Below are 65,711 nucleotides of genomic sequence, written 5' to 3'. Positions count from 1 at the left end.
TTCTTTGAAACTCATTTTCTCTTCTTATTCTCTCTTCTTCTTTCTTCTTTTTCGTTCTTCTTCTCAGCTCTTCTTCAGTTGAAAATCGAGAGGTGAAATTGAGGTATGGCTTGAGGAAATTTAAATCGTGAGGATGTATAAAAGAAGAAGGAGTTGGTGTTTCTGCTAATTATGAAGAATAAGATATAGTCATGTTATGAATCGAGAACTAGGGTTTTCTCAGTGAATCGTTAATTGAGTTAGAAATGGAGAAATTAAAGATGGGTTTTGTGAACACAATATGATGAGGAAGAATTAGTGATTGATGTGTGAGTTTTAATGAAGATTAGAGAAGCTAGGGTTTCTGTCCTTTCCCAAAATAGATATTAGGGTTCTTGGATGTAATTGAATCAAGTGACTGAAATTGAAATTGAGGTTTTAAGGGAACGATTAGAGATGGGAATGTTTGATTTGAAAAATTAGAGGTCGTGGTGGTGGTAGAGGCAGAGGAGGCAGCAAAGGAGGAGGTCGTGGTGGTGGTGGAATGAAAGGTGGTAGTAAAGTGATTGAGTACAAAGTCTGGAATCCTTTTAGATCAAAGCTTGCTGCTGCTGTACTTGGTGGTGTTGACAATATTTGGATTGTAAGTATTATTTGTGTATAATGTTTGGGATTTTTCACTTTGTGTTTTTACTTTTTTTTTTCTTTGTCATTGTTTTAACATAATGGTGTTTGATTTGCAATTTCAGGTACCGCCTGAGTTAGACCTAGAGGTGGTGCTAGTGGAGGAGGAGGTGGATGGGTGGTGGTGGTGGTGGTGGTGGTAGTAGTAGTAGTGGTGGTGGTGGGAGAAGGAATTATGAGCCAAACCCATTTGATGTTGCTAACAAATTTGCTGAATTAAGTGTTACTGAAATTGAAGGAGGAGAGGAGGGTATCTAGAGAGTTGTCTTGCCAGGTGAAAATTGCTAAGTTCTTTGTTTGAGTTTCTGTTTAATGATTTTTATTAGTGATGTAGATACACTTTTCTAATTTATAATTACTCATTTTTGGTTTTGTGGTCCTGTAGATACATGATGAAGCGAAAAAGTTCTCTTATCAGACTGGTGTTAAAGTCGCTGTTGCATATGGTGGAGCACCGATGCATCAGCAGGTTTGTTGCTCGCCCGCATACTTCTTTTGTTTGTATTCACTGGCTATGTTAGTTGGTATAATTCTTTGAGTAGATTTTGGCAGTGCAGTTGATTTTTTTCAGCATTTTAAAATGTCGTATATCACATCATTTGTAGCTGTACTATGTTCTTCGTTCACACACATACATGAGTTCCATGTTTTATTTTTTTGTAGGTGCATTTGATCTTAAGTAGTGAATGTGGCTTTTTTATTGATTGTCCATGGATTGAGTCTAACAATCCATAATTATAGCCTATGGTATTGACATCTGCTAACTATTGAGAGAGGCACTGCCTGTTTTTTAATTGAAGCGCAGTTGATCTTTTCTACCCTGCCATTTGTTAAATACTATGAACATCTGTGTGTCATCTATAAAGAAAATAAATTTATTTGTTTCAGAAGAAGATTTAAGTCTGAATATTTTAGAGTAGCTAAAGATTACAAACATTAACCTTGCAGTACTTGCACAGAACTGTTAGATTTTCAGCTCTAGTGAGCTTATTAGCTTAAGCTCGAGTTTGTTTCAACTTCAGCTCTCGCTTATGGCTTGTGTGAGACAATGACATTACAAAGTTTTGGTGGAATATTTTTTCTTTCCTTCACTTTTTTATTATTGCATGCCTTAACCCTGTTGCAGTTTCTTTGTTAATGGTTGGTCAAGTGCAAATATGGGTTTTAAAACTGTGATATGTTTGTTTGAGCGTGACCTTTTCTGGTTATGCAGGGATGCCATTCATGCTAGAGATTTAGAACACCATCAGGCATGGTCTCGAGTTCAAAGTCCATAATCTTAACTATATGAACATGGCTTGGAGATCTGGTGTACAATCTCCTATGCGTTTAAGAGATGCAGCTCCAATACAGACACCGCCTATCGTTGAGCTTTGGTGCCGAGATATTCTTAGTTTGTCTACGGAATGTCAACTGATAATGTATGACTTTTCACAAAATCTCAAGTATGTGGTGCAACAGCAACAAGTAACAACTTCTGTAACGGAAATATTATTGGTGCACAACATTTTGCAGCAGCTGCTGTTGCTTAAATGGTTTTTTCCGTAAACTAAGCATCTCCTCTTGATGGTGATGGGCACGAAAGGTTTGTGTTTGCCTGGGATTCTCATCACTGGTACCATCAAGTCAATGGTGAGCAGTTACACGATTCCAAATTCGAATCAGCACAGTTGCATACGAGGGTGAATGTTCTCATAGATATCTTAATCTTCATAATCTTTTTAGAGTGTGTTTTGGAAACTCCACTTTTGTAACAAACATCTATATCACTGCCATTTTTTGAATGTGTGTTTAAGACTAGCAGGTTAATTTAAAGAATGTAAATGTGTTACACTGGTACGTTAATGCGAACGTGAATTATTTTCGGCAATTCGGTTTCGGCCCTAATTTTTTTTTCAAAATAGTATTATGCACACAACTCCAAACAAAAGTTGTATTTTCATATTCATCTACTGAAAACAGAAGTTGTTACTTTAAATATTACAATCCTTAAGGGTGTTGACAAAGGTTGTGAAACAAAGTATAACAATATAAAGAAGAGTTGCGCGAGATTTTACAACCACTCTAACAAGTGTAGTAATAGTGCTATTCACGATTATTAGAGAAGTTGTGTTATAGAATTTTACTACACAGATTAAATGTTGTGAAATCAAGTCTTACAATATAAATGAGAGTTGTGTTATAGAGTTTTACTACACAAATTAGATGTTGTGAAATCAAGTCTTACAATATAAATAAGAGTTGCGGTAGGCTTCCAAAATAAAATCGGAAGAGAATCACAACTGAACCACAAGGTAGTCCAAACTTGAACCACAACCACGTTTACGACTCTTAGCTCGAAGTCGTAGTAAATCGGGGACCTTCTACAACCCCCCTTCCGAAACCTATCAAAAAGTGTCGTCGTATGTCTACTGCGACACTTGTATGGTGTTGTCAAAATATGTTTTTCCCGTAGTGTCTAAACCAGGTTAACGACTTAAAGCCTTCATTGGGATTGTGAAGCCAGACCGATACTACTTTTCTTGTAGTTGTGTGATCCGATCTTGCTGTTTCTATCGTTTTGTGTACAATTGTAATAATTTGCTTGAAATTTATATCTCCGATAGGCAAGATAGAAAAGTAATCACAAACACTTCGTCTCATCGTTTGTGATTCCATAATATCTTTTTTCGCTGCGTCGATTAGGATTATTGTGAGGTGATTGGTAATACTAGACTGTTCTTCGGGAATATAAGTCCGGTTTATCAATTGGTTCATGTTCACCTTGATTTATCAAAAGACGGAACAAAACTCGTAGGTATATTCGTGGGAGACGGATTTATCTATTACCGTCGACTTTTCTGTGTGATACAAATTTGTTTATTATAGTCTTCGACTTTGGGTCGTAGTAACTCTTAGTTGTGGGTGAGATCAGCTAATGGAATCAAGTACGTAGCATCCTGCTGGGATCAGAGACGTAGGAGAAAAACTATACCTTGGATCAGTGTGAGATTGATTGGGGTTCAACTACAGTCCAGACCGAAGTTAATTTGGAGTAGGCTAGTGTCTGTAGCGGCTTAATACAGTGTGTGTTCAATCTAGACCAGGTCCCGGGGTTTTTCTGCATTTGCGGTTTCCTCGTTAACAAAATTCTGGTGTCTGTGTTATTTCTTTTCCACATTATATTTTGTTATATAATTGAAATATCACAGGTTGTGCGTTGTTCAATCAATTAGAATATCCGATCTTTTGGTTGTTGATTTAAATTGATTGACACTTGGAGATTGGTCTTTGGTACCATCCAAGTTATCTCTCTAGTATTTGATAAAGACTCGCAGATTTCTATTTGCTTGAGTATATATATCAAATCGAGAGATTGAGATATAAACTCTTTGATATATTTTTTGTCTAGATTGAGTCTGACTGTCTAGTTGATTCTCTAGAAAGTATATTGGAGTTTGTCCATACATATTGCTAAGCGAAATATTGGGTGTGGTTGTTGTACCCCCACTTTTTCAATTGGTATCAGAGCAGGAAAACACGTTCAAGACCTCACAAGTCTGTGTTTGTAGCGATCTGACTCTATGGACAGAGGTGTTATCTCAATTAACGTACCACCAGTTTTCGATGGCTCTAATTACTTATGGTGAAAAATTGCTATGCGAGTTTTTCTTCAAGCACGTGATTTTCAATCATGGGTATATGTTGTTAATGGCTATAATGCTCCCATCACGGCAGACCCAACGAGGCTACACGTGAGGGACGTGTTGAGATTATTAGTCCCACATTGTTGGGTTATCTAAGATCCTGCGGTTTATAATCTTTTATGGCCTCTCCACTCATTGCCAATTGATTTTGAGTTGGATGCGCGTATCCTAACAAGACCCCCAAAAAACCAATCAAAGAGAGCAGTTGAAAAATAACAGACCAAAACACTATGTTAAGAAAAAGAAACCCAGTTGCTAGAATGTAACCTACAGAGGAGCCTCTTAACTCGATAGAGTTTCTGCACCAAGAAAATAATTGAATTTTGACCTTGTTGATCACAAAATCAATTGTGATTGTCTCATTTTCAAAAATTAAAGCATTCCAAGATTTCCGAGTCGACCAGCAAATGGCAGCTGGAATCAAAGGCCAAATCTTCTTACCAATGGGGTGTATCAGATTGCACTTCCAACTCCTAATAGTGGTATCAATGCAGTTAGGCATTGGCCGATGAGAACTTATCGCATTTCCAAAATATCTCCATACCTGAGAGGTAAAGCTACAATGGAAGAGGAGGTGGGAAACAGATTCCCCAGATTGACAACACAACAAAGACCCATTCACGATGAGTTTCCCTTGTCTATAAAGAGTGTCCATAGTAACAAGTCTTTTATAGTAGACAAGCCAGAGGAAAACCAACTCTACGGGGCCATGATCACAATCACGTTCTGATGATCAATTACATTTTTTTTTCTTTTTCTGATGATCAATTACCATATCAAGTTAATAAGAATACATATGATTTTTTTTTTTTTTTTGTTATCAATATATGATTGGTATGGATCACTAAGATATACTACAAAAATTTGGAGTACGTACTACAAAGATTTGTCAAATCCTCTCAAGATTGCCACGAGGAAGACAAAAGAAAATTAAGCTTATTGTTGGAAAGGATGATAATAAGCATCCATGTATTCTGAACCGGGATCTTTAGGTGATCATGAAAAACAAAATCTATTGATGGAGGTGAGGAGTATACAACTGGATTCACATATGATCATGGTTATTGAAATTTTGGTGGCACATTACGAGCATCAGGGTATATAAAAAATAATTGGGTTTGACAAGATATGGTAGTTATTTTCAACACAAAATTGGTTAAAAAGACCAAAATCTACAATCCCTGGGTGAAATGGACAGTTAGATTTTGATACTGTTTAAATGGACAAAAATGTAAAAATAGGCAGGATGTTACCAGTTTCATCGTGCCAATTTTCAAATATTTTTTCTTATTTTTAATTTACACAGGATGTATCCAGTTTCATCCTTGCTATTTTTTAAATTTAAACCAATTTCATCCTTACTTTTTTTTTTTTTTGCCATTTCACCCAAACTATTTTTTACTCGTCCATTTGAACCGTGATTTAAAAATATTTGGACAAATGACCTATTTTCCGTATTTTCAAATATATGGAATGCAACTGTGGTTAAGTGTCCAATTAGCTAATGTCATATCCTCAATATCTAACGGTTGTAAAGCTGCTAGTTCAGTTTTGAACTCGTACTGCGAGTTCAAATTTTTTTTCCATTTTCAGAGCGCTGTTTTGTTCAGCGCTGTCAACCTAGTTGATCAAGTCAAACGGTGTTTTATCCGGCTTTCACCTGGATGCTGTACTGTAAAGCGTTACACGGTGTTCCATTCAACGAATAGCTGCTAGATTAGCACTACCATAGGACTTAAGAAGTTGTCCTATCCGACGTGAATTGCTAATCTAGCTGTGAGATTAGCACCTATAGGACTAAGCCTTAGAGCTGAATTTGTGGCACCTTTCACCGTTTTAAGTCCTATGCTCTAATCTTACGATAGCGTGTTCTCTTATGGTCTTTTCTGCGCTTTCATTGAGCCAAGAAATAGAGTCAATAGTCCGAGGGTCAAAAAGTGTTACACTACACTTTAAATCCTCTCTCCAGGGGCACCTGGCGGATCCATGACCGTTCATTTATTATTTTGTACTCTAGGAGTCTATATTTTCTGAGCAGTCTACCTGACTACTTTGGCCAGTTTTTGTTGGCATTTCTGAGGTTCAAAGATCTCAAAAACCCAGAAAAATAATAATCAGAAAAGGCCCTTCTAACCCCTCCCTGCTTGGTTCCTGCTGCAACAATTAAATGGCTTATCTAAACCAAAATGCATTAAAAGACTATCTCCACCATCAACCTACTCAAAGAAGAGAAGTTCATCTCCCTTGAGCAGTACACGTTTACTCTTCTAACTGATGCTTTCACCAACAACAATGGTGATTTCAGGTACTATTAATCACAGGATCTCATCTTCTGCATCTTCATCATCTACGATAGCAAGCAATATTGATGTATTAACTAAAATACTCTTGCGTTTACCTGTAAAATCTCTGCTTGTTTGCAAACGTGTATCAAAACTATGGCTTTCACATATCTAGTTGATTGTCGTAGCAAACTTTGCAGATCTGGTTTGTTTTTGTTGTATAGAGATCTTGATGAACATGGCCAATAATATGAATATTATGGGGGTTTAATGATTAAAGACTCCTGTAATGGTCTTCTTTTGTGCATGGATATGACCGAGAAGACCAAAATTCTAGTTGTTTGTAATCTCTCTACCGGACAGCACAGAGAGATTGCACCACCAAAATATAGAAAAAAGAAAGATTCTTTGAGTAGTCTTAGTTTGGTCTTCAATCCACTTAAATCACTTGATTACGAAATTGTATGTATTTGGGGTTGTAAGTTTGAAATCTACTCTTCCAAAACTAGATCTTGGAGACTCTGTGATAGGTTTTACTATATGGGTAGTTATGTGTTTGAGTCCGCTGGTCTTCTATGGTAATGGTTGTTTGAATTGGTTTAACTGTAATAACCGAGATTTGGTGTACTTCGATATTGAGCAGCAAGTGCTGAAGACATTACCGTTTAATCTGATTGACAAAAGTGGTGAAGAATGGAAAGATGATTTTATAAAGTATTTTGGAGCGTCCATGGGTCGTATGTACTGAGTTCAAAGTCCACAGATTGAGAATTCTTGTTTTTGTATTTACAACATTTTCGAGATGGAGGTTGATTACAGAGGGTGGGAATAGAAATATGTATTCGACCTAAATCAACCAGGTCAGTTTTTATGCCAATTTAACATACTGTTGGTTGAGAAAGCCAATACTGATCAGAAGGAAGAAGGATTGAAGGTGTTCATACATTCGCCACATGAGATTGTCTCTTATGATCTCAATAAAAGGAGCTTCGAGGACATTTGCCGTTCAACCATATGATATGACTGAATCTTTACGTTACTTATCAACACCAGTTTTTGATAGACAATTCATCCAAAGCCAGAGACGCAATGGTTATGATTACATGGAATCACTTGCTAATGTGTGAGTCTCTTCTTCACCACTCAGATTATTCTACTTTTACTTTTTGCTGTTGTTTATGAGATGAAATGTAAGGAGCATATAATTAACTTGCTACAACTAGAATCACATAGATATGTTTAGTAGGGCTATCTTCATTATCTGTTTGTGAACCTCTGTGTTGTGGGTTTGAGATGTCCAGAATGTAAGCTTGGGTTTTAGATTGTTGTTCTAATTCATGTAAACTTGTGTTTGATATTATGTTCAAAATCATGTGAATTCTTCTCTGGTGTCCTATCTACTTTTCTCCGTATATTCAAAGAATGATGAGATTTGAGACATGTCAAGAGTATGTAATTAGAACCAGGTGTTTTCTTAATGAGTGCTCTTGTTCTCGTTGTTCCTGTTGATGGTTGAGTAGATTATTGAGAAACAAACATCATATTCATATCAATATCGGTGTAACTTGTTGCATGAACATCCCTTGTAATGTCTCTCATTCATTCAATTGGATCAGGAATAAGGGGCAAACAAGTATAATTTATGTATCAAGGCTAATGTGGTTACCCTTTTTTAGCAGTTCTGTAACTTCTGTTTGCTTCTAGCCATGGGGACTGGTTGAGGGTCTTTTTTCATTTCAGGGAAAAGAGAGATCTGATATAGTGCCAGAGATAGAACACTATCTTGTTAGTTGTTAAGGAACATATCACCACATCTTGGACTTGCATCTTTTTTTAATATCTATTGTTAAATGCTGAGATAGTTATCCAGGTTCAGTAAATTCAGATTTTTCCATCTATTAAGCAAGGTTTCTGAATGGATTTCTTTTCTTTTTTATTTATCTGGGTTAAAAAGTAAGGGTTTGCATCCAGGGGCTCCCAAACTGTATGTATATTGCTGCTAAAAAAAGATGTTTGATAGCGGTTGAGATAATTCTCTGTCTCTCTATGGAGGATGAAGAAGAGGAACAACTGCTTTGAGTAGAAAATTAGTCAAAGACTAGAATGCAGTAGAAACAGGACCTGAGATGTTTTTATGTAACGGTGGATACTAGACAATGTAATACCAATTTAAAGTTCTTGTGAATAATGTGTCACCCCAGCTTGTACAGAGGTCCATGACCAAGAGTCCAAACAAAAACATGAAGTTCAGAAGCAAAATAGAAAAAAAGGAAAGTAATATTAGGAAAGTTATTTTTTGACTTCTGGAAGCAAAAAAAGTCAGAAATTAGTTTACGTAACAATTTCAGAATGATTTAAAGAAGCAGAAAAGTTAACTTTTGTGAAGCAAATTTGTATCCAAATATGCTATAATGTAGAAGTCAAAAAGCAAGAAATCAGTTTGTATGTAGAATTTCATAACGATTTCTAGAAGCAGAAAAGTCGACTTTTTGTGAAGCAAAATATCTGGACTTCTGATTTCTATTTCTGGAGAAGCAGAATTGTATCCAATGAACAACACATGAGAAGTAACTTTTAGACTTTTAAAACTCGAAAAGTTAAAAGTCAGTTTGACCGTCAAATTTCAAAATAACTTTTAGAAATCGAAAAATTATCTTTGAGATGCACTGGTATTTCTGCCCAACCTGACCTGGCCTGACCGAGTATTTTGTAATGTAATATTACAAATTCGTGAGTACAAAAAACAAATTACCAACATTTTTTTTCTTCTTAGAACTTCCTTCTTTTACATTGCTTAATTTATATTTAAATTATAATAATGCCGAGTTTCTTACCACCACTTCAAATGTTAACTCTAATCTAACCTTATGACATGTTGGTAACTCATCCATCGCTAGAATAACTGTTGCTACTCGACTCAACTCAACTCGACTAGAATTTAATTTTGTTTTTGATTACCAAAGCCACTCATGATAAAACCCAACCTACCGTCTATACTAGGCCAAGTAGGTGCTTCAGTGAAAGAGGATTTGATTTGAATTGATTATTTTATTTGTCAGAACGACTCAGAAGTATCTGTTTGCATTTGCAAGCCCGGTTAGTCCGAGTCATATTAAAAGAAAAATATCAAAAATCGGTCAGTCAGTCAGCAACGATTCATTACTTTATCGATTAAAACAAAAGAAAAAAATCTTCACGAAAAAAGTAAGCATTGATTTTGTTTTGTCTCTCTCTTCCTTTTCTGACCATTTTTCTGCTCTGAGCTCATCTACTTCTACACTTTCACTCCACTCCACTCCACTCCACTCCACTCTTCCTCTTCTTCTTCTTCTTCTTCTACAAGCTTTTAGAACGAAGGAGCTCTCTCAGTTTGAGTCTCCCAACCACCATTATTAACGCAGCCGAGTTGGTGCTTTTCTCTAGCCTTTACTACCACCACCGCCATCATCATCACCAACAATAAAAAAACACCGCACCATTGGTTTTGTCAACTTGGAGATTCTACAAGTTAGGGTTTAGTACTGAGACTTTACTTACTGAAACTAAGCTCGGGATACCATTCAAGTTCAAGATTGGAAGGTACAATTTCTGCACTTTGTACTCTTTTTGGGTTATTATTATTGGAGTATGTCTTAACTTAATTCAGAGATACATATTGGGGAGAATTTCTAGGGCTTGTTTTCAGAATATTGACATTTGGTATCTTAAATTTTGTGTTAGAGGATTTCAAAATCCAAGGTGGCTTCAAATTCTTAACCCTAGGTTTTTTTACTTTGTTTGATTTTGTTTGTCTGCACCAATTCATTCATCGGAATATTGAATGGAAAAAATTGGGTAACTAACAAACTTGGTTTATTGTTTACTGGAAATACACATTATCATCTCTGGTTTATAGTTAACTCATCACATGCTTGCTTTGGGATTATGTTGGTATAATATCACCTTTAATCTTTTGCAGTTTGGAAATCTTGGAACACTTGAACAACATTGATTTACTAGGAACAAATTGTGGGAATTAGATAGCTGTCCTGCACCTCTACTGCCATCTAATAACCATTCATCTGTTGATTTAATCTTGATGTCTACAATCTTAAGACGTGGCCTCGCAGGTATGTTGAATTTCTTTATGGAATGCTAAATAGGGAGATAGGTGACTTTCCAACTAATACAAATTTCTGATTTTTACTTCGATTGTTTTGTTTTTGCAGTTTTGAGTTGCGCGTTCGTGTTTCATCGAGTGTGACTTTGATCCCTAGAGTCCGAATCTCTGACAACAAGCCCTTCTCATTTACGTTCGCTCTGCACAGTTACTTATCTGTACCGGATTTTGTGTTTGTTTCAGGTACCTATACGGCTATACTTGCTTCCCTTTTGTATCAGTTTTGGTGCTGGACTCAATTAGTTAAACTTGGGATGAACCCGTAGTTTACTACGTTAGGCAGTTGTAGTTTTTTCTACTCTGGGTTCTGCAATGTGAGTATGCCGTTTGTGGAGTCACTGTTAATCAAGTCTAGGTTAGTATCCTTCATTTATCTACGTCACTTGAAACTTCACGCACACAGGTAACACTGTAAGGGATCCTTGTTAAGCTGTTCCTTTCCCTAAGACAGTCCCAAAAGCCATGAGATTTTAGTCACTGGATCTTGAAGAGTGTTTCAATAAGTAGCTGTCTGAATTCACAATCTCACTGAATACAGGAATTCGTTCACCTTAGAATTAAGAATGAGATAGTTTAGGCTTCTTTTCCTTTCAAAATCTCATATCTTTTCTTGAGTGCTGCCAAGGTTCAGTTGAATTATGCATCTTTAAACAATTTAAATTGCGGTACCACACTTTTTTGCATCTTAAAATTATCAATCAACACATTGAATTATGCACTTTATAGAGTATGCTACATCCATGCTGGATGCTTAACAATCTAAATCTTTTACATGGCTGGAAAGTTCTTTATGTTTCAGCAAATTCATCCTATTTCTTATCATCTCAAATAAGTGGTTCCTAAGGGCTAACATACCAGTGCAGCACTTCAGGTTGTCTGGGGAAGTTATTCTGAAGAATTAACAACTTAGTTGGAGTTTGATATCAGCATTCAAAGAACCTGCATCTTTTTCTCTTAATAGCTAAATGTTCTAGTTGCCAATTGGAGAGAAGTGATGCTTGAAGACTAAAATGATTAGCTCTAAAGTGTTGCTGACATACAAGCGAAAGCGGAAGCTTTCACATGGTACTGGGTACCTGAAGTCATGCTCCAAATATCCAACAAATAAACTATCACCAGTTCCTGGAAATCTGGTCGAATCAGGTGAAACTTGGGTAAGTCCATAAACCTAAAGAATTATTCAGGGCCTTTTAGATTTTAACGGTTCACGAATTGATTCACCTAATTTTGGACATCATATGCTTTGAAATGTTATCATTACATTTGTTCATATCACAAGAAAATCATTAAGAATTTTTGGTTTGTTCTGTTCTTGTTTCCTAATCATTTGGTTTGTGGTCATTGCAGTCCTGTGTTAAATGTGCTTGCGTTGATGCTTTGGAAAAACGTCTGCTTTGTGATAGCTGTTGTGAAACTTATCATCTTCAATGCCTCGATCCGCCCCTTAAGGTGCACCCTAGGAGAAAATAATTTTTGGTGCTACTACAGAAATCATGTACTTGTGGTGACACTATCTATTTGTGTTTTTGTAGCGTGTACCTGACGGGCAATGGTTTTGCTCTACTTGCGTAAAACAAAAAGAATCTGGGGTGTATCAAGTACAAGCATCAAGGAGAGTGAAACCAAGATTAACTAATGAAGAATCTGATTTTGGACTATCTACAAATTCTTATCTTAAAGTACTCCAGACTGTAAGACCCGATGAAACTGCTTGTGAGGAGACAGATGGCTCAGTTCGAGCAGGCGAATTACCTGAAAAGAAGTCAGATAATTGTTTTACGGGTTTACCTTTACACACAGATCATGTACCCGAATGCAAGAGTCCGTTGACCGGTGAGAGTTCCATTCTGCAGTCAGTAAATGTTGAAGCTCCGAAAAAATCGAGCACTGAGTGCTTAGGAATGTCTGGTGAAAGAGATTGCACGGTTGAATATACGAGTGCCTCCACATTGAAACCTTCTGGTTCAGATACTGCTGATTCACCTTTGAAAGATAGCACTGATTTATGCAACTCCAGTGCCACTTTGAAGAAGAAATTCAGTATTACATTCAACAGAAGATATAGAAATAAAAAGAATGAGACCAACATAGAGAACCCGTTGGTCAAGGTGAAAGAATGTTCAGTCAATAAATGCTGCAGCAACAGTGCATGTGGTCCGGACGGTTCATTTGAAGACAATTCTCAACAGTGTAGCTCAGCAACTCATCTATCAACTTCACTACAGTTGAAGGATGATAAGGTATGACACTCTACCCAATTCAGCTGTTTTTATCCACTTGCTTAGGACCCATGAGATTATGTAACAGTGGAGATTACGCTTGCATTGTTTTTTCTCCATCACCAATTTAGTTTACTTTAATAAGATGGAGTTTAGGATAGTAGGGTAGAGCACCAATGTAGTTTGGATTAGTCAGTTCACTGCAAGTTCAGGAGAAGAACTAAATGCAGATATCTAACTATCTATGTATATGCTGGGGACACTTATTCTTTTACATGGTCTGGAGGAAATAGATGCTAGATACTTCTTTTAAGAATGGTCTAATCGGTTTTCTCCGAGAAACAATTCTGTAAAATTCCTTTTTGGTGGTTGTTATTGATGCATGTTAGTATGTTATGCAGAATTTCTGATTAATTCCAAGCCTCGACAATTATTGAGAATGTAAAATCATTTGTTAGCTATATTGCCTGTTTATCACTTCATCCTGGGTGGATTGTTTGCTTAGACACCATTCATGGAATCCTGCTAATGATGCATGCTTCTGGTTAGACAGATCTTTCTGATTTATTCCAAGCTTTGAAACGTATTTGGAATGCTAAAATCATTTGTTACTACAGTGTCTTTCAATCACTTTTATCCTGGGTGCTTTATTTGGGGACAGCTTTGATAATCCGTCTATATTGCAATTTTATGTTGTTTCGAGGTGAAATGTGCTTATGGTTAGTGTTGTCTATATGAATTTACCTGAGAACAATCTCTTGGTTTCGTCTCAAGTTTGTTGAACAGAACAGAGATGCAGGTTCGTCATCATCCATTGCTGCTAGAGGTGTTCATAAAACTAAGATGTAAGCTTATACAATCTTTTTCCGTTTTGTTGATCATGTTTGTTTTGCTGATATGATGTAACTGCTTTATTGACTCTATAAACATTTCAGGCATGTAGAGCAAGACCAATCAAGTCAACGATGCCTATCAGAGGATCACTCAGCTATTGCTGCACTAGTTCCATGCCTGAACTCGCATCCACATCTTTCTTCAGTGCGTCCTGAATTTGACTCAGGTGCCCAATTTTCACGAAAAGAGTTCATAGCCAAAACTTCCACAGATGAAACAGACTCAAGTGTGATAAACGAAAAAGTTCAAGAGTTGCCCAAAGTTGTAGATTTGAATGAAAAGCAGTCCCAAACAATTGTGAATGATTGTGTGAAGGAAGCTGTTATGCCCAATCATGTGTCAGAAAATGGTGTTTTCCTGGCACCTCTGGACCTAACTACATCTCCTATTGGTACTACTAATCAGACTATCTTGAATTTTTTGGATAAACAAAATTTTATTGTTAACAAAGTTCTAAGATTTTGTATTGTCATCTGACTTTGTAGATTTACGCTGTAGTGAAACTTTTCTCGACTCCTCAATTTCACTAGATCCAAATCATGTAACTGACTGGTATGGCGGAGCGTCCAAAAATGTCCGAGGATTGTTGGAAAGTACCAATAATTCAGTTGAAGAGAAATTAGCTTCCCAGAACCTCTTCGTGACTAGGAATACGTGCGATGAAATAGAGGAAGGTGTTAACAACCGTCATGGAAAGGATTCCCCAATGCTCTCGTTGGGCATTTCATTGGTGGATCCATGTAAGAAGGTGTGAATTTTTTGCTCTTACAAATTCTGTTCTAGTTATGTCTACTCCTACTTTGATGATTTATATTCCATGTTTGATGCTCAACTTTTTGGCATGATCTACAGAGCTGCAGTGATGATGAAATTAGTCACGTGGATCCTCCTCGTGAACCGCTAGATACCACTGCTTCCTTGGACTCTGAAGAAATTAATTCAAATGTGGAGTCAGGATGCGGGTTGAACCAGACAAACACTAGGGCAACCGAACCGCCTCTTTTTCCGTGTTCTGCAAGTTTATCTTCCCCATCAGTGCCTCCTATCAACTTCTTCAAGGACACGCCCAGCATTCCATCTTTGCCAAACTCTGACATTCTAAGTGGAGGCTGTACTCTAGAAATGTCACTCCATTCAGAAACGGCCAGTTTTCTGAGACGCAGGCAGATACTTGACAGTATTACAGCTAAAGCATTAAGAGAAAGCCAGGGCTGTTCTTTGGGTCAATTGAAGGGAGACCCTAAAATTTGGTCAGAGGAAGAGTTAGATTTTCTTTGGGTAGGTGTGAGGAGACATGGAAAGGGTAACTGGGATTCTATCTTGCAGGACCCAAGATTGCGATTTTCTAGGTTTAGGGATGCGACTGATCTTGCCGAGAGATGGTATTTGGAACGATTAAATCTCTTGAATACTACCTCTCACGACATCAACTATGACTTTTTATCAAGAAAAAGATCAATTGGTTCTCAATGTAATAGTACTTATCATGCTGTAGGTCCTACAGGGACCTTGACTGACGAAACTCGACTTTCTCTTGGAGATACTTACGTTCAGAGACAATTAAATAGGTTTGATGTGCCGGGCATTACTCAAATGCTTACGAGTGGTGGTGTTTCTGAAAGGATGAGTTCTGTTGGCAATAGCAAGTTAACCCATTCGGTTCTGCAGCGAATTGGAACCAAACAGCTCCATATACCATCAAGACGCCAACGGAAGCCAAGCCATTCAAATGCAAACTATGGACGACAAAGATATGCTACAGGTCCGTCTATTCTTCACCAAAATCCTTACGAAAAGTTAGGGGTCAGAAGAGGGTTATTCAATAGTACGAGGGATGGTTCGCTGTTAAGAGAAGATATGCCAAGTGGGATTCGTGAAAGTGGTACGAATCTGCCTCATTGGCTCAAAGAAGTGGTCAATATGTCTTCTTTGAGGCCATATGAAGCAGCATTTCTGCCTAATGAAGGTTCAGCCGGATCAGAGTCTTTGAACTTGAAATGTAATAACTATAATCGGGATGCTCCACTGTTCCCTAGTCGCGAGGCATCAATGGTTTCCTCACCGGATCCTCGTCAAAGGCTCGATGAGGCTGGTTTGCAGGCAACAGCTAGCGTACCAAATAATTATCATTCCAGCAAATCTAAGCGGGATCCTTTTTCAAGGCTGGGTTCAACTTCTGAAATACCCGAGTCACGGAATCTAATATCGGATTACAGAAGTGGACCGAAATTCAACTGTCCAGTTACGTATCCTGTTACCAAGGAAAATGACTTGATTGTAATAGACAGTGACGCATCTTCCGAGGAGACATTGTCTGATCATTAAAGTGGTAGGCCTTATTTTTTAGCAGTAAGTAAAGCTTAAAAAAGTTGCTTGAAAATTTGCAGTCTAACTTAGATTGTAGGAGGGTTCTTTTAATGTCCTGTACAGCTACATATATTTTGTAATGTGTAATGTCTAGAAATTTAATTTACTACAGCTAGTTGCTTTAAGTGAATCAGAAGTCTCTGAACTAGTGTGCTTTCCCACCTAAATTTAGGACCTCCTCCATGCCCGGCTAATCAATTTCATTTACTGGCCTTGTAGCCCTTAGGGGCCATCAATTTTTTTGGCAGTATCTGTTTCTTCTTCTTTATGGGTCCCTATTCTTTCTTTTTTTTGTTCTGGTCTTTTATGGCTTCTGATTGAGGTCTTAGCTGCTACCTCTCCATTAAGAGAAGGTAGTCAGTGGCTTGGGAGAGTTGGTAAATATGAAATATGGTTGAATTTCAATCGGACAAGCTCATCTTTGGAGTCATCTCATCCTCTATTTGGGTATTCAGGTATTTCTCCAGTTATTTAAATTAATAGCCTTTACTTCGCTGAAACACTTATTTTTACTACATCTGAACCTGAATTGTTTGGAGTAATGTCTTTGTCCAGAGTATGAGTTCTTGTGTTTGTTCTTCATCTGTTCTGTGCACTTCAGATGTTTGTTTTAATGTCTATTTGCATTTGTCTTGTATCATCTGTTTTTAACATCTTATATTTGTGTTGCCGCTGCGTATTAACTATTTGGTTTTCCATTGTCAGCCTTTAGTCTGGTATTCCAATATATCCCTTGTCTCCTTATTCTCAAGTTGATCCTGTCGAATAGTTACAACCAGTAGTATGTTTTCAACCAAAGACTGAACATAAATTTTGAAACTAAAACTCAAACCTTTCATGTGCTCAGCAATTCCGGAAGAACAGTTCCTCTGTATATGTTGTTTTGGAAAAATTTGTAGACAGATTTTATACTTGTGTCTCTTCTATCTTCACCATTTCTTTTGGTAATCCCTGATGGGTTTTTTAGATTCTGCTTTTTCATGTAATTCCTCTTCCTGGATAAACCAATGATGCCAGGCCTCGTTGTTTCTTGGCGTGCAAAGGTGAAATAGTGGCTTTCTTTAGGCATTTCAACCTTGTTATGTATCCAGCAGCTGTATCTAGTTCTTATCCTCACATGACCAGCCGGGTGCTTCATTTTCGCCATCTTTTTTACAGAAACTGCAAGAATTGATTGGTTCCTGCAATGATGTTACAGGGCTGGTAAGCTGTATTTTCAAATATTGTTTTTTTTTGGTTTATCTTTTATTCCAGTTCATTCCTTTACTTGTTATATTAAGTTTTATTCTGCATTTTATTTTCCCTTCAGATCTGTTCTCTGAGCAATGTTATAATGAAAATCTTAGCCTGAAACTGCCAACGCTTGGCGATACTAATACTAGGACTCGTATGATGCATTTTATGTTGTCGCATGATCCTGATGTAGAGTTTATTTCTGAAAACGGCTTAGCTGGAGATATTGCAAATGTGTGGAAAGATGGTTTCTCATTTCACTTTTTGGAGTCTTGATCATGTTCATTCATGCTAAGATTATTTCTGGACCTGCAAATGCGACTTGGAGTTTTTCTTGCTTGTATGGTCCACCCCATTATGCTGCCAAAACAGTTCTGGAATAGCTTAGCTGGTTTTCTACTTTACTCAATCCTTGGTTACTTGGTTAATTCTTGGGGATCTCATTCAGTCTCCTATTAACCCAGAAGACAGGATATCTGCTTCTTCTTCTCTCATCTCCTCAGATAACAAATTTTCCAGTGCAATTGTTTCTTCCTGTGGTCTTCAAGATGTCGATTATTCTGGCAATCCTTACACTTAGCACAATTATCAACAACCTGATCAGCTGATGCAAGAATGTTATTCAGAGTGTTATCTGTGCGAATAGGTCAGTTTGTTGGGAGAACTTTACTCCTTTTGATGACTGTAGGTTAACTTTGGTTACCTGTCATGTGTTTCCTGTGTCTATTTCAATCTTGAATGTACTAATTCCTGGTCTGCTTCTCCACCTACTATCCTCAATGCTGTTTAAGCTGAGGATAAATCTTTTGAATATAAGTAGAAGTTATTAATGTTATAATTCAATTTCCATTTTTTCTTTTTAATTTTTTAAATGTTTTGGTGAACGCCAGTTTTCCCACTGGAAATTGTTCATATATGATTCTGTCATCATTTATGGTTACTGGTTACCAAGTTCAGTTTGTATAAATATGACCAGACATCACTTCTGATCAAAAACATCTTGAATTTATAATTAACCTTTTTAAATTCACTGGAAAATTCTGATTGCTGAAATTACATCTTGAATTCATATAAACCACTAGAATTTCAACCAGAGCTTGTGATGCCTATAATTAGAAGATCTGGAAACCCTATACTTGGAAATCCTACTTCATTGGATCTAAAAATTTGTCAAATGGACAGAATTTGAGAGGAAGTTAGAGAAAATTGAGGAAGAGAAAAACACTCAGGACTTGATGGATCTATTTGGTTTGTATAAATATAATTGATTTGTTTGCACAAAATTTCAGATATAATCTGATTTTAAGAACTTAATCACCACCAACTCTCAGGGAAAGCAAAAGCAATAGAGGAAGACACAAAAAGAAATGGCACATTTGAGCCTGTTAGCATCAACCAGCATCCCCAAATTCTATCAAGCTGGTGCCTCAATTGGGAGGTCAAGCCCATGGAAATATTCTTCCAGAATGTTTGTTACAGCTGCTCCTAGACCTTTGCAGGTAATTCCTTAGAAATGATGGCAGGGAAGTGCTGATCACATTTACTTGGGAAATTCTGATTGCTGCAAATTTATAATTAACCTTTTTTTTCTTGAATTTTGGATTTTGCAATGTAGGGAAGTGCACATCAACATGCTAAATCAGCATGTGACCACTCAGCTGAAGCAGCAAAACAAAAACTGGGACAATCTGCTGAAGAAATGAAGAACAAGGCTAGCTCAACTGCTGAAGACATGAAAAACAAGGCTAGCTCAACTGCTGAAGACATGAAAAACAAAGCTAGCTCAACTGCTGAAGATTTGAAAGACCAGGCCAGCTCTACAATTGAACAGGTAAGTTTTCTTATTCCGATTGCAACACATATACTGCACCTATTTCTGCATATCTCCGCATCGGACGTATCGGTGACGTCACACGTGATACAAATTTATTACATGAAGTACTAATTAATCACATTTGTTTGAACACTAAAGGTAGCCCAGAAAACAAAAGAAGTTGTAGGCAAGGTGATGCCAGACTCAGCTAAGGACATCGGTGATAAAGCAAAGCAAGTAGCACAAGATGCATGGGGGACTGCCAAAGATACTACTCAAAAGATTAAAGATACTGTGACAGGCAAAGCTGAAGAAGCTTCTGATTCTGTTAAGAAAGGTGCCGAGAAGGTTAAGCGCAACGTGAAAGACGCCGTCAACTAATTAGTTTTTCAATCAATTGTTTTGGCATGTGGTATGCCGGATAATTTTTTGTTTGTTTAAAACCAATTGTTGCTATCTATTTTATTTGTAGGTGTTTGTAATTCCCGCATGAAGAACATGAAGTGGGTTTATAAAGCCTGCTCTATCTCATGTGTATGCTTTTGTAGATTGATATTTATTATCATCACTTCATGTTAATAAACTTATTTATTTAATATTTTTTTTCTTTTTCCTTTTCTGATAAACCGCCCAACTTGCACAACTACAGCTTATTATTCTTTTGGGGTAAAGCTCTCTGTATCAGAATTTAAAGCTTCAGTAGTTTCTATGTGCTTCTATCCTGTGTATGCCAAGCTAACGGCACAACACATCACGCGTTACATGTAAGCAAGAACACGACACAGGGCACAACACAACACGCAAAAAGCATAATACAACACTTTAAGAAAGCACCACACAAGACGCACAAATTTCAGCGCTAATTTTACCTTCAAAAGAAATTCGTTTTTCTTCATAGTTTTTGTTTCAAGTATCCAACTAAATAATGCAATAAGTTCCTTGACAGAATTACTGTCATTTAGGTTAGGACCATGTTCAGATAAACAAAACATCAAAATTTTACAAGCAAAACAAGAAAAGTATTGCCTGTCAAAATCTAAGAATTGCCTGTCAAAGCAGATTTGTAAAACTTGTAATGCACTGATATCTCCCTACCTGACCATGAAATACAAGTGACTGCATAAACAAAAAGGTTTATCCATATGCCAGTAAGAATCTACAGCTCTGAACCATTTCGCCAAAATGATCACAAATTTTCTCACTCCCTAATGATCTTCAACATACATTTTCACCATGTTGTATAAATCTCCCTTAACATAGATTTAAGATTATGCATTTCGACTCAGCTTACCACTTCATTCTCAGTCTTTAACTCTGAAATTTTACGTTGAGTCTTCTCCAATTGCACTATTTCAGCACTAATTTTACCTGCCAAATTCTTTCTTTTTTCTTCGTAGCTCTCATCTTCTTTAACAAGTGTTTTTAGTCTCACCAATAAATCAAACCTTTCTGTCAATTTCATCACATCATATCCCATTTCTTCCAGATTAGATAACTCTCCTCTAATTGTATCTTCTTCTTCATTAGATAGATCACCTGAATTCTGCAATTTTTGAGTTAGTTTAACAAAAATCATATCAAATCCTAATCTCATTTCTTGTCTAACAGTAGGACAGTATTTTGCTAAGGGCCTAAAATGGGGTTGTTGTGGTGATGCTGTAAATATGTGCCAGTGCGAAGTTTCTTGAATTCTGGAGATCGTGCAGCAAGCGGATCATCATTACTATCCTCCTCCTCAGCATCATCACCATTACCGCCGTTGCCATCGTCAGCAGCAGCTTCGTCATCACCAGTACCGTCACCACCATCTTCTTCATCATCATCATCAGAAGGTACTATTACCCTATATCGATCGTATGCAGACATGGCTTGTCGCAGAAACTTAGCAGCAAAACTTGCGCTTTTTGCTAAAAGGAACTTCCTATCTTTTAGCAAAACCAAGTCATTTAGGAGATTCTTGTAGCGGTATTCAACTTGTAATAGTGTCGATGAAGATGGGATTTGAAGAAGATCATAAGGCCATGATTCTTCATCAGGTTGTGGTTGAAACGTTTGAGATTTGTGAAGAATCTTACATACAGTTAACATTTCTTTACCGTTTGGAATATGGGTACTATATAGACTGATTGCTTCTTCAACTTTGGTTATTGCAGACTTGAAGTTTTCTGCTCTCATCATAGTTTTAGCCTCTCTGATGGCTCTATTTGCAGCATTTTTCTGCAAGAAAATTACCCTCTCTCTCATTTCTCTGGTTCTGTAGAAGAAGAGATACTTGTTTAACAGATAGGCTTGCAACTCTTCTCTGCTAAGCTAATTCGCAGGGCCGATGCGCCTGGTTCTCAAAGATGCACGCGTGATGCGACTGCCTGGAAAACAAGCTTTTCTATTTTGGAAGAGCTTCCAGGAAGCTTCTTATCATCCAACAGCAATAAAAGTGCACAAACTCAATTTATCATCTGAACACAAAGACAAATCAAGGTTAGCTACTTAAGTTACCATCCATATACTCACACCACTTAGTTAGGTGGTAGAAATACCAACTCAAGTTACACAACGTTAACGTGAAGAAATACAACATGGTACCAAATTAAGGTTGCAAATGAGACACCAAAATTAAGTATTTCATTGGGGTATTTTGTCGAACAGGTGAAGTTCATGTAAAAGAACAGTTAAGTCCAACATAAAACAACGCATGATGAAAAGAAAAACTTGATTCGAAGAGATTGCAACAATATGAAGACCGAATTTTAACCCCATGGAAGTAAATGCAGATCATATCAGCAAGGTAAGATTCCTAATTTTCCAAATGGGGAAATCAAGGTTTAATAAAAAGGTAAATCTAGTTCATCCAAATATTTCATAAACCCTACTAAAAAAAATAATCTCAAGTACTGAAAATCAGATGTACCTGTAACCTTCGCAGTGTTTTGGAAACTAAAACAGAGCAGATTGGAAGAAAAAATAAAATGGTTTTTTTGGAACTCGATTTTTGCTGAAATGTTGTTTTATTTCTCTTTTTTGGCCATGGGTCCTGCTGATCTGTGTAGTAGGGGTGTAAATTCGTGCAGGGCAGGCCACCCAGCCCAAAAACTAAGACAGGTCGGGCAGGCCAGGCTTAATATTTATGAGCCCGTAAACAAATTCAGGCCGGGTAAAAGATAATAATTTGTTACCCAAAGACCGTCCGAAGCCCGTTTTCTATACGGGCAGGCCAGGTCGGGTCGGATAGGCCACTATTTTGAATTTTTTTTCCTTAAGTTCAAATTTTCAAATGAATGGTATTAAATTTATTTTTCCAGGCTTGCAATTAAATTTATTTAATTTTAATATAATATCCTTTCCTTTCTAACATTGCTTACCGTAAGTGATAGTATTATTTTATATTTAAATTACAATGACAAACTTTTAATTATAGCCTATAATAAATAATTAATTAGAGTACAATAAACTTTCTAATAAAAAAATATATTAACATTAATGTTTTGAAAAAGTTAATTATAAGTAAAAACAAGTATATATTTAATTTTTCTTGACACAAAATTGACAATTGTAAAATGATAACTTTTAAGTCTTTTTAAGAGGATATTAAATGATTAATGGCACATAAAAGGTTTTCAGGCCGGGCACCAAGCCGGGTATAAGTCCGGGCATCATAATTAATTGCAAAGCCCGAGATCGTCCAATAAATTAATTCAGACCAGGCCGGATGGCCCATGACGGGGCATAACAGGCTTTGGGCTACTTCGGGTATAGGCGGGCTCGGGCGGGTACAGGCAGGCCGAGTATTTTCGGGTATTATTTACACCCCTACTGTGTAGTACTCGATATTTAGAGCCGACGAGAAGTAATTTCCGGTTGCATAATCTGTTACTTTCCGTTCATTTGCATAGACCAAAGTCGACTGTGATGCGGCCTTATGAGAAAATAGCCCAAATTTATATTTTCAAAACCTAATAAAATTTTGAATTTTTTTTACTTTCACAATCGGTGATTAATGATGTTCATTATCTACCAATTATACAATCGGTAATTTTATGATGTTTATTATCTACCGATTGTGAAAGTAAATCCAAATTCAAATTTCCAAAACCTAATAAAATTTTGAGTTTTTCTACTTTCGTAATCGGTAGTTAACGATGTTCATTATCTACCGATTGTGTTTTATTTTTAGTCTAGAAAATTTAAATTTGTTGACGCAAAAATAATCGATAGATAACAATCAATTTACCTACTGATTATGATTGATATTCTTCATTTTTTAAGAACATCAACCACAGTCGGTGGATAAAAACCTACTTCATACCTATCGATTATGTTTCTGCAACTGTAAGCCCCAGGAAAAATTTCGATCAATTTTTTGATTTCAAGCAATTAAATCCTAAGTTTGGATTACAACTACTATCATTTATCCGTTTTGTTTGTTTAACTCGATTTTTCTTTTTGATGTTCTAAGTCTTCAACCTTAGTAGGGTGTTTGGATGTACACTTAGGGGAAACTGTTGTAAAATTAGAGGCGTTGGAACCTCGTGTGTACCATTTTTTTTTAATAAGCAAAGGCCTTCAAAAAGGCTAATGATCCTCCTCAACTGCTGGTAGGAGCCAAACAGGAGGGACAAACCAGTACATAGTAGAATTGTTTTTCTTAGCCCACATTGCAAGTTCATGAGCTACAAAATTACAATAACGAGGTTGGAAACTAAAGATACATGCAACTAATTTAGAAGAGAAAAATTCAATATCCTTAAAGATTGCATCCGTACGCGGATTCCCTTCAAAATTTCCAGCTGAGAATTGGTCGATGAGGGCTTTCGCATCACTTTCAATGATGATGTGAGTTAACTGTTGCTCCAAGGCTTTCTTTAGTACTGCCCAGATGGCTCTTGCTTCGGCTTCTTCAGCAGAGTGTACTTCAAAGACTAAGGACGCACAAAAGGTTGCTTTTCTTGAGAAATCTCGCATCACCTACTTTGCACCATTTGCTCCAGAAGTATCATCAAAGGCACCATAAGTATTACATTTAATACAACCAAAAGAGGGGGGCATCCATTTATCACAAATACTGACAGAAGTAGTAGCAAAAGCAGTCAAGCTAGTTTTCCAAATGAGAAGCACAGCTCTGGCTCTAACTAGGACAGTAGTATGGTTTTCAGAAATATTTTGGAAGATGAAATTGTTTCTACTAGTCCAAAGAGACCATAAGATAGCAACAAAAAGAATTTGAGCTTCATCAAAGAGTTTGGATTGAGGATCAGTTAACCAAAAAAGAAGCCAATCAATGAAAGATTTGTTTTGAAAATAATTGGTGTTAATGTTGAAATCAGAGATAAACCAGACTCTACTAGCAAAGGGACATAGGACCAAAGCATGCATAATAGTTTCATGAGGATCAGTACACCTAGGACAATCCACACCATGCATGGGTATTCCAATGTGAAGGATAGTTCTGGAGGGAAAAGCATTTCTAGCTGCTCTTCAAATAAAAAGTTGAATTCTGTAAGGAACCCTGATTTTCCAGATACGCATCCAAGGATTTTTACAAGGAGAGGGCCTAAGACCTCTGAGCCCCATGTAGGCAGATTTAGAAGAAAATTTGCCATTCTTTGAAAGATTCCAAGCCCTCCTGTCAGGAGTGCAAAGATGGGGTAAGGGAATGGTGATAATCTTCTGAACAAAAGCATTATCAAAGTGGGTGTTAAGTCTAGACTCATCCCAACTTCTGGTTTGGGAATCGATAAAATAAGAAACTTTGATATTAAGATCAGGGGGGACTAGAGGGTTGGGTGTGGCAGAACCCAAGGAAGGTATCGATTTGTCACACCATGGGTCAATAAATTGACACCAGGGTTGGGTGTTACTCCTTCTAGTCGCCATTCCTTGTTCCACAACAGATTCAATCCTTACCATTTGTTAAATGTTTTGATCTCACTATTTTCTTTTACAATCTATGATATGATATCAGGATTTATCATCCAGAGCTGATTTCTAGCGCCAAAAATGTAGTTGTAAGATTTCTTACAACTACACTCCACTTAATCTGGTTATCTCTCTATGTAATCATCATGGACAATTGTTTTATTGATTGAATATTTAAATTACTTACAAGATAAATGGAAATCTACAACAACACTTCTTGTAACCTAAATTCACTTTCTCTCTCTTTCAATCTCTCATACCAGACTTGTCCTAGAATACTCTACAAAACTACGACCCTCTCCTTTATATAGGATTTTACATAGTGGATGACATCTAAGAATCCCTTTATTTTCGGGATTTTTGTGCGACATGTTCGCTCATATATAATCGCTCATCTACGTATATCTTACATCTTCGCATAACTCCTCACACTTTACCTGTGACTTTGCTGACATCATCTGATGTGTCATCTCAATTTGTTGTGTGCGATAATCCTCGCGTATGTTGTATTCTTCACTTCGCGTAATTATTAACCTGTGCGATATTTAACTCCTACATTCTTTTCTTTATTCTCATCATCTTCCTTTTCCTTACCGTCATAATCCTCATCATTCTTATCTTCATCCTCCTCCTCCTCCACATCATCCTCATCCTCATCATTCTCTAAGTTAACCTTTCGATTGTAAACATGCATGGTATACTGCAGAAACTTAACAGCAACACTTACACTAGAGAACTTTCCTTTAATGGTTCTCAAATCAGCCATAAGCTCTCGATAACGAGATTTAACCTTTGATTCTGTCGATGAAGATGGGATTTGAAGAAGATCATAAGGCTGTGAACACGTAAATCACGAAGGAATCTATATGTTCACAAACAATGTTCGCATTCTATACACATACTCGCACTGATGAGACGATTGTATTGATTCCTTGGATCAAAACCTTCGGGTTTATCATTGCCTCGTCTAATATCATCACCAGAGGCGTTCACATAGAGGAAGATAAAGAAAACGAAGTGTAAAAGTAATACTCGTGGAGTATGAAATGGATGTAATGTGCTGAAATGTAAATAAGACTGGGATTTACGTGGTTCAGCACTAAGGCCTACATCCACGGGGTTGTCGTTTTCACTATGCATTTGATGATTACAGAGGTAGTCGAATGACTTTGGAGTTTACATAGGTCTGCGAATTTTAAAAGGTACACTTACACTAACAATTCTTCTCTCTCGAATTCTCTCTAAACCTCCCTCTCTTTTTCGATCCCCTCTCTCTTGGTGGAGAGGGGATATTTATAGGGTTAAAGTGTGGGACCCGTTTCTGAGAGCCGTTGGAACCTTATCTTCTTGTGCTTTGTGTCCATCACGCAGAGGTCTTCGTTCATTGCTTGATCACGCAGAATCATCCTCGTTCGTTCCACGGGTTGATCGACACGTACACTGCTCAGAGTGTTTAATGCGGGTAGTTGAGACGCATGCTCGTGTCAGACAAGTGTCTTCTGCCCCTGTCACGTCCATGTCAGTCAATCTTCCCTTCACCGTTGATCTTGGCTTCTTTTGGGGATGAGATAAAGCAACTCTTCGGGAGTTATTTGGTGCTCCGCAGTACACCGTGCTTTTGGTACATCCTTTAACTTCTGCCCTTGTATTTGTTCGGGCGAAGATCCGACGTCGACGGGATGGGCTTCTTGGCTGTGGGCGTGTGTCATCATGTTTTGATGACTTGGTCCGCATGCTCTCCACATGTCTTCTCACGTACACGTGTTTGATGATGAAATATGTACACACAATTTTCCCCTTTTCTTCGGGCTTGAGTGTTTAGTGGGAGCATTGAAGAAAACAGACGTAACATATTCCTCCTCTCTCCTAATAACTTCTCCTAGATACTTGGGTACGTTTCTCACTCGTGCATTAACTGCTCATTTAATGGGCACGTTTCCCAATCCTCCATTAACTTCCTTCTCTTTCTTTCGGGTATATAAAGGAGAGGAGAAAAAATTAATTTCATTCTCCTTGAAAATTAATTTCATTCTCCCTGTCAGACTTCATCCTTTGTTCTTCAACCATTAGATTCTCTCTGCCCTAGCATTAATCACGCTCGTTTCTTCTTTGTTTCTGGTTTGTTCTCTCATTTGTCTTCTTTTGGGATTTTGTTTGTGGTGGTAAGGTTTCTTTTCTTCGTTTCTGTTGTTTTAAATTTTGTGTTGATTGTGTTGATTGTAAATTTCCTGCTGCTGTTGTACCTTGTTTGTGATGAAGAACATCTTTCGATGCATGTATGCTAGTTTGCCCATGTTCTTCTTCTCAAGTCGAGGAGGCCAGTGTTTCAACTGTATTGATTGAATTTTTTTTTATTATTTAGTTTTAGGGTTTCTGGGCTATGCTGAGATGATTTGTTAATTTTGTGGTTTTTTGATCTTTGGTGATGCCCTCGTGTTTGCTTCTAACTTGTTTTTTGTACCTCCTCGCAGCCATGTCTGACCGTCCGCGGCTTCCTTATGAAACTCCGCCTTCCAGTCTTCCGAGATCCCCTCCGTGTAGAGAGTCTGCTACATCTCCACATGGGGGAGATTTATCTAAATTTTCGCAGATGGATCCCCGCGGTAATAGAGTTTCGTCTTCTTCTTGGATGAAGGCTTCACCTCCTAGGAAGGGGGATCCATCGAAGGGCCCTTCCGGGTCTCGATACGCTGTCAGCCGTGCTCCTTCTCGTCCTCGTGATGACTCAAGGTGTACGCAGACACCTCCTCGCGGTGACACCTTCGATATTCCCCCTCTTCGTTCTATAGTGCCCGTGCAGAACCCTCTGCCGCCGCCTCCAGTACTTTCTTTCAAAGGGAAGAACTCCAAAGGTGCTGTGCCGAGAGCTGAATCATCTAAAAATCCTCCTTTCAAAAGAAAAGCTTCCGAAGCTTTTGTTGGTTCGTCCGATCGCGCGTAAGAAGAGGAGGCTGTCCCGGTGATACGCAGCGTTTCGGTTAGCAAGAAGAAAGTCACGTTTAAGCACATTGACCTTGAAGTTTTCAAGGAAAAGCATGAGCTCCAAGCCTTCGAGGTTCGTTTTTATGCCCCTGAGGATGATATTACTTACGAGCTCATCTCGAAGTATCAGTTTGATGAGTTTCATCTGTTGACTACGGTTGGAGCCTTCGAGGTGGGTCTTATGCTGCCGTTGTATAAGTCTGGTGATTCCTTTTATTATGATGTGCTGGCTGGTCGCGAAGGCTCTTCCACCAATACTCATAGTCGTTGTGTGTCGCAATTATCAGGGAACTATCTCCGTGCACTGAGGGAATGTTATCTGCGGAGTAAGGGGGAGACGACGACGACATGTTACGTTCCAAATCCCGCTGAGAGGGAGTGGTATACTCCTGAAAACTTCAACATCTCCTTTGGGGATCATGTCAATAGTAGGAACCGTAAACCGTGGAGTGTTAGTCTTCGTAACCTCGCTGCTCCTCGGGGTGAAATTCGTCTTTTAATTGAGGTGAGCGATGCCAAACTGAAATAAGTTCCAGGCACCGAGGGGTAGGCTCAGCGGAAACTTTTTCCTTCTCGTGAAAGGATCAAGCGTGACCATGATTATGAGTGACATGCCACTGTTATTGAAATTGTTGGTCCTTGGGAGTATGGTTGGATTCCCGGTCCGCGCGGTTGGCGTCCTTCTGAGAGTAGCAAGCCTCGTGAATCTCCTCCTGCTCGTTATGGAGATTTCTGTCCCTGGCGTTTAAATTTCGAGGGCATGAACTTTCCTTATGCTCTCGACGTTGTTGATGGAGACAAGGAAGAGGGTTCTGGTGCTATGCTTCCACCGAAGAGTGCCGCTACTACCAAGGTATGGTTATTGCAGATTCTGGCCGCGCCCCTCCTTTTTTGAAAATCAGACTGTGTATGAGGAAATAACTCTTTTTGTGGAACGTGTATTGGTTTGCAGGTGTCGAAAAAGAAAAAGATTGGGCCCAAGCAGTCTTCTACCATTATGACGGGTGAGGCCGAGGTTCATGAAGAAGTTACCAGTCCAGTGAACGAAGAGTTTGCCGAGGATGAGGAAATGTCTGATGGGGAAGAACGCACTGATACTTCCCCTCCTGGTGTCGAGGAAGAGGTTGGTGCGGGTTGTGATGGTGTTGATGGGGGAGATAATACCGCGGTGGCCGAGGGAAGTGTTACCGCGGAAATGTCTGCTCCTGCTGATGATAACCCTGGTGGTCCGGAATTTTTCGGAGGGGGTGAGGCTGCGGAAACTCTCCCTACCACTTCTCAAGAGTTCTCCTTTGACAGGATATATTCCGCAAGGGAACTCTTTGATGATGCCCTCGGTTTTCCCGAAGACTTTTCTTTGCTTTCCCCCAATGATGATTGGGATGTGCTCGGGGATTTTGGTAAGGAAAATGCTGCTGTTCAGAATGAGAGCGCGGATGATCACATTGCGCGTGGTGATGCCGAGACTTGTGCTGATGGGAAATGACAACAAAGGGGAAGTCTGTGGTTGACTCACCTTCCGAGGATTTCCCTCACTCGCTGATGTTTGAGGGTGAGGATGCCATAATGGATTGTCTCAAGAAAAAGAGTCTGCTGTTTGTTCCCCATCCTTCCCCGGTGGTTGCTGGCGAGAAAGATTCTGATGCTTATACTCGTCGGATGATGGAACTATCTTCCGAGGCGCGTGTTGTCGAGATGTGGGGGAAAAGCTTGAGTGTTCCAGAGGCTACCCTCGTAGCGCACCCTCCATCTTCTGTTGCTGAAATGATGGCCATAGCCGATGGGTACCAATATGGTTTTCCCCAGCAGCGTGTCTTGGAGGTAAGTCCTCGTACATATCTCTTCATGACACTCGAATCCTTCGGTGTAATAATGTTTGCCGTTTGATGTGTATATGATGAGGAGTGAGCATTGTAACCATGTGCTGTATCAATTCTTTAAAGCGAAATCTTTGAAGCTGGAGGCTAAGCTTCGTCAGAGGGAAAAGGCATTATCTGCGGCTGAGGTGGAGATAAAAGAACTGAAGAATAGCCTTAAAGAGAAAGAAAGGATGGGCGAAGCGGAGGCTGGTCTTTGTTCAGAGCTTGCCACCGTTCGCACTGAGTTAGAGCAAACTCGCGGCAAAGTTTCATCTTTCACAGGTTTAGTTCTTCTCCATATTTTATCCCTCGTAATTCCTTTCTACTACTTTGTTGTTCTGTCTGAGTCTCCCCACCCTATCTTCAGTGGGTGGAGTCCCCGAGCTGATATGGCTTCGGAATGAAAGGGCACGACAAAAATCTCGTATCAAAGAGTTGGTCGAAAAAATTAAGAGCGAAGCCAAAAAGTGGGACGCTCGGGCTGAGGGATGGCGCGCAAGGCATGTTCAGATGGTTGATATGCAGAATCTGTATAACCATGACCGTATTTTTTTCAACGGTACGCTGCTGTGGACACGCGAGAATCTGCGGGAATCCCGTGAGCGTACTTCGTTATTAGAGGCTAGAATACATCTTATGGAAGAGGAATTACGAAAGGCTCGCTCCCTTCCGTTTCCGGGAATCAGGGAGAATATGCTGTGTCTTACCAGAGAAAGGGACGATGCCAGAGCCGAGGTTGGGGCTCTCAGCAAAGCCTTTGCTGCGTCTCGCGATGAAATAGCCCGCCAGGCTGAGTCTGAGAGAAATCTTGAAGTATGCATGTACAGACTTAACAAAGGGGTAACAGAGATAAACAACGAAGTTAACCATCTTCGTCACATGGATTCGATGAAGAAGGTAGAATTAGATGCAAGTCAATTTGCTCTCACCAACCTTCAACTAGATTATAAGAAACTATCCGAGGAATATGACTATCTTGACGAAGCGCGAGACGCGGTTGTTAATGAGTATGAAGAGGCTTCGGCTTGTGTCGAAGGTATAACCTCATTTCATCGAGTGTGATTATGCCTTTTCTGTGCTAACTCCCTTGTGTTGTCTTTTTCAGAGATCGAGGGACAACTCCGCGATGCAAATGAAAAATTTGAAAAGGCTCAATCTTCCTTAGTGCAGCAGGAAGGACAGATTAATTATTTTAAGAGTCTGGTGGCATCCCGCGAGGAGGCCGTTGGTGTTGCTTCTAAAGAAGTGAATCGTCTGTCCTCGTTGTTATCTCAAGCCCACCAGCGAACGACAGTTATTATGCATAAGGCTCGGTGTCAATTGGCGGAGGAGACAAACAAGATGCTGGAGAAGATTGAGCTTTGCCTTAAGACCGATCATGACCTCGTCAAGAGCTATCCACGTCGTCCTGTACCTGCCTCCTTTCCTGGCTCCTCGGGACCCTCTTCTGGTGGGAGCGTCCCTTCAACTCTTCGGAACAACCCTGCTGATGGGGCGGCATCTTCCAAGTAGAAACCACGACATTAGCCTTCAGTTAGATTTTGCTAGTATTTTGTAAAGAGAATGTTTTTGATGTGTTTTTTCTTTGAATTGGCCTTGCCGCTCCTTGTAACTAACCCTTATGAAATGGATCATTCTTTTGGTATACCTGCAGTATCAGTTTGTTTTTTATTTTAAGCATTGTGAGGAAGGACATTAAAAACAAAAGAAGAATGTTTTAAGTGTTTGGATGCGATACCGAAGGGAGGTACCTTCGTGATCGTCTTGAGACCTGTCACCCCGCTGGCGAACCCTGGTCCAGAGGATTCCCAGACGGTGGGGGCCGAGACAACTTTCTAGGATATGGGGTTAAAATATTTACATACACCCATTCCGTCGACCCGTTGCCTTAAGATTGGTTGGGTATCTCTTTCTGCTGGGTGCCTTCCCCCTGGTCTTACACTCATAGACACTGATGGGGGAGCCCTGAGAGATTGTAGATTAACTACTTTCCCCAATATTGTTAATTAATTTTGTTTACTTGAAGGTTTCAAAAATCTTGTTTGATTGATAGGTTGAGGCCTGCTACTCCTCGTCCAGAGATAGAAACATGTAAAGCGGTTACGCTGCCTTCTTCTTCTGGTATTCTTCACGTAGATGCAAAGATGCGTTGCTCCTATGGGTAGTACGGTTTGAGACACTTAGCATTCCAAGGATGCCGTAGGACCTCGCCTTTCAGATTGCGAAGATAGTAGGAACTGTTTCCCGCAATGTCGTGTATTATAAAAGGTCCTCCCCATGTAGGTGCTAACTTTCCCCATTTCTTCTCTCGTTGAAATGTGGGATTGTTCTTAGCACATACTGCCCCTCTACAAAATTTCAAAGCTTTACCTTTTTGTTGTACTCCCTCGCTAGTCTTCGTTGATAATTTTCTATCTTCTGCAATGCTGCTTCCCTCCTTCCTTCCAGGTCGTCCAATCTCTCTAACATCATGTCTGTTGTGAGATTTTTCTCCCATGCTTCGGTCTTTGTGGTTGGAGGATCTCTGTTGGGATGACTGATTCAGCTCCATAAGTGAGGAGAAACGGGGATTCCCCAGTGGCATATCTTCGTGTTGTCCTGTATGCCCATAACACATTATGCAGCTGTTCACACCATCGCCCCTTATGTTCGTGTAATTGCTTTTTTAGGATGAGGGCGAGGGTCTTGTTCGTGGCTTCCGCTTTTCCGTTGCTTTGAGGGTATATGGGGGTGGATTTGTTCTTCCTTATTTTGAAAGTATCGAAGAGCATGTCTATATTTTTCCCCTGTAATTGCTTACCATTATCGGACACGATTTCCGCTGGTATGCCGAACTGCAAATGATGTTTTGGAATATGAAAGTAAACACATCCACGTCTTTGATCCTGGCTAAGGCTTTAGCTTCCACCCATTTACTGAAGTAGTCCGTGGCTACTATCAAAAATCGTCTTTTCCCTGATCCTTCGATGAAAGGCCCGACGATATCTATGCCCCATTTTGCAAATGGCCACGGGCTAACTACAGAATTTAACGTTGTTGCTGGCGCGTGTATCTTTTTGGCGAAACTCTGACATTCTTCACATCGTCGGGACATTCTTGCGGCATCCTGTATCATTGTGGGCCAGTAATATCCTTGCATTTTTGCTTCGTCGGCTAGTGATCTGATGCCGCTATGATTCCCTGCGTCACCATAATGGATGTCGTTTAGAATTCGTTGCCCCTCTTTTCTGGACAAGCAACGTAGTAATGGTCCGAGGAAGGATTTCTTGTACAGGACCCCATCCCGAAGATCATATATTCCTACTTTGGAGAGTATTTTCCTGGCTTGTGTATGATCCGCGGGTAAGGTTCCATCTTCGAGAAACGCATGGATCACCATTCTCCAATCATCTTCGTTGCTGAAATCTTCGTCTTGATCTGCTCTTGACAGGATATCTTCTTCGTCAAAATCGTTATGGATGTCTTCTCCTACCTGATCTTCGATATTTTCTTCCAATGTATCTTGATTGGTAGCAAAGGAGAATTGCGATGCAATTGAAGGCTCGTATACCCTTGTTATTTTAATAGCTTCGATGCTTTTGTCCTTTAGCATGGATGATATATATGCTAGGGAATCCGCGTGCCTGAGATCCCTTCTGCATAAGTGCCGGAACTTGATGTATGGAATTTGTGATGCCAATGTTTGGACCAAGGCCATGTAAGCTGAGAGGGTGTCGTCGTACACATTGTACTCGAGCCCTATTTTCCGTATGACAAGCTGCGAATCACTTGTCAGTCTTACATCGGTTACCCCCCATCTCTATTATTAAGAGGAGGGCATGTACGACTGCCTCGTATTCGACGTTGTTGTTAGTATGCTCTTTGAATTCTAACCTGTGTGCCTGTACGATCCTTTCTCCAGTTGAGGTGGTGATGAGAATGCCCATTCCTGCCCCTTCCTTATTTTTGGAACCATCGACGAAGACTTCCCATTTTCTTTGACTCGCGGGTTCGAGGACATCAATTGGATCCTTGCTTTCTTCATCGGCTTCTGGTATTCCCTTAATCTCTTCGTCGTTGTCCAGGGGGAGGTATGATAAGAAATCCGCCAAAACTTGGGATTTTTGGGAATGTTGAATTTCATGAATGATGTTGAATTGGTCCAGGTGGGTGTTCCACTTGGCTATTCTGCCTACTTTTCCCGCGCTTTTGAGGACTGCTTCCAGTGGTGCTTTGCATGGGACGCGGATGAAGTGAGTTAGGAAATAGGTTCTCAGCTTTTGAGTAGCCCACACCAATGCCAGGATAAGTTGTTCGATCTTCGTGTAGTTCCTTTCCGCAGAATTGAGGGTCTTACTGACATAATAGATAGGTTGTTCTATCTTCGTATTGGTTTTGACCAACACTGCGCTAACTACGTCTTCTGTCGCTGCTATGTACAATGCCAAAACCTCACCAGGATCAGGCTTCTGCAGGATTGGAATTGAAGCCAGGTGTTCTTTGATTTTTTGGAAGGCTTCTTCGCTCTGCGGTTGATACCCTAGTTCCCTTCTTCAATCAAGGAGTATAGAGGTTCCAGCCTCAACTACCTTGAAGGTGTGATAAATCACCAAAATGTCATGAATTAACCTTAAGTTAATAGTCTGTCAAATCCAAGAATTGGTTGTCTGATTAAGGCACAACCAAGCAAAGATTGAACTAAAAATGCCAATTCCTAGCATTACCCATCTGTTTAAAGTATGGGCAATCACAAATTGAGCTAAAATCATTTTACTAAGCTTGAATATACATCAAAGTGTTAACCTAACTACCTAGGATGCATGACATACTAGGTGAGAGTAAATCAATGTGTATTCATGGGTTAAAGCATGCATGCTTTTCCTTCTAAGTTCATGGAGCAACAGTGAATCAAACAGGGGATTCTTATCAACTAGGGTTTCATCTAAACCTTAACACAATGAATTAGAACATAATGCAACTACTACTGAATTTAAACATAAACTTGAAATAAACTGAACTGAACTGAAATTGAAATTTGAATATAAACAGGACATGGAAAATTGAGGGCACTGGCTAGTCCAGGCCTCTGAGGTGGTGCTCTGGCTAATCCAGGCACAACCCCTTTTCATGCACATCACAACTCTATTTATAATTACACCCAATTCTCAAAATACCTAATTTACAAAATTAGGGTTTATCCCAAAAAAAATCCAAAACAGTGAATTTAGGGTTTCGAATTCACCTAATTTGATGGGTCAAATCTTACCCACAACGTCGACCCAATCTTCCTCTGACTTCACTGCTTCATTCCCACGCTTCAATTTCTTCTCTAGCTTCACCTAATTCATCAATCTCTAACCTAGGGTTTCAGAGATAGGAAAGGTGCGAGATTGATGAAGTAGGAGGCTAGAAAGATGGGGGAAATGATGGGTTTCGCTTTTAGGGTGGAATAGAGTGGTTTGGTGGTGTCAGGGAATGGTGGTGGTGAAGGCAGAGCAGGTGGAGAAGGTGGGGGTGGTCTGCAACAGGCATGAAGGGGGAGAGTTCGATGGAAGATGGAGAAGGGGGTGTTTGGTAGGGGTATATGGCTCGGATGTTAGGGTGTTGGGCAGTTTCAGCGAGTGAAGATGTTATGCGATCCTGGCCGTAGGATGAGAAGATGGTAGGTAGATCTGACGGCGATTCAGAGGCAGGAGAGGAGCGACCGTCGGATGAAGAGATACAATGAAACGAACGGCATTTGATGGAGTTAGGTACTGTAGTGTGAAGCAGATATATCAAACTTTGATGAACAGCAAGGGAGCGACCGTAGGATGTTTCTGAGAATAAATCTGACGGTTGAAATCCGAGACGGGTATGGATATAGGAAATGGATTTGGGTGAGGGTTTTGGGCCTTGGGTATGCCAAGCCCATATCTTCTTTAAGAACAATTCTTCCTCTTCAAGCCCACTTCTAATTGATCCGGCTCTTGCAAACATCATTCTTCGCTTCCTCCTAGCGGGAGTCTTTGCCGTTCCTTTGCTCTTTTCGCACCGCTATTCATCCAAACTTTATTTATTACCTAAAAATGCAAAATTAATTAATAAAAATATTTATTCTTGAAAACCAAGAAAATACAGAATATGGGATAAAATGTAGAATTAATGCACAAAAGATGAGTTAAATGCCAACAAAAAGATATAGAAATATGCACTTTTTAGCACTCATCAGCGGTCCATTCAAACTTACCCCCTTTTTGAGAATATTGAAAAAATGTTTGCATTTGTCCGAGGATCGGACAATAAATCTGCCCAAGGCTGCTATGGACCCATTGAGCTTCTGCACTTCTTTTAAATTCTTCGGGGATGACATTTCTACTATGGCCTGAATCTTCGCTGGGTCTACCTCAATGCCCCTTTTTGTTACCAGATATCCGAGGTATTTCCCTAAGGTGACACCGAAAGTGCATTTTTCTGGATTTACTTTCATGTGATGTTTCCTCATTTCTTCGAAGACATATCTCAGATCCTGGTGGTGATCTTTGCGCAGCTTACTTTTGACGAGCATGTCATCAACGTAGACTTCTAAGGTACTACCAATCCATGGCCTGAAGACAGCATCGACCATTCTTTGGTACGTTGCCCATGCGTTTCGAAGTCCAAAGGGCATTTTAGTGTAGCAATAAAGGCCATGTGGGGTGTAGAATGCTGTGTGTAGTTGATCTTCTTCTGCCAGGGCTACTTGGTTGTAGCCAGAATATCCATCCATGATTGACAGCTCTTCGTATCCTTCTACTGCTTCAACCAGCTAATCTATGCTTGGCAGGGGATAGATGTCCTTTGGACATGCCTTGTTGAGGTTAGTAAAATCGATGCATATCCTAACCCCTTCATTTTTCTTAGGAACGACGACCATGTTGGAGATCCATGTAGGGTACTTGACTTCCTTGATGAACCCTGCTTCTAGTAGTTTCCGAAAGGTGCAACTTTTCTTATTTTCCATTGCCTTATGATACTCCGGTGCAACTTTTCTTATTTTCTGCCTGAAAGGTGGCGTGCCTGGTTTGATGCGCAACTCGTGTTGGATTATTTTCGGGTCAATCCCCGGCATATCTCCTAGATTCCAGGCGAATACATCCGTGTATTCTTTAAGTAATTTGGTTAAGGAATCTTCTCTTCTTTCATCCATTATGGTCCCTACTTTGATCATCTTCGAGTTTTCTTCCGTTCCTATGTTGATTTCTTTTACGGGCTCTACTGGTGTGAACACCGGCTTCGGATCCCCGAGGACTGGGACTTTCTTTGATTGCTATTTGGTATGTTTCTGTCCTTCATTGGCTGCTGAAGTACCTGTTTCTGTGTTTAGGACATTATCATCTTTTTTCAAACCCCTCCCCGTGGTTTCCTTGAGGAACAGGTGTATGGACTTCTCTTTCGCGGCTTCTTTATTTTTAATTCTTCGGGTTTTTCGCTGCTCTTCTTGTTCGCTGTTGATACGATCCTGAGTGGTTTGGCACTCTTTTGCAGAGACCCGATCTCCCTTGATTTCCATCACTCCCTAAGGTGTAGGGAATCTAAGATATTGGTAGTAAGTTGCCGCCACTCCTTTGAGTTTATGTAACCACTTTCGTCCAATAATGGCGTTATAGGGGGATGGGGCGTCAACCACGCTGAATCGTGTTTCTACTTTCATGGGTCCGGCGTTAACCTGCAACACGATGTCTCCCAATGGCTTCGTGGTTGCTCCATTGAATCCGTAGATGGTGTAATAAGAGGTCATTAGTTGTTCATCATGGAGATTCATTCGTTTGAATGCGTCGTAGAATAGAACGTTTACTGAGCTTCCCCCGTCTATGAGGATCTTTTTGAGGTTACATCTAGCCACTGGTAGTGTTAGACCAAGGGATCGTTATGATCTTCCATATCTTCTTCGATATCTTCAGCATCGAAGATAATAGGTGCGTCCATCCACTCTTCGTGCTCGTCCACCTCTACACCATCAATCTTATATAATTCGCAGTGGTCCTCGAACTGCTTCTGTAGCCTCTTTCATATCTGCGCTGTAAGGGAGGGCCCCGCGGCTTCGGAACACGAGATGGTGTTGATTGTGCGGTTTCCCTCTGGAAGTTGGACTGGCTTGGTACGTTTGAATCTATCCTCGGCGACCTCTTTTCGTATGTAATGTTGGAGTTCGCCAGCATCAATCAGTTTTTGGATCATTATTTTGAGGTTTTTGCATTTCTCGGTCTGGTGTCCATTGAAGCAGTGATATTCACAGTAATCTTTAGACTTCTCGGTTCTTGGGGGATGTTTTCCCTTAGACCACGGCCACTCCAAATTTTCCCTTCCTTTGATCTCTCGCAAGATCCGAGCATAGCTAGCATTGAGCTTCGTGTATACTTGATCTTCGAATTTTCGATCGTCTTTTCGTCGTTCATCTCTTCGTTCCTTCCTATCTTCGTGAGGCCGTTCCACTGAGCTATTTCTTTTGGCCCCATTGGTTTGTTCTGCGGAATTGGTATGGTGAGACCTATGCGGGTATGCCCTCGGGTTCTCACGCTGGATTTCTTCAAGACGAGCGTACTTTTCAATAATTATTCGAAGATCTCCTTCTGTCTTAGGCACGCTTCCATGAATCTCAACAAATAGTGGACTCATTCGGTCTAATCCCCACTTGTAGCAGTTGATACTTACTACTGGGTCCACACTCCCTATGGCTTGGCAGATCTTGTGCCATCTGTTAGTGTATTACCTCGTGTTTTCCTTGTAGCCAATTGCTAGCGAAAAGAGCTTATCCATTCCGGTGTTAACAGCCTTGTTATACATGTAAGTTCTTAAGAACTTTTCTGCGAGTTGATCGTAGGAGTGGATGGAGTCAGGCGGCAAATTATCAAACCAAGACAAAGCCGATCCCTTCAGGCTTGATGGGAAGTATCTAAATAGTACGGCGTCGTTCTGACTCCATCTGGCTAGGACACGGTTATAATACCGAATATGTGCAGTGGGATCACTGGATCCGTCATAGCATTCGAAGGTCGGGACAGGGCACTTCAGCGGAATAGGGGTGTTGGCCAGGCGATGAGTTAGGGGCGTGGAGTTAGCCTCTCTCATGACCTCTTCTAACCTTCCACCGCCTTGTCTAGTTTTTAACTGCCTGATCTCATCCATCATTTCATCACGCAGCTCTTCCATCGCGCGGTGGTGCCCTACGCTCTCCTGCCCGTGATAGTCTGACTCTTCGTCATTATAATCCGGGTCGGATGCGCTACTTTCCCTAACCGCGTCTGCTACGATGACTCTTCGGTATCGATTAGGTTCTGGTGCCTTTGAATTTGCTTCATCAAGTTGTTGGATGGTCTTCGTGCTTAGGGAAATCTGGTCTTTTAAATCTTGATTTTCTCTGGCCAGCAAAGCTACGACATCTGCGTAAACTTGCTGGCTCTTCTTCAATTCTTCAAGCTCAGCCATCAGTCGATGCGATTGGTTTGACCCCTGATTAGGAGTCCCAGCTCGTGCTATTACGGCCATGGTGCCGCCTTCTTCTACGGTTTGCACTAAAGGTGGTAGAGGATCAGCTTCGATTGTTGGCATTTCCAAATTTGGTCTTTCAGGCTGAGTGCCCATCTGCGGTGTTAGAACCTCCGGCACAGTTTGATTCTGATCGTTTGTTGATGGCATTTCGAAGGTTGGGGGATGCGCGGGTTGATGTGTTCTGGATTCAGCCACCCTTTCTTTTGGTTGATGGAATTGATTCGTAGCAAAAGTTTTGCTGGTTTCTGCAGCCTTCGGGGCTGCCGCAGCCGTACTGTACTTTGTCGCCGCTGATCTGAGAGCCGCGGCTGCAACGGAGTTAGCGTTCATAGGCGAAGTGATTTTCGCAGTATCCTGCCTCTGACTAGTCATTTTGGCTTTGTCTCCTTTCTGCTTGCTTCGGGTGATGACCGGGGTTGTCCTTGGTGCTTCCTTTGACGAGGCTTTAGATTTTCCTGCCTCCTGCATATTTTCCATCTTGGGTCCTTTTGTTGCTTTCTTTCTGCACAAGGGAATTTCAAACAGCGAGAAACAGAAATGTCCGTGCGGATCGGGTTAGTTTGCGAAATACCCTATTCCAAGATGGGGAGAAACTGACCGAGGGCCACAGAGAAAACTTTAGGGAGGCTCATTTGATTAAAACATATGAGTTAAAATACATGGGTTAAGGTCTATTAAAAGTGCGAACTCATTGAAAATACATGAAAACGCATGAAGATCCCTTGGAAGATGCACGTAGATCCTTTGAAAATGTAAGAAAAACCCACCGAAGAAACAGGTCCGTACGAGATCTAAAAAATGTAAATCCGTGGATCTAAGCAATAAATCTTTTAACCAGTTTAAACTGCATCGATAGATACTGCTAGAGCTAATGGAGATAATGGGTGTGTTTTTGAAGATAATAAAGTTAACAAAATATAAATACTACTAGAGATAATGAAGCAGGGCAATCATATGCTAGTTTAAGGTGAAATCACAGGATAAGATAAATCTTTTATCGGGACGAAGTCCCTGTTTCTAGCGCCAGATTGTGAACACGTAAATCACGAAGGCATCTATATGTTCACAAACAATGTTCGCATTCTATACACATACTCGCACTGATGAGACGATTGTATTGATTCCTTGGCTCAAAACCTTCGGGTTTATCATTGTCTCGTCTAATATCATCACCAGAGGCGTTCACATAGAGGAAGATAAAGAAAACGAAGTGTAAAAGTAATACTCGTGGAGTATGAAATGGATGTAATGTGCTGAAATGTAAATAAGACTGGGATTTACGTGGTTCAGCACTAAGGCCTACATCCACGGGGTTGTCGTTTTCACTATGCATTTGATGATTACAGAGGTAGTCGAATGACTTTGGAGTTTACATAGGTCTGCGAATTTTAAAAGGTACACTTACACTAACAATTCTTCTCTCTCGACTTCTCTCTAAACCTCCCTCTCTTTTTCGATCCCCTCTCTCTTGGTGGAGAGGGGATATTTATAGGGTTAAAGTGTGGGACCCGTTTCTGAGAGCCGTTGGAACCTTATCTTCTTGTGCTTTGTGTCCATCACGCAGAGGTCTTCATTCATTGCTTGATCACGCAGAATCATCCTCGTTCGTTCCACTGGTTGATCGACACGTACACTGCTCAGAGTGTTTAATGCGGGTAGTTGAGACGCATGCTCGTGTCAGACAAGTGTCTTCTGCCCCTGTCACGTCCATGTCAGTCAATCTTCCCTTCACCGTTGATCTTGGCTTCTTTTGGGGATGAGATAAAGCAACTCTTCGGGAGTTATTTGGTGCTCCGCAGTACACCGTGCTTTTGGTACATCCTTTAACTTCTGCCCTTGGATTTGTTCGGGCGAAGATCCGACGTCGACGGGATGGGCTTCTTGGCTGTGGGGTGTATCATCATGTTTTGATGACTTGGTACGCATGCTCTCCACGTGTCTTCTCACATACACATGTTTGATGATGAAATATGTACACACAAAGGCCATGTTTCTTCATCGGGTTTTGGTTTGAATGTTTTAGACATGTGAAGAATCTGACACACAGTTGACATTTCTCGACCATTTCGGAGACTGGGATAAATTTTTATGGCTTCTTCCACTTTTTCTAGTGCAGATTTGAAGCCTTTTGCTCCGACTCTTACTCTGATCATATTTTTAGCATCTTCAATGGGCTCTATCTGCAGCAATCTGCCTCTCAGATCTCCTATATCCCTTAACCATGTCTCTGTTTGTTTTTTTGTTTTTTTGGTATAGAAGGAGAACGTATATTTTTTTCTGTTTTGCTTGTGATAATTAAGATATATCTCCACCCAGTCTCTACTGTATATATAGTCGATATCTAGAGTTCATGAACTGACTCTTTAAATTCTGCTTTAACTTATGCACGGCTCTCAATGTAGACTCTGACTGACGATTGATTTCGCTTGTGAATTTGGTTTAACTTGTGCATGCAGCCATGCATGCATCATAAAGATGTGCATTCACAATACCGAAGAGACAAGACAAATGAATCAGGAATGTTAGATCCATTAGAACCAAGAATCGCTGAGTGTCATAAAGGGTATCTATCTATCTATCTATCTATCTATCTATCTATCTACCTATCTATCTATCTATCTATATTTGAGGGTAGCAATATTGCTTGCAAGGACTAGTGAGATTTCTTCAAGAAATGTCTGAACCAGCAGCACTTACAACTTCAACAGATTACCCAAATCGAGATCCACTTCAATATTGGTCTGAGAATACTAGAGTTGAGATTAATAGCTTATTCCATGTGTTACCTCAAGAACCTCATTATGCTCCATTTTCAAAGTATGAATCTTGTGCAACTGATGAGATTAAAATGGACTTTGGGTTTTGCTCTCTTGCTCGGATGATAACTAGTGAGTCGATCAATTACTCCTGCGAATTTTCTCATCAGCTTACAAGTTTCTGATTTTGAATGTTTTGGGTTCAATGTCACTAAGTTAAGGGAGATATTAGATGCACGTGAGGTTATTGCTAAATCATGTAAACCAATAATGGATGACATGAAGAAATTGGTTGCAAAAGAAAAGGAGGAAAAAGAGATTGAATCTCGTTTTTTGGAGCGTGAGAAGGAGATTAGAAACTTGAAGAGTCGAGTTACTTATAAAAAATCAAAAGTTGAGATCAGAAAGGCCAAGTTCAAGGAGGATTCCAGCAAGATCAAGAAGCGATTTGCAGCAGTAGCTAAGGCACCATGGAACTGATTAACGGCCTTTCTTGTTGTTTCTGCTTTTAAGTTTTAACTGTAATCTATGTGGAAATCCATTTCAAGAATTTAGCATCATATCATCTCTATTCAATAGCGGTTTTCTATTGTTCCATTCTTGCTGTTCTTTTAGTATTGCCATTTCTGCGTTAATGTTTCTTTGCAGAACACTACTATTATAGTGGTTGTCAATGGTGGCCGAGCGTACTTGATCCTTGTGCACTACAATGGCTCTATGGCTTTTGAAACTATTCTAGGCTTTCTAGCAGATGAAACAAGTTCCAGTTCCATGTTTCTGAGGTAACAAAATACAGTGATACCCTCATCTCCAGTTGCTAGCAACATAGTAATAAACAGAAGATAATTATCAGCTTTGTTATTAGTTATGAATATTCTACCTTTGCCAAACACGACAAGTACTTGACAGGATAATAGCAAACCATGTGTTCAATAGACCAAATGTTAAATTTACTTATAAATAGAGTCATGTAACCGGCAGCTAGAGAGCTGGCTTATGGCGCCTTAATACACTGAGATATGCAACCTCTGAATCGACAGGCTTAATAGAACATCTCTTGTAATATTGGATCACAAGGATAAGCCAATTTATTTATACGTAATTACATATATAATATTGATTTTTAACGATAATAGGATCAGCAAACTCCGCAAATGGAAAATCATTACGAAAGGTCGCAGGCAGCAACTTAATTAGCTGCTCTTGCATTTTGCTCTCCAATATGTTTTGAAACTTGTTGAGCTAATGCAACCCATGTATCAAAGCTAGTGTGAAAATGACAAGAAATGCCAGTTGCTAAATCGTCACTGATTTCGTACTTGGTAAGTGTCTTGATGATGCATGAATTTCTTTCCTTCACCAGTATTTCGAAGCTTAACATACAAGATGTACATCCCATTTCCAAGTATCCACCTTCAATCATTTGTATCTCCTTGAGTCGTTTTTCTTGATTGACAGTCACAATCTTCTCCTAGTACAACGGTACAACACAACCTGCTCCAATACAGACAAGTCATTTTAGCACTTGATCTTTGCAAATTCTTTGAATTATGTTAAAAAACAGAAATGGATATACCTGGAAGGAACACAACACTGAGAATAGTATCAACGCTGCAGCCATCACCTTCCACGATATCCTTGCTTTTGAGTAAACCTGGAAGCAATTGAGCGGCTAAAGTAGGGAAGTTTGGGGCGGTATAGATCGCCCAAACATCATCTGCAGAAGCATGATTTACCTCGAACTCGTTTATAAACTCGTACCTCATTTCTTTTATCTAAAGATATATCCTAGATAGATATTTGATAACTGAGTTGCTCATTATCTCATAGTATTTCGTTGGTATTTATAATACGAGAACAAGCACAAGTGTTTATTTACGTACGGTTTGGCTTTAAGACAAAAAGTTTGGCTTGTTTGGTATGGGTTCCGTGTAAGGTTAATGCCGTAAACAACTTGAATACATTCGTCCTTACAAGTAACTGGCTAACTAACCTTTATAACCGGCTTGTACACTGTCAAGGCTTATAAACTAATAAATTCTGAAGTGAAAAATTCAGAGTTTATTAAACTACATATGATACATAAAGAAGCAGAAAGCCAGAGTTCTCTGAAAGGAAATTTTTATTAAACTGGAAAGTTCCAATGAACATTAGGTGTTGAATAAGAGAGCAATCAATCCTGAGACTTGGAAGTCTCAGGAAGTACTCTTATAGTTTTATTTGTGACAATGCGAAGGAAAACATAAAGAAATACATTTAAATTTGACATAGAACAGACAGAAAACAAACAATCAAGTCCCAACTATTCGGCTCGATGAAAGGAGACTAAAGTAGATGTTATACTTGGCGATTCAGGGAGACAGCTGAGTGCACTAGGCAGTTTTAGGTAAGGTGTTGGCAACGTCGATGACGAAACGGTACCTAACATCAGCCTTAACAAGACGTTCCATCGCGGTATTGACATAGTCCATCGGAATAACCTCGATATCTGCTGTGATATTGTGTTTCCCAGCAAAATCAACCATTTCTTGGGTCACTTTCATTCCTCCGAAGAAACTCCCTGCTACCAATTTCCTCCCTGGATATCACAAAACCAGATTTAATAAGACAGCTTATATTCTATCAGCAATGATTACTTATGTTAAATATATACTTTGTGTGGTATTGTTAATGTAATGCACCTGCAACCAACGGGAAAACTGGCAGCTCCAGTGGCTTTTCTGGTAAACCCACCATAACTAATTTCCCATGAGCTTTTAGCAAATTAAGCAATGGTAGGATTGGATGATTTGCAGAGACAGTGTCGATAACACCATCCATTGTTCCCATGGCCGCCTACAAAAACAGAACAAAAAAAAAAAAAAAAAAAGATTGTTCCAATTATGGGGCGAATGTAAGTTATAAACCACATACTACATCGGGATTGGCTAATTGCAGAACTGGGATTCGCCAATAGAGTGCTAAAAGCTCTTTATCAGTCGAGTGGTTATTCCACTAGTTTGATCTCAAACTACCTCTAACCAGGATTGGTAATATCTGTTGTAATTTTGACTCTTAATGCATGATCTAGGATTCTGGGTCGTTGGCACGGCCCATACAAAATATCATCTCAAGTTTTCAGAGAGTTTTACCTGAATCTGGTCCTGGTTACGACTAACAAGAAATGAGTCTGCACCAAGATGCTCGATTGCTTCCTTTTCCTTGGCGGGTGAGGTGCTGATGACAGTAACTTTCATTCCCCAGGCCTTTCCGAACATCACAGCTACATGACCTAGACCACCAAGGCCCACAACACCAATGTGCATACCAGGTTCACTAAGTCTAAAGTATTTCATTGGGCTATATACAGTAATACCAGCACAAAGTAGTGGTGCAGCCGCATCAAGTGAAAGGTTTTCAGGGATCCGAACCACATATCGCTCTTTGGCAACCATAACATCGGAATAACCTCCTTTAGTTACAGATCCATCAACGTAAATAGAATTGTATGTCATAATCATTTTAGGGCAGTAATTCTCAAGGTCACTTTTGCAGTTATCACAAGAATGGCATGCCCAAACCATTGGCCCAACACCAACTTTGTCACCAACCTTGAATTTTTCTACCTTGTGACCCACCTCTGTCACTATACCCACAATCTCGTGTCTGCGTAAAAAAAAAAATACAAAGATAATAAGGATAGCGCAACTGAAGTTAAGGCAATTGGAGGTAAACATCAATAATGAATAATGTGAAGATGTACGAGAAAAACAAGGAAAGTTACCCTGGGACCATAGGGTAGATTGCATTGCCCCATTCTTTTTTAATGGAATGGTGATCAGTATGACCAATGTAGTTAATATCGGATATTGGTTCATCTCGGCCGGGACCGATACACTGGTACGATTTTATATCGGGGATATTATTGTTGAAATATCGGTCATAAATTTAGAGACTATAATTTTATATTAAACATTTCTCCACACATTTTCGGATAAGATATAATAGATAACATCAATTTTATCAAAAAAAACAAAAGAGTAACTTTAGTAGACTTGCTTCGAGAGCTACATGCACCTCTACTACCACCCGAAAGACTTTCTTCGCCAAAATTACCCTTAAACTTTATAGAAAACGACCAATACCGTCTCATATCAGGAAATGTAGGAAAATTTCGTATCGACCGATACGGTCGATATTTGACCGAAACGGCCGATATTCGACCGATACGGCCGATATTATCGGTCGAATATCGTATCCCCGATATCCTACTTATCGTATCGTTTTGGGCCGATATCCGAAATATCCACGATATATCGGCCGATACGGCCGATATTGACTACATTGAGTATGACAAATCCCGCAGTACATCACCTTAAAGGTCACATCCTTTTCTCCAGTTGCCCTTAAAAATTCACACCACAAAAAGACACCAGATAACCTTTAGCTTTCTTAGTTTTGTACTTCTCCATCCCTTTTAGGAGAGACAAGACAATGACAAGACAATAACGAACCATGTGGCCTTGAGAATTACTGCGCTTAGCACTTTGGTATCCTGAAACTGCGCTTAGCACTTTTGTGACATAAATACTTCAGCACTTTTAAGGGCTTCATAACAAAAAGTCTACCTCTGAAGTTTCATAAGCATATCCTACTTTCAGGATTTCCTCATCTAAAATCTAATAAATTCTCAATCTCTAAGCACCTGTTCTCTGTAAGTACTTTTTGAGAGTCATCTAGTTATAATCTTTCCCATATTAAAATTAATTGGGGAACATAAAATTTCTCAAATTATATCTTCTAAGAGCATCCACAGTCATGGAGTCGACCAAATGCCAAATAGCAGACCAAAAGCTAAAAAAAATTGGCATTTTACACTGAGCAACCACAGTCGTGGAAGACTATTTTTAGTCAGGCGGAAGTATAACAAACGCCCCAGTTCAGGCGCACTTTTAATGACCGTCCCAGTTCAGGCGCGCTTTTAATGACCGTCTCATTCAGGCGCATTTTTAATGTCCGCCTCATTCAGGCGCACTTTTAATGACCGTCTGATATCAGGCGCATTTTTAATGTGCGCCTGATTCAGGCGCACTTTTAATGTCCGTCTAATTCAGGCGCACTTTTAATGATCGCCTGATTTCAGGCGCACTTTCAATGACCGCCTGATTCAGGCGCACTTTTAATGACCGCCTGATTAGTGAATTTACATAAATATTAGCCACTAATCTTCTTCTAATAACGTATTAGCCCACTAATCTTCTTCTAATAACGTATTAGCCCACTAAACGAGTGAATATACCAACGTCCCATTGGGGCGTACATTAAAGCAACGTCCCATTGGGACGTAAAATATACCAACGTCCCATTGGGGCGTACAATATAACTACGTCTGTGTTGGGGCGTATGTATTACATGCGTTTGGTTAGGCGGAGTTTATAGATGCGCCTGATTCATACGTTAATTATACTTCCGTCTGATTTCATACGGTCACTAAAATCTCGTCTGCTTTCATACGCTATTAATACTTCCGTCCCACTATATTTCGTTTAGTCTGGGTTAACGACCACATTTGGTCTCAAACCCTAATTTTGGCGATCAAATTTGGGTTTGGTCCCTTCCGTTGCGGCATATTTTGAGACCAAATTTGAGTTTAGTCCCCAAATTTGGCCGTGACTGTGGTTGCTCTAAATACATGAAATAAATAAGCCAAAAACCAAAAAACCATTTAGATTTGTACTTTTTGGTAGCAGAAACAATAATTTAATCACTCAAATCCGCTTACAAAACAGGAATGAGGATTTTAAAAAATAATTTGCATGCATTTGTTTCAAAACTACCTAAGTGCACTATTCCTAGAACGCCACAACAGCACAAGAATATCTCAAAATAAAATAAAATCTCAACAAAAATCCAGATCAAACCACAGATTAAAGGTTCATCTAAAAAAGCAACTATTATGGATCCATTGATCTGGTAATAATTATACCTTCTAGAGAATTTGAAAGGAGCGAGATGACCAGAAGTATCTGTAGCTGCCCATCCAAATGCCTTCTGTGGGAATTCTTGTTCTTGTGATATCGACATCCTTCTTCTTCTATCTCTAGGAGATTCTTGTTGTCGCTGGGGATAAAGTTTGTTAATTAAGGTGTAAGTATATGACAAGTCTGAGTACATAGTATATATAGAGTGTGCAAGTGACAAGGATTAATTTAACGTGAATGCATCTAATTTTCCGTATAATTTGTAATCCGATTTTTGACGTCTTCCGTGGGGTAACTGTACGTTTCTGGAATCTTCTATAGTGCATCCTGTTAGGCTTTCAACTCTTCAATCATTATTACTTTTACTACCTAAACATGATATTATAATAACCAACCATATGCTGAAAACAGATTCTACCCTAGTATTAACATGTTCTACAACTCACATAAATTCCATGAATGCCTAGTATAATCAGTTCATAAACAATATTATAACGTTAAGCAACACCATTCATGTTCTGTAGCTTCAAACAACTAAAATGAACTGATTTAGAAGAAGAAATAGATGGATTATCTCTCTACTAATGAGTGGATGACTTGGACTTATATTTCTATTTCCTCATGCTCAAAATAAATAAAACATAAGTATGTAAGAGGCTAGAAAGGAATGCTCGACACACGTCTCCCTAACCTTTCCATCATGAATTAGAGAGACCCACCTCATGGCTACGTGGGACAGCTGACTATCTTTAACTTTAAGCTAGTCTTAGAACATAATTAAGCCATAAGCACATGAAAATACGAACTACTATCTGACTTAGTTTAATCTAATCAAGGATCAGCATATACTGATTTGGATTTGTTTACCATATCGTAAAAAGCAAACACATCCTTCTTTGTTTGTCGTACTCTTTGATGAGGGGAACATCTAGTGCAACACTGACTTACAGTTCATCTATAATCAAAAGAATTTATCAATTTGTTACAGGAAAATATCTTTAATCTCAAAACTGAATTTTTTGGGGTTATCCATTTCCACCGTTAACTGGACTGGAATAGAGAGTAGATTCTACCTATTCAGCGTTTGAATAGCCAAATCAATGTGGCTTGCAGTGTACGAGAGATTTTATTGGTGCGCATTCCTTCTATTTCTAACCACAAACTGAAATAATCTGATGTATTACGTACACAATGGTAGCAAGTCCTCATTAACCTGGTATCTGATCAACACCTAATGACGTACCTTCTAATTTTAATAGTTGGTAAATTCCGTACTACTTGTAAAAGGAACCAATTATGTCTAAATTCTGAATCATTATTTCATGATAGTATAATGAAAAATTACACAACAGAGTCAAAGATAGGTTAGTCACTGGATTGAATTTAGACCAAGCGAAATTCAGGAGTAATTCAAATTTTTATTTTCCGCAGACTGTATATGTATATGTAGTATTTTTTTAAATTAGATTTCATTCAAGTTACCTGCATTTGCTCCTGGTCCCGAGGCACCGGTAATGAATCTAACCCAAGATGCTCAATTGCATCATTCTCCTTGACGGGAGGTGCTGAGCACAGTAACTTTCATGCCCAAGGCCTTTACCGAACTCCACAGCTACATGACCAAGACTACCGATCTCAAGTACACCAAGTAACATGTTATGCTTTGTTTTAGCTACTGATGTCAAAGTACCGCGAACCATATTCTAGATAGTCACCCTGTTGGAAATGATTTTGGAGTTAATGGGCTAAATGGGTATTGAATGATTTGAAAATGGGCTCACAACACTCAATGAAAAAACTGAATTTTTATTTCATTCTCAAAACTATAGTTGTACATACAACTTCTTACATAAACTCACTTTGATTCTCACCTTGCCACTAATTTTGGTTTTCACTCAATTACATCTTCCCCATGATGTCTATTGCCCTATTTATAGGATCTCTTAACCAACTCTTCACTACTCTAGTTTGGTCTAGAATATTCATGACTCATTCACTTTACAACTAACTAGAATATTCTAGAGAACTTGGGCTCTAATAGCCATGAAGTCTCTACATGGGCTAGAGTATTATGGACTAATATACAATAGACTAGTTGGGCCTAGATAATTCTAGACACTTCTAAACTAAAATCAAGTTTACATTCTTAACAGCCGCCCTTAAACTTGATTTGAAGTAACTCCAAGAATTTCTCGTAATTTGACGAAGACCTCGTGCTTTAGAGGTTTTGTGAATATGTCCGCAACTTGGTCTTGAGACTTTGTATATTTCAGTTGTACCTTATTCTCCGATATGCACTCTCGGATAAAATGGTACCGTGTGTCGATGTGCTTGCTGCGGTCGTGGAACACTGGATTCTTTGCTAAAGCTATTGCTGACTTGTTGTCCACAAATATTGTAGTCGGTTCTTCCTGCTCCATTTTAAGTTCCTTCATTAAACTCCTTAGCCATATCGCATGACAAACACACGATGCTGCTGCGACGTACTCAGCTTCACAAGTGGAAAGTGTGACGATCGGTTGCTTCTTCGAACTCCAAGTGAAGCCTGTATCTCCGAGGAAAAATACAAAACCAGTAGTACTTTTCTTTTCATCTAAGTCTCCGGCCCAATCACTATCACTATATCCAACGAGTTTGTACTTGTCTGATGACGAGTAAAATAAACCGAAATCAAGCGTACCTTTTAAGTAGCGCAGAATTCTCTTGGCAGTCTTCATATGGGTAACCGTAGGTGCTTCCATGTAGCGACTGATTAGTCTTTATATAAGTATCTCAAGCTTCCAACAAGGCTCTTGTAAAGAGTCGGATTGACCTTCTCGCCTTCATCGATCTTTGATAGCTTGATTCCGCATTCCACGGGAGTAATTGCCGGATTACACTCCTCCATTTTAAATCTCTTAAGGATTTCCTTCGCATATCCTTCTTGAGATATAAATATTCCATTTTCTTGTTGTTTTACTTCAAGCCCGAGATAGTATGACATATGACCAATGTCCATCATCTCAAATTCTCTCGTCATCGTTTTCTTGAACTCCTCGAACATTGTAGGATTATTTCCGGTAAAGATCAAATCATCCACATATAGGCAGACGAGCAACATATTTCCCTTTTCATCCACCTTCACATAGAGAGCATGTTCATGCGGGCGTTTCTTAAAATTATTTTCTTGGAAGTACTTGTCGATTCTGCTATACCATGCTCTCGGCGCTTGTTTTAGGCCGTATAAAGCCCTTTTCAACTTCAGGACTTTATTTTCTTTTCCTTTTACTTCGTACCCGGCGGCTGCTCGACATATACCGTCTCTTCAAGATGCCCATTTAGAAAGGCTGACTTGACGTCCATTTGATGGACTTTCCATCTATTTTGGGCAGCTAGAGAGATAATTAATCTTATAGTTTCAAGACGAGCAACAGGAGAAAATACCTCATCATAGTCGATGCCCTCTCTTTGGTTGTAGCCTTTTACTACCAATCTTGCCTTGTATCTTTCAACCTCCCCTTTTGCGTTTTTCTTGGCTTTGTACACCCACTTTACTCCAATTGCTCTTTGTCCTTTCGGAAGTGTTACAAGCTCCCAGGTGCTATTCTTCTCAATAGCCTTAATTTCTTTATTCATCGCCTTTCTCCATTTTTCACTTTCCACGGCTTCGTCAAAAGTTATTGTTTCACTATCTGCAAAGAGACAAAAGAGAGATATATTGTCTCCGTAGATATCATTTTAACTCCTCGTCCGTAAGGGCCTCTCGCTTGAGCTTTCATCTGCTGATGATGGATCATTCTGGTGCAACGCTGAAGGAGACGGAGGTGGTGTATTAGCTGGAGATTCTGGTACCGGTGGTTGTTGTTGTTCTTCTTCTACGATAGGGAGAAAATTGAAATCCTTTTCTTGAACACCGAAATCCCAGATGCCTTCTTCATCGAACTTCACATCTCTGCTTGTGATGACCTTTATATTGATTGGATCGTACAACTTGTATCCCTTGGATCGAGAGTCATAACCGATAAATATGTACTTGGCACTCCTGTCATCCAGCTTCGTTCTCAGCTGTTTCGGCACATGAGCATATGCGATACTCCCGAATACTCGTAAATGTGAGACACCGGGTTTCACTCCGCTCCATGCTTCTAGAGGAGTCATGTTCCACACGCTTTTTGTAGGACAACGGTTTATCAGGTAAATCGCACAATCAACTGCTTCTGCCCAAAACTCCCTAGGCACTTTCTTTGTCTTCAGCATACTTCGAGCCATATTGAGAATTGTCCTGTTTCTCCTTTCGGCAACTTCATTTTGTTGAGGTGTATATGGAACCGTAAGAGGCCGACGGATTCCATTTTCTTCACAGTAAGACTCGAACTCCTTTGAGGTAAATTCACCTCCTCTGTCTGATCTCATAGCCACAATTTCGAAGCCGCTTTCTTTCTCCACAAGGGATTTAAATTTCTTGAAATTGGAGAAAACCTCCGATTTTTGTTTCAAGAAATAAACCCATGTTTTTCGACTAAAATCGTCGACAAATATGAGGAAATAGTTATTTCCACCATACGAGCTTGGCTTTATTGGTCCACAAACGTCTGTGTGAACTTACTCTAGTGGCTTTGTGGCTCTCGTCAGTGTTTCCTTAGGAAAACTTTTTCTGAAATGTTTTCCAAGTAAACATCCTTCGCACAATTGATCCGGGTGGTCTATTCTTGGCAAACCTCTAACCATATTTTGTTTGGACAGTAACTTTAATCCTCCAAAATTTAGATGTCCATATCTAAGATGCCAGAGCCATGACGGGTCTTTCACACAAGAAGTCAGACATCTCGCGATGTCATTTTGAATGTTCAGATAGAACATCCTATTTCCCGTCATTGGCACTTTGGCAATCAGTTTTCCTATCTTATCTCTTATGAAAAGACTAAGGTTTTCCATATTCATCCTATAGCCATTTTCTAAGAGTTGTCCCAAACTTAATATATTCATTTTTACGTTAGGGACATAATAAACATTAGAAATAAATTGATGGCTTCCATTTTTTAATCGAATCAAAATTTTTCCAAGACCACTCACCGGAGTTTTCGCTCCATTTCCGAACGTCACGTTGCCAGAAACTGATTCATCAAGCTCCACGAATTTCTCCTTCGTTCCACACATATGGTTGCTTGCTCCCGTATCAAGCACCCATGTATAGTTTTCATCATAGTCACCTCCTTTGCATGCCACCAACAAGGTCTGGGCTTCTTGATTTTCTTTACTAGCGTAGTTTGCTCTCTCCTCGACATTATTTGAAGAAGATCGACAGTCCGAAGCATAATGACCAAGCTTATGACAGTTATAGCATTCGACTTGAGATTTGTCATACCTTGGCCTATTATTGTTGCGCCATGAATTATTTCCTCTGCCACGACCTCTTGTGGAGCTTGACCTCTGGCCTCTCTGATCATCGTTATTTTGCTTTCCTCTTTCTCTTCCGCCGTAGTAGCCGCGTCCTCTTCCTCTAGCATTACTACTAGAGCTCTCTCCTTTGTCTTTTAAAGTAAGCTTAGCTTGTAGAACTTGTTCTACCGCTCCCTCTTTATTTCTCTTTCTCATTATTTCTTCATGGGCTTGAAGAGATCCCATGATCTCATCCACGGTCATGGATTCAACGTCTTTGGACTCCTCGATTGCAACGACAATATAGTCGAATTTAGAAACAAGTGACCGTAGTATTTTTTCGATCACACGACTATCACCCATGACCTCTCCATTTCTTCTTAGTTGATTAACAACAACTAAAACTCTTGAAAAATAATCCGATATTAATTCGGACTCTTTCATGGAGAGAGATTCGAACTCACCTCTTAGAGTTTGCAACCGCACCTTCTTTACTTTATCCACGCCTTTGAATGAATTTTGCAAAATCTCCCACGCTTTCTTTGCATTAGTGTCTCTTGATATCTTCTCGAATGACGACTCATCCATTCCTTGATAGATGAGGTAGAGAGCCTTCTTGTCTCTCTTTCTTGAAATGCGCAGCGCATCTTTTTCATTTTGCGGAAGCGCCGCTTCATCATCCGGTTCAACATAACCTTTCTCTACAATCTCCCATGCATCTTGCGAGCCTAATAACGCCTTCATTTGGATACTCCAATTTTCATAGTTATCTTTGGTGAGTTTAGGTACATGAAACGGAAACATTTCACTAGCCATTAGGATCTATGGCTTTGATACCACTTTGTTGGAAATGATTTTGGAGTTAATGGGCTAAATGGGTATTGAATGATTTGAAAATGGGCTCACAACACTCAATGAAAAAACTGAATTTTTATTTCACTCTCAAAACTATAGTGGTACATACAACTTCTTACATAAACTCACTTTGATTCTCACCTTGCCACTAATTTTGGTTTTCACTCAATTACATCTTCCCCATGATGTCTATTGCCCTATTTATAGGATCTCTTAACCAACTCTTCACTACTCTAGTTTGGTCTAGAATATTCATGACTCATTCACTTTACAACTAACTAGAATATTCTTGAGAACTTGGGCTCTAATAGCCATGAAGTCTCTAGATGGGCTAGAGTATTATGGACTAATATACAATAGACTAGTTGGGCCTAGATAATTCTAGACACTTCTAAACTAAAATCAAGTTTACATTCTTAACACACCCGAGCACAAAGAAAAAAAAAAGTTTTCCCATCACATGGCTGCGAAAGAAGAATTGAAAAGGAAACATCAACTTTTATATTACATGATGGAAAAATAATCACTTGGATTAAAAGGGAACTTTAGACTTTTCGAAATGGAAAAGTGAAGTATAGCCTTCGAAGTGTATACTGCTGCAAAAAATTAAGTGAAGTATAGCCTTCGAGGTGTATACTGCTGCAAAAAATTGTTTGAAAAATGCTTGAGATTTTTCAATGTAGCCAGCTATAAAGTTATGATCACAAACAACACAATTGCTTCTCAGATTATCAAATCCTAAGCAATGACCATAATTCAAGACTATAAATTCAGAAATTCAGATAATCTTACAAAGAAGTAGAAACATGGAGTTTGGTATACCTTCAACAGTTCAGGAGCTTCATTCAGATTGTTACTCAGTAACAAATTTCTCCTCGTCCGCGAGTTTTATTTTCAAATCTACGGGAATTTGAATCTTAATCAATTCCATGGAGATTTCACAAATACTTTAAGTAATAAGGCAAGAAATGTACCCGATTTGATTCACAAGTGTCTAATCAACCAACCAAGAACACTTACCACCAGCATACAATATCATTTCCGGATTCGATTTGCTCATCGATATCGATCCCTAGAGTGCATCCCAACTATAATCTCTTGTTATACGATTTCTTAGATTTTACCAGTGCCTGAGTAGTAATTGTTCGTGGTTGATTGGATCAGAAACTAACGAAATATCAGATTCGGGATCTCTCGAGATCGGTTTAAGGATTATGCTAATCAGAGAAATTAGGGTTTTAAATATGGGGAAATTCGGCAAAGACTGGGAGAGTCCACTTTTACCTGGTTAGACAATACTGTATTTAACAGTCTCCAAACGGCAGTGCCATTACTGGTAAAAAGTAAATTCGCTATTTATTTATTTTTCATTTTTACATAAATTTTTTTTTCTTTTCATAAAATTCGAGTTATATTAATAAGGCCGATTTGAAATCAAAATCATTACATACATGATTAAAGATCAGTTCACAGACATTATAACAAGCAAATCCAATATTACACCACAAATTTTTGATTACAGATTTAAGAACATATTAATTATTATTTTTTTCTAAGTAACATATTAACTATGTAACAAGACCATGATCATGGACACAATGTGTATGACGCCTAGTTTGGTCGGCTCTGGGTCAAGGCGATATTTCGTGTGACGTTGACTTTTGTCAACTCTAATTTCTCTTCCATCTTCTTCGATCAATTCTTTCCCTGTTTATCAATTCTTATTAGTTCTTATGATTTTCTAAGCTTCTTCTGTTTTTAATGGTTGTTAATTTATAAACTAGTTCCTACTTTTTCTGCTTCCTCTTGTAGTTTTTTCAAAAAACCCTAATTTTAATTTTGGGTAGAATTCTCTAGAATTTATGGATTAATCAATTAGGTCTCGAAAATTGAAGCTTTCAAAATCCTTTGCTCTCTATTTTAAATGTCTAAAACAGTTTCTTAACGTATAAATTTCAATTATCTTTTTGCGATAAATCTTGTAGTTAACTGTTTAATTTTTCCCCTTTTTGTTTGTCCTCAGATTAGGTCATAAGCTAAAGGAGGTAGCATTCATAGGGTCCTGCTAGTTCATCATCATGTGATTATTTTATGAAAGAAGATATGGAGGTTTTGGTCTGTGTTGTTGCTGGGTTTAAATTTTAGTTTCATCTCCAAAGGATCTCTTAATATTGGATTTTGTCAAAGATGCTCAGCTATGTCAGGATAAATCAAAGAAGAATGGTCTGAATTGGGACTGCTCTTTAGCGTCATGAGGTCCTACTTAGGTAGGGATTTGTTATTCTACCGAGAATTTGTTTCTTGCTCTTGAGAATTTTAAGAAGCTGATTATATTATTACATATTCTAAGCTGATTTCCATATACAAGCTTTGATTCATGATTTGCCTATTATCATAGACTCTATGAGCTGCTCTGTGCACTTGGCAAGTAGGTTTTTCTTGTATAACATCTAGTTAAAAGAGATGGTGTCCTAGTAAAACCTTTAGTTAAGCTCAATTATTCATGGGATTTACTTTATTTTTATGGTTCTAATTTGTTGATTATATTATTACATTGTTTAAGTTGTTTTTGATATTCAAGATTAATTCATGATTTGCATATCTTCATTGACTTTTTAAGCTACTCTGTGCAATTGGCTGGTGATGTTTTTCTTGTGAAACAACTTTTTAGAAGAGATAGTATGATAGTGGAGGATTAATTGATAATCTCAATCACTCATAGAAGTTCTGCTGATATTGAATTTCTTATAACTGAAGATTTTTATTGCAAGTTAAATAATCTTAGTGGATTTTTGGTGATATTTAACACTTCTACTGGGATGAACTATTCTTCAGATGTTATTTTTATTGAGTACTCTGACAATTTCTATGATGAGCAATCCAGTACCTGAAGATTTCTTGGTTAAGGCAGTTGTTCCTGAACCTACTCCAATGGCTATTCTACCTCCGGAACCTATAGTTACTGATGAAGGCTTTCAAAAGGAGGTTTATCTCATGATGGTAGATACTATGGTCACTATGGATGCTGAGGCTTCTTTGGCTCATGACCTTGTAAGTTAATCAATTTCTCTAAAGCTTTTATTCTCCTTTATTTTTAAAGTTCCAGTGCTTTTCCTTTTTCATTTGTTCTCTTTGATATCATGAATTTTATTTGCTGGAATATGAATGGATGCTGTTCTGATAAAAAATGGCTACATCTTCTAAATTTTTGTACAAAACATAAGCCACATGTTGTTTGCCTTCTGGAAACTATGGTCGATAATGAAACCTTTAAAAATTCAGTCACCGTTTTCCGTTTAATTCATGGTTTGTTGTGCCAGCTATTGAAAAATCTGGTGGCTTAGCTTTAGGTTATTTTGCTAGGTCTAATAAAGAAGTCATAAGCAGTTCTCTTAATATGATTCATATATTATGTGACATAACACCTACTATCAAGAATTGTATGTTTTCTTTTGTTTATGGTTCTTTAAATAATTCTGGTATGAAGAATCAGTGGAACTTCTTGAGTCATATGAATGAAGATGAAATTAGACCTTGGTTACTTTCAGGGGATTTTAACATTCTCCATAGATCTGAAAAAGCAGGAGGTAATCCAGTTTCTTCCTTGGCCCCTAATTTTATCAAAAATAAAATAGTTGAGTTGAGATTAATGAAGTCTTTGCTTATGGTAATCCTTTTACTTGGTGTAATAGAAGATTTAAAAATCCTTCTAACCTGATATTTGAGAAGCTAGATAGAGGTTTTATGAATGATTATTGGGTCTCATTGCTTCCTCAAACTCGTATTACTAATCTAGAAAGACTTTATTCGGATCACAGTCCTATTCTTCTCAAGAGTTTTCATCATGAACAAAAACTTTACATTCCTTATAATTTTTTCAATTGTTGGCAACTAAGTCCTAAATTTAAAGATGTTCTTAGAAATTTCTGGGACAAGAGAGTCAGTGGGTCTCCTAGTTTTATTGTGGCAGGAAAACTTAGAAACCTGAAGTCTGATCTAAGTAAATGGAACATTAAATCCTTTGGCCATATTAAAAATACTATCAGTAAGATAAATGTTGAAATTGAGAAATTGCAAATGTTGCCATATTCCCCTGATATTGGAGGATACATCTTGAATTACTCAAAAAAATTAGATTATTGGTATGAAATAGAAAATTCTTTCTACAAACAAAAATCCAGGATTGACTACTTTACTAATTACGATAAGAATACGCAGTTCTTTCGTAATACGGTCAAGCTCAGGAATATGTACAACACTATTCATACTATTCAAGACAATCAAGGAAATTGGTTGGAAAATAGATATCAAGTTGCTTCTCTCCTTTCTAATCATTTCAAGAACCATTAATTTATACTTCTTCGAATCCTAGTAACAATGATTTTGAGGAAGCTCTTAAAAAATGTTAAGTCAATTATTACTGATGACATGAATTCTATCTTGGTGGCTATTCCAACTGTTGAAGAAATTCATGCTACAGTAAGTGACATGGCACCCTGGAAATCACCGAGGCCTGATGGATTTCCAGCTGGTTTCTTTAGGGATAATTGGAAAGAAATTTCGAAGGAAATTGATCATGTTCAAAAAAAATTTCGTTCAAAATTTCTTTTGAAGTATCTCAATCATTCCTTCATAGATTTAATTCCTAAGGTAAATAATCCATCTTCTCCTCATGAATTCGGACTTATTAGTTTGTCTAACACAGTCTACAAAATTATCTCAAAATCTTAACAAATCGTCTCAAACCTTTATTAGATTCCATTATTTCGCCATTTCAATATGCTTTTATTACCAATAGGCAAATTCATGATAATATAGTATTTAGTCATGAAATCCTGCATTTTTTTAAAAGGAAAAAGAAAACTGCAAAAAATGGTTTTATGGCCATTAAGCTTGACCTTTTGAAAGCTTTTGATAGACTGGAATGATCTTTCATTTTATCGGTTTTTAAGAAACTATGTTTCTCTGATGATTAGTGTCAGATTATAAATCAATGTATTAGTACAATGTCATATTCTGTTTTGGTGAATGGATCACCAGGTGATGTATTTTTTCCTTCTAGGGGTATTAGGCAGGGTGACTGTCTATGACCTTACATCTTTATAATTTGTATGGAAGTATTGTCTCAACTCCTCTTAAAAGGTGAAGATGATAACTTGATACAAGGTTTCAAATTAAGAAAAGATAGCCCCTCAATTTCGCATCTCTTTTTCGCTGATGATTGTATTCTTTTCTCAAAAGCTTATTTATTGTATGCTAGAAATTTGATGAAAATTATTAATGTTTTTGCTAAAGCTTCTGGGCAGGCAATTAATTTTGAAAAATCAGGGTTTTTCTCTAGTTCTAAAATACATCATAAACATAAAAAGCTTCTTTCAAAAACCATAGGGATTAAATTCATGAGTTCTTCTGAGAAGTACCTTGGTACTCCTCTTTTTGTTAATCGAGACAAAATAAAAAAATTTCAAGTTTTGATAGATAAGTTTTGCTCCAGATTAGGAAACTCTAAAAAATATAGTCTAAATGGTGTTGGTAGAACTGTGATTACAAAGCATGTGTTATCTAGTCTTGCAATCTATCATATGGCTTGTTTCCCTCTTCATAAGAAGATTACTTCTAAAATTGATGCAATTCAGAGATCTTTTTGGTGGTCTAAGAAAGACCCTAAGCATGCAGCCTATTTTCGTTCTTGGGGGGATATAAGTAAGGATAAAAGGTGAGGGGGGCTTGGTATTAGGAATACTTATGTTGTTAATAGAGTATTTACATCTAAACTGGGTTGGAGGATCATTCAACATCCTGATCATTTGATTTCTAAGTTTCTTAAAGACAAGTACTTCATTAACCAGAATCTGTTAGAGATTGATAAAGCAGCTGACTCTGCTTCTTGGATTTGGAAGGGTATTGTAAATAGTCTGTTTTTCTTAAGATCCAATATAGTTTTCAAGATAAATGATGATAACTCTAATAGAATTTGGGAGTCTGTTTGGTTGCATGGTCTTTCTTCTCCTCATTCTTCTTTGAATTCAAGCTATAATTATTATATTTTTGTTAGTGAATTGATTGATAAGGATACAGGTACATGGAATGTTGATTTGTTAAACTCTTTGTTCTCTCCTGAGGATGTTATTATATACAATACTATAAAGGTTAATCTCCTTCTTAAAGATCAAATAATGTGGGCTCATACTAAGGATGGAACTTATACAATAAAATCTGCTTATAGAGTTTATAAGAATGAATTCAGTAATGGTGAAGATGCTTTGTTTTGGAAAAAGGTTTGGTCTTTGAATTGTTTTCCTAAAATTAAGTTTTTTATGTGGAAGATATTTGCTCAAATGCTTCCAATAAATACTTTACTTCAAAACTATAATCCTGCTGTTGATGATTCCTGTCCTCTTTGCAGAAATGATATTGAAACGGTTACACACTTGTTCTTTCATTTTCCTGTTTCTGCTCATTTTTGGTTTGGTTTATCACTTCAACATTCAGTTAACTTTGATTTGGATTGTGCTGAAGATTATTTTCAAGAATGGTTTGATGATAGATTAGGATTATCCCCTTTTGCAGTTAATTGGCCAAGTATTGGTGCAATTATTATGTGGTGTATATGGAAATGTAGATGCGATGTGGTTTTCAGTAAAGCCTCTATTAATCTGGATAATATCATTCTAGATGTGAAAATAATGGTAAACACTTACATTGCTCCTCCCATAAAGATTCAGAAGGCTATTATGGATGTTAAAATCCCTGTTGAACTTGTGGATCATTTTATATTTGTTGATGGTTCTTTCAAGAATTTTAACATGGGTGTTGGCATGATTCTGTGCAATAATGTAGGCGCAATAATTCAATCTCGTTCGGACTTTGGACTGGTTTCGGAAGTTGTTGGTGCTGAGGCAAGAACCCTTTTTTTGGCTATCTCTTGGGAAAATGAGATCAAACTATCCAAAGTGGTGTTCATCAGTGATTGTCTTCAAGTTATGGATTTTGTCAATGGAGGCAATGTTAGTGTCGAGTGGAGATGCATGGATATTTTGGTGGACTGCAAATCTTTACTCTTAAGTAGTAGTACCTTTAAGGTTGTTTATATTAATCGTACAAAAAACAAGATAACTGGTCGACTTGCACGTCGAGCTAGGAAGTATTGTATTAAAAATGTATGGGTCTCTTATCCTTCTTTTTTGGACAATTTGGTTAGAAGGGAACCCTTGTTGAATGTTTGTAATTCTCTTTTAAGTTAATATAGTTAGGGTGTTTCTTAGAAAAAAAAATGACCATGGACACAATTACAAGGGTAGTAGTAACAGGAGTAGCAGTAACAATCAAAGACTAAATGACCAAATATGTTTTAAGAAAAACAAATTTGCAACATTGCAGTCTATAGGAGTACGACTTTTATCAGGACAAACCAAGTTTTTTTTCCCCCAAAAACTAAGTTTTCTTTATAACTTGGAAATAGAAGTTCCATAGCAAAAGTAATGATGTCTTGGTAATAATCGGTCTTCTGGTTTGGTTTAAGTCGGTCTCAGTAGGTCGGTAATTAATTACTATATCTTTTTTGATATGAAGTTGCGGCTCAATGGGTTTTCAAAGATGTTGATGTCGTTTCCATCCTAAATGAAGATGAAAAAGCAGAGGTCTAACAACACCACCCAATATTTCGCTTAGCAATCTGTATGGACTAACTACAAAATACTTTGCTAGAGAATCAACTAGATAGCCAGACTCAATCTAGATTAAAGTATCTCAAGGAGTCAATATCTCTCACTTGTTTTGATTTACTCAAGCTAAAACAATAGCGAGTCTTTAATCAAACACAAGGAATACCTTGGACGGTACCAAATACCAATATTCAAGGATCAATCAATATCAATCAACAACCAAAGGTCGGATTTCCAATTGATGATCTTAACGCACAACCTGTATGATCAATCAATATCAATCAACAACCAGAAGTTTTGTTAACGAGGAAACCGCAAATGCAGAAAAACCCCGGGACCTAGTACAGATTGAATACACACTGTATTAAGCCGCTACATACACTAGCCTACTCCAAGCTAACTTCGAACTGGACTATAGTTGAACCCCAATCAGTCTCCCACTAATTCAAGGTACAGTTGTACTCATACGCCTCTGATCCCAGCAGGATATTGCGCACTTGATTCCCTTAGATGATCTCACCCACAATTAAGAGTTGCTGCAACCCAAAATCGCAGACTTGATAATAAACAAATTGTCTCACACAGAAAAGTCTATCAAAGGATAAATCTGTCTCCCACAGAAAAACCCTAGGTTTTGTTCCGTCTTAAGATATAAAATCAAAGTGAACATGAACCAATTGATAATCCGATCTTATATTCCCAAAGAACAGCCTAGATTAATCAATCACCTCTCAACAATCCTTCTTGACTACACAAGCGGTTTGTCGAGGAATCACAAACAGTGAGACGAAGATGTTTGTGACTTCTTTATCTTGCCTATCGGAGAACTCTCATGATATCTAGCCAATCAAAGATTTTACTCGTATGATAGAAGATGCAAGATCAGATCACACAACTACGATAAAAGTAGTATCAGTCTGGCTTCACAATCCCAATTAAGTTTTTAAGTCGTTAACCTGGTTTTAGAGAAGAAAACCAAAGGTTAAAGGAGAATCGACTCTAGCGAGCGCACTAGTATCACACAGACGTGTGGGGATTAGTTTTGCCCAATGCTAGATGTCTCCTATATATAGCCTTCAAATCAGGGTTTTGCCTTAGTTACATAGCAATCCATATTCACCGTTATATGAAAACCTGATATAGATTCAAGTTAATATTTCTCAACCGTTAGATCGAAAACTTAGCTTGTCACACGCACTTGGGTAGACGTTTACTGGGTTTGTGAAAACCATGCCCAAACGTGTACGTGTATGTTGGTTCAACATAGTAACCCAAAAGGTTACCCATATGAGCATTTCATATTAACCTAGTTCTTCTTCACCATAACTAGTTCAATTGACTCAAATGAACTAGTTAGAGAGTTGTTCAATTGCTATGAGATCTTATGTAACTACATAAGACACAATTGAAAAAAAGATGATTTGATTCGATGATTCGGCTCATGAACTTTATAGCCATGGTTTGCATAAAGCATTCCTTAGTAATTTAAGTTTCGTGTTCAGAGCACATCTTTAGATCATAACCACTTAAACTCACAAACAAGTTCGCGGACTTAAGGCAACCGGCAGAGTTTTCCAAACTCAGCAGAAAATCTCGGCAAAGAGACTTCCGCCAGTTCGCGGACTAAACACGCAAACGAGTTTTTTGGAAAATCCCAGCAGAAATTCTCGGTAAGAGAACTTCCGTCATTCGCAGACTGAGTTCGCGGACTGGGTTCGCGGACTTGGCAAAGCCAATTCCTCCGGTTTCTCTCAATGAACAAAGTTCGAAAAATTCGGATTAAGAAATACATGGTTATGTAATATAAACTCTCATTCCAATCATTCAGACATTCTCAGAGGACGTTATATAGCCGTTATTCACACACCGTTTCACGTCAGAGCAATTCTCAAAGTAATTGAACTTTTCATGACTTTCATCACTAGGTGAAGATAAACTTGATCAAAGCGAAACGCTTTACCAACACACGATTTCGAGAAAAAGATAAACAGTGAATACTCAGCTCGAAATGTCAAATGTGTATGATCCAGTCTATATAGCATACGACTTTTTGTCTCATAAGAAGTAGGAGATAAAATAGATAGACTTTTGAGCGACAGATAAGTTCAAGTCTCCACATACCTTTTCGTTGATGAAGTTCCACGGTTCCTTGAGTAGATCTTCGTCATTGTATGATGAATCGCCATGAAGTCCTTGAGCTCAACTACACTTTTCTATCCTAGTCCGAGACTTATCTATAATAGACTATAAATCAAGACTCATAGTTTTGATCACTAACATTGACAAACATGCTTGATATAGCAACGCATGCGAGATTGACCGAGCTATGCTCTAACAGAAGAAGTGATCTATAATACAAAACAAAGTGGGTTTTTGAACCACCGACGGACGTATAATATTTTCATAGACAAACGGATGATCCAACCATCCTAGTCTCATCCTATCCATTTACATGTAAGAGTTGTAACCTTCTTCCATTATGGCTATATGCATTGATAACCCTCATAATTAGCTCCATACTAATTAAAAAAATAAATAATATCCCACCAAAAAAATAAAGTGGACAATTAAATATTAAAACCATATAAAACTCATATTTTTACACTCATTTTTATTATAGAAAAGTAATAAAAAAATTCCTTGCACCATATCTTTAAGAAAATCAAATTAGTCAAACCTTCATCAACCTGCAAAACACAAAGAATATTGAACATTGGCGGTTACAACGTGTAAAACCCAAACAACAATAAAAATTTAGATCCTCTTTTTAAAAGTACAAAGAATAATTTTCATTATACTCATGTATTTTCCATAATAAATATTCTTTTTGAGGTTAAATTGTTTCAATACTTCTTACATAGAATCATACAAAACTTTAGTTGGTAGCCTACCAACAAGCTGAGCACCAACCCCTTTCTCATTGTAAAGGGAATAATCGAAAAATGAAATACATATCCATAAAATGACTCACTGAAAAAATTTACTCTTCAATTATAGGCCTTATTTTAATTTTAGCGCTCGAATAAGCCAGCCTTCATCAACCTGCAAAACACAAGTAACATTAAAACATTTGAGGTTACAATGTGTAAAACCCAAAGAAAAAATAACTTTAGGTCATTTTTTTTTAAAATAACTTTAGGTCATTTTTTTTTAAAATACAAAGAATAATTCCCTTAATTTTCATTATCTTAATAGTCGTATCTTCATGTTCCCCTGAAAAATGAACCATATTTTCATCAGTAAAAAATTTAACATTCTTAGGAACATTTGAGTATTCTTGATATAGATCATGACTATCTTTTCGTCCATATAAACATGATTGATAATTATGATGGTTTGAGTTTTTACGGGGACATCAGATCTTATTCATTCATTGATGCCATGAATAGTTTAATCAAACTCTCTGCTTCCTCTTTAAATTGACAGTCTTTGCCCTGAAAAATGAGATATGAATGGCTCGAGTAGCGGTTAGCCTTAGAAATGTAAGCACAAAAAGTAGCGTTCTTGACCATGTTTAATCTTAAATTTAAGCACGAAGAGTAAAAATCTTGATCGGGTA

General features: G+C 38.6%; 4 protein-coding genes and 1 long non-coding RNA gene across 13 annotated transcripts; 2 read left to right on the top strand and 3 right to left on the bottom strand.

Moving 5' to 3' along the window:
- Positions 1–9,856: 9,856 nt before the first annotated feature.
- Positions 9,857–18,358, top strand: LOC113311008. 8 transcript variants are annotated; one of them, XM_026559876.1, is made up of 13 exons: positions 9,857–10,210; positions 10,590–10,740; positions 10,840–10,973; positions 11,654–11,944; positions 12,138–12,239; positions 12,323–13,030; positions 13,784–13,854; positions 13,945–14,294; positions 14,389–14,651; positions 14,756–16,725; positions 17,288–17,313; positions 17,429–17,473; positions 17,580–18,358. In XM_026559876.1, the coding sequence occupies exons 4-10, from the start codon at positions 11,801–11,803 to the stop codon at positions 16,226–16,228; spliced, it is 3,111 nt and encodes a 1,036-aa protein (XP_026415661.1). In that variant the 5' UTR covers positions 9,857–10,210; positions 10,590–10,740; positions 10,840–10,973; positions 11,654–11,800; the 3' UTR covers positions 16,229–16,725; positions 17,288–17,313; positions 17,429–17,473; positions 17,580–18,358. The 8 variants fall into 8 exon arrangements, with proteins under 8 accessions (XP_026415661.1, XP_026415676.1, XP_026415633.1 ...); XM_026559891.1 differs by lacking the exon at positions 17,288–17,313; XM_026559848.1 differs by having other exon boundaries at positions 17,288–17,473.
- Positions 18,359–18,787: 429 nt separating this feature from the next.
- Positions 18,788–19,914, top strand: LOC113334803 (uncharacterized protein At4g13230-like). Its single transcript, XM_026581017.1, has 3 exons — positions 18,788–19,002; positions 19,119–19,334; positions 19,476–19,914. The coding sequence occupies exons 1-3, from the start codon at positions 18,871–18,873 to the stop codon at positions 19,695–19,697; spliced, it is 570 nt and encodes a 189-aa protein (XP_026436802.1). The 5' UTR covers positions 18,788–18,870; the 3' UTR covers positions 19,698–19,914.
- Positions 19,915–20,176: 262 nt separating this feature from the next.
- On the bottom strand, positions 20,177–22,289 carry LOC113334795. The gene is made up of 2 exons (XM_026581005.1): positions 22,225–22,289; positions 20,177–21,772 (listed from the first exon to the last, which is right to left on the bottom strand). The coding sequence occupies exon 2, from the start codon at positions 21,558–21,560 to the stop codon at positions 20,940–20,942; it is 621 nt and encodes a 206-aa protein (XP_026436790.1). The 5' UTR covers positions 21,561–21,772; positions 22,225–22,289; the 3' UTR covers positions 20,177–20,939.
- Positions 22,290–43,241: 20,952 nt separating this feature from the next.
- On the bottom strand, positions 43,242–44,145 carry LOC113311001. Its single transcript, XR_003341511.1, has 2 exons — positions 43,892–44,145; positions 43,242–43,809 (listed from the first exon to the last, which is right to left on the bottom strand). It is a non-coding gene; the product is annotated as an uncharacterized LOC113311001 (long non-coding RNA).
- A 295-nt stretch (positions 44,146–44,440) lies between these two features.
- Positions 44,441–48,426, bottom strand: LOC113310989 (probable mannitol dehydrogenase). Of its 2 annotated transcripts, XM_026559831.1 has the most exons (6): positions 48,281–48,426; positions 46,630–46,699; positions 46,079–46,122; positions 45,447–45,960; positions 44,997–45,150; positions 44,441–44,893 (listed from the first exon to the last, which is right to left on the bottom strand). In XM_026559831.1, exons 1-6 carry the CDS (start codon positions 48,376–48,378, stop codon positions 44,688–44,690), a joined length of 1,086 nt encoding a protein of 361 aa, XP_026415616.1. In that variant the 5' UTR covers positions 48,379–48,426; the 3' UTR covers positions 44,441–44,687. The 2 variants fall into 2 exon arrangements, with proteins under 2 accessions (XP_026415616.1, XP_026415609.1); XM_026559824.1 differs by lacking the exons at positions 46,079–46,122; positions 46,630–46,699.
- Positions 48,427–65,711: the final 17,285 nt, after the last annotated feature.

Source organism: Papaver somniferum, chromosome 1, assembly GCF_003573695.1.
Source record: "Papaver somniferum cultivar HN1 chromosome 1, ASM357369v1, whole genome shotgun sequence".
Classification (NCBI taxonomy): Eukaryota; Viridiplantae; Streptophyta; class Magnoliopsida; order Ranunculales; family Papaveraceae; genus Papaver; species Papaver somniferum.
Note: the sequence above shows the minus strand (reverse complement) of the source record. Positions and strands in the feature narration are given on the sequence as shown.

Excerpts from the sequence above, each read along its gene's own strand:
- LOC113334803 (XM_026581017.1), top strand. The coding sequence starts at position 18,871 with ATGGCACATTTGAGCCTGTTAGCATCAACCAGCATCCCCAAATTCTAT. Across the intron at positions 19,003-19,118 it reads CTGCTCCTAGACCTTTGCAG|GGAAGTGCACATCAACATGC; the intron begins GTAATTCCTTAG and ends TTTGCAATGTAG. Across the intron at positions 19,335-19,475 it reads CCAGCTCTACAATTGAACAG|GTAGCCCAGAAAACAAAAGA; the intron begins GTAAGTTTTCTT and ends TGAACACTAAAG.
- LOC113311008 (XM_026559891.1), top strand. The coding sequence starts at position 11,801 with ATGATTAGCTCTAAAGTGTTGCTGACATACAAGCGAAAGCGGAAGCTT. Across the intron at positions 11,945-12,137 it reads TCGAATCAGGTGAAACTTGG|TCCTGTGTTAAATGTGCTTG; the intron begins GTAAGTCCATAA and ends TGGTCATTGCAG. Across the intron at positions 14,295-14,388 it reads CCTAACTACATCTCCTATTG|ATTTACGCTGTAGTGAAACT; the intron begins GTACTACTAATC and ends CTGACTTTGTAG.
- LOC113334795 (XM_026581005.1), bottom strand. The coding sequence starts at position 21,560 with ATGAGAGAGAGGGTAATTTTCTTGCAGAAAAATGCTGCAAATAGAGCC.
- LOC113310989 (XM_026559831.1), bottom strand. The coding sequence starts at position 48,378 with ATGTCGATATCACAAGAACAAGAATTCCCACAGAAGGCATTTGGATGG. Across the intron at positions 46,123-46,629 it reads GTCATACTCAATGTAGTCAA|ATTAAAAAAGAATGGGGCAA; the intron begins TATCGGCCGTAT and ends GATCACCATTCC. Across the intron at positions 45,151-45,446 it reads GTAACCAGGACCAGATTCAG|GCGGCCATGGGAACAATGGA; the intron begins GTAAAACTCTCT and ends CTGTTTTTGTAG.